Source organism: Talpa europaea, assembly GCF_964194135.1.
Source record: "Talpa europaea genome assembly, chromosome: 15".
Classification (NCBI taxonomy): Eukaryota; Metazoa; Chordata; class Mammalia; order Eulipotyphla; family Talpidae; genus Talpa; species Talpa europaea.
Window position 1 is genome coordinate 16,078,918 of NC_140083.1, and position 72,089 is coordinate 16,151,006.

The following is a 72,089-nucleotide window of genomic DNA, read 5'->3' on the forward strand; positions in this document are numbered from 1 at the left end:
TACCGCCTGTGGCCCATTCTGTAGAAATGGAACTCTGTCACACTCCAAGAGCACATGCACCCATCTGGGACCTCTTTCCTAACTCTCCCACAGGGATGCTACACCTTTTCCTCTCTCCTTTCCAGTTCATACCTACACATACTAGGTTCCTTTGATGTTTCCTTTTCCTTCTCTTCATTAACATTTCTTAAAAATTGGAGTGCAGAACTTCATCTCCAATCTGCACTAACTCTAAAATCCCCAATCCTGCAACCATCAGCAGCAGGACTGGGCTTGTCTCGTCTGCCATTATTATTTCTGACAGCCCCAAAGAAATCACTTAATATTCATTTCGGTCTCATTTTTCAGACAGTCTTAAAAATCAATTTCAAAATTTTTCTTCTTGATCCTGTCATTTAGCACTGAAATGGCCCAAACTGATTACTTGGGAGCATTAGTGTTCTCCAGCTCCTTCCAGAATGTCAGCTTCATTTTGTGAGCCTGTTCTGGTATGATTTAAGTTGGCTTTCATTTCAGGGTTGTTGTTTTTCACTGAGAAACATGATTTTTCTTGAAGCTATATTTGTAGAACAACTTTCAATTATCCTTAAACTAAAAAAAAAAAAATTAAAAAAAAATAAAACAGTCATAAAGAATAGGCAAAACACTTTGGCGAAAAGAAAATCAGATTCAATGGATGAAAAAAGAAAAAGACTTTAAAAATTACTCTTACTCTAAAATCTTCAAGAGCTCCACTTTAAAGTCTCTACTTCACGAAAATTAGCAACATAACATTATTTTATTCATTAATAAGAAGGAGAAGTTGAAATAGCCATTCATGATAAGACCCAGAAAGCTGCAAGGAAGCCAAGAACAAGAAGAAAAAGATCTGAAAGGGAAGAAAAGGTAAAGGCAGCTTTTATAAAGAAGAAAAGAAAGTTCTTTGTCTTTGCTGCTATTCTCTGAGCAGTCTGGAGAATTCAGCTCATTGTTATTGTCCCTGCCCTTCTTCCTTGCAATTGTTTTTGCTTTTTCGGGTTGTCATTAATTTTCCAAGTAACATCATTAGAGAGCTGGAGAGGTCGAAAACCACCAGGAGGACGGGGTGGGGGGAGGTGGATGAGGGGGAACTTAACTAAGTGAAACGTGTCCAGAGCCTGTGTTTTCTCTTCTAGCAAACAGAAGATGATTTTTATAGTAAGGCATGCTACAGAAATTATGTTAAAAAAAAAAAACCTCTGAACCATGCAAAAGAGTCCTCCAGCTTGATAACCGTAACTGATTTTTGCTCTAACCTCTTAAGGCTCACTCTGCTATATTTGTAATTTAACCAGCTTGTTATTTATATTATTACAATATCCTAAAGGACCTCCCCCAACAATCACTCTGGCTTGAAAAAGAAAATATGCACCAAAACGAAAGGGGCAAAAAAGCCAATGGCATGAACTGCAAGATAAAAAACAATTGGATTTTTCTTATAAGATCAAAGAGTCAAAAATCATTCTTTCCGGGACTGTGCAACATCAAACATTGGGACTTAAAAGTGTCACCTCAGGAATTAACAAACACCAGAATGTGTGTCCAGCCCAAACCACTTTCTGAGGCTGAAGATAAATTGTTGGAATCCGTACACATCACAGCAAATGTAATCAAACAGGCTTTGAAAAGGTACAATGTGACTTTCCGGAGATTGTCCCCTGGATCTTTTCTACCTGCCAAACTTGTGACCTCTCTCTGCAGACCAAGTGTCCTTCTAGTGCCACCAGGAGGCCACTTAGATTAAACACCATCCTCCTGACTTTTAGGATCTGATTGCATGAAGTCAGCCTGTGACTAGATTTGGACTAAAACTCACCCAACGTAACCAAGGGAAGGTGATAGTACTATTGTCTGAACATTTATCAAACATCAATATTGCATTACACTCCACCAGCAACACAAAATTAGACACGGCCCCTAACAAGGAATTCACTAATCTATCCAATGTACTGGCAACCAGACTGGGTATCTTGACAAAGAGAAGGAAAAAATAGGAACTATTTAGGTTACAGACCTTTTCTAAATAAATGAATCATCTTTGGAGAATGCAGTGGTAACTGGGAGAGACAAACCTTTAACATAGATTCCAAACTAAATCATACAATTGAGAACAGATGAACGCTGTATTCACATCAAAATTCTCCTACAAGTTCTGCCAGAGTTCGAGCAAAGCTGATAGAACAACATGCAGACATTCAAAACTAGGTTATGATTCACTTTACCAAAGGTCCATTTATTTTACAAAGAGATTTACTTTTAAATTCTTGCAGATAACATGAGCGCAATGAATGCATTTCTAATTGGATTAGAATTCTAAACATTTCAAACTAGACTCAACTGTCAGAAACAGAAAATCTCAACTACCCATGTAATTAACACATATCCCTAGGCCAACAGGCCTAGAAATAGGACCCCGGGTGGGGGAGATTCACCCTTTGTAACGATGCCATGCTTTCAGCTGGTCTTCATCTCACATTTCCTTATGAGGCACAAGCATTTGCAGAACTGTCTCTGATTGTAATAAAATAAGTGTAAATGCCAGCTCAACACAGAATCACATCACATTTTCATTAGCAGGTAACTTAAGAGGTCACCTTATTTAACCTTCCTCCAAGGTTAGAGATCCCTCAGGTACTTTCCTGATACCTCTGCTTAAGCACATCCACTGACAGGAGATGAATATCTTTCAAGGCTCCGATGTGTTCAGGATCTCAGGTGGAACAATTAACATTTACAGATGAATGAGTGAAGTTCTATAACATATGAAGAGGGAGGGGCAGTGCCAGGGCACAGGAGAAAATCCCCCCACTTCATCTGTTCATCGCATGAACATCAGACAGACCACATTCTTCTAAGTCATAAGAAGGGGCATCAGTGATTTCTTCTTCAATTAGGAAATAAAGGACAAAGGACTGAAAGCTGTTCTCAGCCTCCAGGACCTTCACTATTCTTATAATCATCCGCATTCTTTAAAGAATGGCAATAGACTTCCTCCCAAGGTCCAGATGGACCCCTCACCCTTCAGTTCCTTGGACCAAGGTGGCAAGTCTTGGAAGAGGCCTTCCTCTGAATACATTGAGAAAAGCCACTCTCACCCTTCAGGGAGAGTGAGCCCACAGCAGCCAGGGGGAAAGAGTATTTTCCTTTTAACCATCTCCGTCTCCTGACACTTTAATTTTGAATGTTCTACGTAACTTCACCCGCATTTGAATCCCTTTCACTCTATTTTCCTCAGATTTATTATCTCAGTCAGAACAAAGGCAGCATCCAAAAAAAAAAAAAAAATCCAAATCCTTGTGATAAATTTGGATTATAGTAGCATATCCATTCACCTAAGAAATGCTAAGAGTGTCGTGAACCCCATGGAAACACAGTGGAGAAAAGACTTTGGGTTTCATAAATGCTGTGAAATTTCAAGAATCTGGTATTGTCCTACTGGGAGTAGATCTTGGTCAACCACTCCATAGGCTAACAATGAATTTACAACTATTTGCAAAAGGCCTTTTTGCTCTATCCCTAGGCTAGTAACAAGGATGGAACCAAAAATGTAAATATCAGATGGGGTTCTTTGCCATCAAAGGTCTTCCACCAGACCATTGGGGATACAGAACTAATGCATAAGGCCAAGGAATAAATTGTTAAACCAACATTTAGTTTTTTGAATTGAAATAGAAGACGGATAACTCATGGATTTGCTAATTATACTACAGTGCCATACACATTAGCCCTGAATGGCTCATCCTCAGCTTAACCTGACTTTAGGAGTATTTCATCAAGTCCCCTCATGATTCCTAGGCGTGTTTAGCGGACACCCTATCCTAAGACTGGTATCTTACAGAACACACTCTGTTTCAGTGGCTGCTCTAGCTTTTTCCCATTTTATACAAAGCAAATATGAAAGTTAAACACTTCAACACCTACCCTGTATTAGTTTCCAAAATTTCCTATGCCAGCATGGAAATAAGCTTCCAAAACCTAAAAAGCATTTTCATATAAATAGATGTTAAGCAGTTTTAAATACTTACAAACAGTTCTTTTCACACCCTGTTGCCAGTTTCTTTGTGTGTGGGGGGGGGGAAATAACAGGAAAGGAAAAATAGCCCAAAGTGAGCAGCAAGCAAAAGCCTAGAAGAAAACACAGGAAAGAAATAGATGTAAATGGTTTGCATGAATCCCTAGTTCTCCTTGTTCTTAAATTTTAGCTTTACAGGATTCAATTTCACACTAAACATAGCAGGGATAGTTGAGACCAAGGAGGGAGTGAGGGAATCATTTAATGTACATTCTAGAAGAAAATAACCCCAATTCTTTTTTGAGCAAATACATGTCAACATCCCCTCCTCTGCAGATGAATAAAAGTATTTTTAAATAAAAAGTCACCATAATTTTTGATGCTGCAAAAATAAATCCCCCAGATAGTATAGTTTCATGAGTAAGAAGCTCCCAAAGCATTTACTCTGAACATAATAGCAAACTCTACAAAAATATTCTGGGCCTGAAATCCAATATAATATTAGACAGAAGATACAGCATATTTCATACTTTGTTTTTATGAAGGCCATGGATTGGATACTAAGTGCAATCTATTGGGAATACAAAGTTAGGCTATAGTAAATAAACATCCAAGTGTATTTTTTAAAAAATTAAAGGGTGCTGCTTGAATATGTCAGGAGTTATCAAAACTGGGAGAATCAGATGGATTTTTAAGTTGGGACTGTTAACAATAACAAACTATTTAAATCTTGATTTACAAAAATTAAAAAATAAGAAATGTTAAATAATCGCTGAAAATAACAGAGTATCATAACATCTAAAAGAACATAAAAATATATTAGATAAAAATATCTCACATGTGGATACCAGACATCACAATTAAAGATCAAAGCATCTCTTAGCAAAACTGAAGGAACTTCAAAAAAAAAAAATTTTTTTTTGAGACAGCTGTGCCCTCTGGAGGTGCACTTGGGAATTGAATAAATCTTCCCTAAACCAATAACAATGACTTTCCTAAAGAATTGAGCAGGCACTTGGAAATGCAAAGAAGGCTTAGAAGGTTTCATTCATGTTCCTTTCTTTGTGTCAAACCAGTTTTCAATGAATACTAATTTAGAATTTCAATTTAGAAGTGTTCAAATGAGCGCAAAACATTTTGGTCGAAGGGATTAAAAGCTTGTGTTCAATATCTGGAATACAATGATTAGGGACGTGCTGAATATTATGAAAAGAAAGAACGGTAGTACCAAATCAAATATCCTCACTCTCGTTTGGCACCCTGCATGGGAACATGGCCTACCCAATTCAAACCACACTGGCCAGCACTCCTGGAGCCAGCGAAGCCTCTAGACTACTAAGTAAATGCACCTCTCGGACTAATTCACCACCTGTCTCCTTTATTTTTCTTTTGACCTGTCTTTTTACACTTCATTCCTAATAAATGCAGCTAGTTTCCTAATCTAGGGAATATATTCCAGTGGGAGAAGTAAAAGATAAGTACTTCCTATCAGAGCTAGAAAATAATCAAATTGAATTTGTGTGTTTGGAATTTCAATATGCAATATATATATAAATGAAGGCTAGAGTTAAGGGGACGGAAAGGTGGAGGATATCTAAAGCAGAACAGTCCCAGAAGTTCTTGATGTGCAAACCAGAACAAAGCCACCACTTTTAAAAAAGAGCATGAAGACATTTTCTTGACTGTAAATTTGTCTTGGATATGGCTGAAATGTTGTGTCTTTTTGAAAAGTGAGTAAAGACTGAAATAATGAAGCAAGGCTGGTGCATAGGAACAGCGTAATTACTATCCCTCCATCCACGTGTAGAATACACCCCAATATCAGTGGGATGTGCCTTCAGGCAAATTCCCTGCGTGCACTGAGAGCGCAGGCCTGTGTTGCCTATTAGGACTGGAAAAGTAGATTCTAGAATGAGGGCTACTATCGGCCACAGCTGCACCACAGGTTCCGCCCCAAAGTCCAAAAGCAACTTGAGTCCCAACCCCACAAGGGCATCTCCTGAGGTTATAAACCAAGGGGGCAATTAACTCCCCAAGATCGCAGCTTGGCCGTGCCCATTCTTCCCAAAGCGACCTCCGCCCCGACCCCAATTCCTTGGCCTAGAAAGACACTTCTGACACTCACAGGTGATTTCCAGGGGCCACTCAGCACCCCACACGAAGCGAGCTCTTGAGGCCCTGCGCGGAGGTCTCTGGCCAGCAGCTCCCTGGGCGCGCACTCGCTCCCGCTCGCGCGCCTGCCGCGGCCCCGAGCCACCGACAGGGGGCGCCCGGGGCGGGTCTCACGGGCAGAGCTCTCCAAGTCTCCTGTGGCCAGGTGCCTGCAGATTGCCCTCAGCTGGTCAGGTGCCGGGGCCCAGGAGGTCCAGGGAGCCCGCAGTGTGAGCTTATGGGTAAGAGAGTCTGACCACTAGACACAGCGCATGAGTTTCTGAAGCTCTCTGTGCTGTGGGTTCCTCACCTAAGAAAATGGTGATGACACTGATCTATCTAAGCCACAGTAATCGGTAATAATCATTCATTCATTCACACGCTCACTCAGACCAGATGTGCCGTGACCTGTTTCTCCTTCAATCTGGAAGGCATTCGTGTTGAGCTACCAAAGAGAATCACTACCTGGCTTCCATGCTTTGAGAAACAGGTGTGCAGCCTTCTGGCCAAATTTCTGGGAATTTATGTTGATGGAGTTTTCATTGTATCCTGGGGGATGGGGAAGGGATGGGGGAGGGCTGCAGCTTTCTTTAAGTTCTAGGTGACTGAGTCAGGAAAGAAGATGGATGCAGATTTCTACAGAAAGTAAGAGTCCCTGAAATATTTTGAAGATATGAGAAAGGTTGGTATCTTTCAAAGTGCTTAGTTATTTTGTAGTGTAAATAATTTCTTTGGGATGATTTCCATGGATGTTTGTCCCTGACCTGTTTTTCTGAACTATGAAGCATGAATATTTGGGCTAAGGAATACTGTCTTTTGCTAAAGAGTTAACAAATACCGTGGACAGTAAAAAATTTCAAAATTATAACTTCAGGTCCCTGCCATGTACCAAATACTGTAGAGGCACTGGGTGTAGGGTAAGGGAAAATGTCAGGCTTTTCTGCCCTCCCGCCATCAGGATAGATGATGGATCCTTGCAGTCCTGAATGCATGCCTGATGGCGGGCACCTGGAGTAGGGTGTGGGCATAGGTAGATGGGATTCACCTGGGCTGAGACTGGGCTTTTAAGGGTGGCGTCATGGGGACGCCAGTAGAAGCTGAGCACCAGTAGAAGCCGAGCAGAAGCTGAGAGAAGGCCGGAGAGCCCACAGAGTGAAGACCTGCTGGGGGCTGAGAGGCCTGCCAGCCTCCCGGACCCCCAGCACCTCTGCCTGCCATATGCCTGGTGAACCCCAATAAAAGACCTGCAAAACCACTGAGGACTCTGGCTCCTCCTTTACCCGGTCTGCTGGATCAGAAAACCTGCACTGTGTCCGTTCCTGCCTTTACACTGGGGATAACCTGACAATCCAATTGGGCCCAATCTCTGCCTTCCTGGTGTGCATATTTGAATAGGAATGACTTGGGTATGAGCAAGATCATACAAGCAGACCTGTTAGCCCACTCCTGGCAGGCGCCCAGCCTTCAGAAAGTGGTGCTTATTCTCAGGTGCCTCTGTCCACACCAATATCCTCCTCCTGCCAACAGCACAGTGCATTGATGCATTCCTGGACCCCACCCCCCACCCCAGCTCATCCCACTCCCTACACAAAGCATAGTCTTCTTTATATTAATAACTCAGTAGGAATTTGATAAATGATTGAATGAACCGTGTCCTGAATCCCTAGAAGAGGTGCAAGTTCCAGAAGGAAGACAACCCAGCCTCTCCTGATGGAAATGCCTCTGGCGCTGTCATGGAATCTTCAGACTACACTTCTTTCTGAGAAAAATCTTGCGTCTTTGAAGAACTGACCACTTTCCCAAGAGAAAAGTCCACTAAAGAGGGTTGGGAGCAGCTTGGGGATATCCCTCTAGCCCAGATCCTCATTAAAAGCTTCTAATCACACTTTGGGAGTTAACTAGTTTCTATCCATTTTGTGACAATATTTGGGGTTCCCCAAAAAGCTTTTGCCTCACAGTTCCCCCTGGAAGGAACTGATCAATGATGGTAACTTACATCAGTGAAGGACTCTTGGAGGATGTCAACAAAATGTAACCACGGTGGACCCTCCAGTTAGACCTGGGCAATTGGGACTCCTCACTCCCTTCCCTGGGGGCATTTCAATTGCCCTCCCAAACTAGAAGCCCTAGAGATACAACCTTGAGACTGTAATAGTTGTAGAAACCATCTGAATGACGTATAAGAGTGACTAAGCCAGTTAAGGTCTCTAATAAACTGAAGAATCTGGCAGGTGGGTACAGATCTCAAGACAAGCCTCCTAAGTAAGTCCCCACTTGCTGAAACTGCCACCTCTAATCTGGAGTGACTGGCCTCTTTCCTCTGTTCTACCTGCCCTCCATATACAGGGGTCAGTTTGCAAACCAACAGAATAACATCTGTGTAAAAACAAACCTTGGATAAATAGAAATGCTTGTCTCACCTCTTGGGGTTTTTTTAAGTTGTTTTATGATTTTCAACTTTTAAAACAACATCTGAACAAGAGTTGGGTCTGTTTGTTTCCTGCCAAGCTCCACTGAGACTGTTTTTTTTTTTTTCCTTTATATGAATTTCAGGAAGATGTGTTAATCTTCCATTGCTATGGAACAAACTACCACAAACTTAGAGGCTTAAAGCAACATACATTTCTCATCTCACAGTTTCCATGAGTTGGGCATCTGAATGCTTGGTTCTCTTCTCGATGTCACACAGATGAACTAAAGGTGTTGACTGCCTGCATCCTCAACTGGAGGTTCCACCAGGGAAATATCCACTCCCAAGTTCTGACAATAATAACGCCCACATTATTATCAGAAATTCTCTTCCTTGTGGTTATAAGACCGAGGTCTCCAAAGTCTTGCTAGCTATTGGCCAAGGACCCCAGTCAGCTCTGGGTTTTGCCACATGGTTCCCTCCAGAAACCCTCTCATATTGTCAGTCTTTCAAAATCCTTTCAAAATCTGATCAGATTAGACCCACACAGATCATCCCCTTTTTGATTAACTCAAAATCCACTGATAAGAAGCCTAATAATGGGAGTAATATCCTATCATAGTCACGGGAGGGGGTTATGGGTATCTGAGTTTGGACTGCTATAAAAACAAAAATAACAGACTGGATGACGTAAATAAAAACTTGTTTCTCAGAGATCTGGAGGCTGGGTGTGCCAAGTCAAGTACTGGCTGGCTCAGCTCCAGGTAAGAGCCCCTTTCCTGCTTTGTAGACAGCTGCTTCCTGGCTGTAATCTCACAAGGCTGAACGGAATCATCTCTAATCTCTCTATTTACAAAGACACCAACCCCATCACAAGTGGCTCCACCCTCAAGACCTAATAACCCCACCCCCCTACCCCAAAGCCATTCCTCCTAATGCCATTACACTGAGGATTGAGGATCAGGGCTCTGAATATGAATGTGGGGGAAATAAACCTTTGGTCCATTGCAACAGAATATGTGCACCAAGGGGGTGGGAATCTTGGGAGTTATTTGAGAAGTCTGCCTGCCACAAAAGAAAATGAGGAAGACAAACCAAGAAAATATAAAGCTACAGGAATGTGCTAATTTATGGACATCAGAATCCTATCTAAAATATTAATGTGAAAAGGCCAGGAGTACACCTAGCACCCAAGAGACCCCTCCTTCTGCCTGGTCTCAAGTCCTCAGCCCTCTCCAACCTCCTCATGCCCTTCCTCTATCCCTCTGCTTGAGTGGCAGTGAGAACCACACTGAGCTCAGAAGACAAAGGGCTGAGGACTGTAGGAAAGAAAGGCCACTGACATGCACCCCAGGGTGCCTCTGACTAGCTGCAGGGCAGCAATTTAAAGAGAAGGGACAGAGAAGACATGGCCACATTCAGAGCCCAACTCTGCCACTTACTCACCTTGTAGCTCTCTTTCTAGCTGCATCTCTGCTTCTGGATCTATAAAATTAAAATAATATGATTTCCCTCAGGATTGTTATAAGCATTAGATAAAATAACATTATCAAGTGCTTAACAACCTATACATTAAGAGTAAAATAATTGGAGAAAAAGAAAACCTCTCTAAGAAGCAGCTTGGCAAAGGGGTTACTGTTTGTCATAGCATCTACTGGGTACCCAGAATGGTACTGGAAAATGTGGGGTTTTCAGGCACCCCTGAGGCATGATCTGTAACCTTGAGATGAGTGCAACAAGATGAGTCTTGTTGGGAAGACAGGGCAATTTACCGAGCAAACAGTTGCACTTTCCTAGAGAGAGAGATTGTGAGCAGACGACACCTCTTCTCAAGAAAGACTTTTCACCCAGCACTTGCAAAACCTTGGCCTCTCCAGGAGTTCAGGCCAAATCTTCAAGATCTATGTCATCACCTCAACAGCTGATCTTGACCAGGGCTCTCATGGTGCCTGGATCAGTCCCCACGGTGTCACAAAGATGTACCTCACCTCAGTCCCTTAATTAATGACAAAACGCTCAGTTCAGAGTCAGGAGAGAGTAAATAATACATCTGATTGCCTAAAAGGAATTAGTGGGACCAGCGATGGTGGATCATGCTTTGTCACTTCCCTTCAGCTGCTCAAACACATTGCCACAAACTTGGTGGCTTAAAACAACAAACTCTTACTCCTTTACATTTCTGCAGGTCAGAAGTCTGAAATGGTTTTACAGGGCTAAATTGAGGTGCATTCCTTATGCAGCCTCTAGGGAAGAGTCCCTTTCTTTGCCTTTTCCAGCATGTAAAGGCTGACTGCATTGCTGTGGAGATGCATCACCCCACCTCTGCTTCCTCATCACACCTGTTTTTCTGCCTTTAACGTTCCTGCCTCCCCCTTACAAGAATCCTTGAAATTACATTGGGCCCATCTGGATAATTCAGGATACTCTTGGTAGCTCAAGATCCTTAACCACATCTGCAAAGTTCTTTTTGCCATGTAAGGGAACACTGTGGCAGATCTGAGAGATGAGGACATGGAGATTTTAAGGGGCCATTATTTTGCTTAATGTAGGTATCAGACTCATGTGAGTCTATTTCTCCAAAAAAAAAAAAAAGAGAGAGAGAGACTTCCTCTCTAGCATTTACTTGATCTAGCTTACAAACAATTTGGGGGATTTAACGCATTTTCGTAGAAGTATGTTTGTTGAACTTTAGTAAGAAAAAGATGCTGTGTTCTAGACATCACAAGAGAACAGCTGATGAAACCCTGGCTTTAAATGCAATTGGTGGGGTGCCATTTAACAAAATTTGAAAGTAGGACCTACACAGGGCAGTGTTCTGGCATTCTTCACTCCAATGTTTGCCAAACAGTCATCACAGATACCAGGTCCTCTATCCTGTTTCTAACTTTTCTATAAATTGACTTTTGACACTGCATTTTTTTTTTTCGACATTTCAGTGACAGGCACAAATTACTTCACTGTTACTATGGTAATGAAGGGTCCTCAAAACTAAGGGGGAAAGTATGATTAAGGCAAAAGGAGGAGGGGCTAGTCCAAATGGGCTTTACTGAGTCACTGTCCAAGTGTAATGGGCTGCTGACTGGTCAAGCTTGGGGCCTGTTCCGTAAAGACCCTTCCTGACTCCGACAGCGGGGGAATGGCCTCTATGGATGAGAATATCAGTCCCCTGCTGGAAGCAGCAGTTCAAAGTTTATAGACTCTTCACTCTCCCTTACTCAGGCATCTCTTCTATTTGGATCGTCTCCTTTGTTTTTCATCTCCTCCTGCTTTTCCCCTTCTGAACACATTAGTTACTATGGAAACATTGGTGTGAATGTCAGAAGGCTCGGCTCAGAAATGCTTCATAAAGTCAATTTATAGAATGGTCTGACATTTATCTCATGTTTGGGAAATTTAAAGAATTTGTGATATTCATGACCATGGGCAGGGGTGGGTGGTAAACACAGTGCTGTAGATGGGTTTTAAAATTTCTCAGACACTGCCAAGACATCCGTTCTTGTCTTTTAGGGGAAGAATAGCAACACAAACATGAGTCTGGTTTGGGGTTTGAAATTGGATTCATTTTCCATCAGTTCAGGAAAGATTTCCACTTTTTAAGTTTATAATACTAACTGGAATCTCTTGTGTCAAAATAAATGCTTTTTGAAAAAAGGATGGTTTATTTTTTTAAAACTTTAACCTGACAACAAGACAAATGGTATTATCCATAATAATGGACACAGGGCAGAAGCAATACTAGTTAAAGGCACAGAAAATGTTAATGCCCAGGCTGTAAAAATTCTTACTTCACTCTGGGGAATTTCAGTTATTGTTACCCTACAGAATAATAACAATCACAACAACAACAACTAACATTTATAATACACTTACTGTGGATCATGGTAAGCACTTCATATTGACAACTTCATGTGATCCTCAAAACCACCTGGTGAAGTAGGTATTATTGTGACAACCACAAACTGAGGCACAATGAAGTTAAGTAACTTACCTAAGCAAGTGGTAGAAGCAAGAATTCAAACCAAAGTAATTGAGCTCCAGAATTTATATTCTTAACAACTGTGGAAAATTTTCTGTGAAAAGTAAACTAATACGAACACCTTATCCAGACAGAGATCTTTGAGCTATCAGTTCAGGACAAAAAGGACAATCTAAACTATCAACCTTAAGTACTACTTTAGGGTGTCTATCTAGAGAATAGGAAAACACTAATTCAAAAGATACATGCACCCCTAAGTTCATCACAGCATTATTTACAAGAGCCAAGAGTTGGAAACAACCCAAGTGCCCACTGACAGAGAAGTGGATAAAGAAGATGTGGTATAAATGCACAATCGAATACTACTCAGCTACATTTTTAAAAGAGGTTGAAATCCTGCATTTTTAACAATATGGATGGAATTGGAGGGTATTATGTTTAGTGAAATAAGTCAGACATGGAAAGACAAACATATTTCACTCATGTGACGCATAAACAAAACAAGGCACGAACTGAATAAACTAAAAGCACGCTTTTAGACTATAACAACAAATTAGTGGTTACCAGAAAAGGAGGAGGTAAATTGGGTAGGTAAATTGGGTAAAAGGGATCAACCCTATGGTGATGAATGCAAACTAGAATTCTAATGATGAATATAAGATAGTATAGACATACTGATAAAACCCTGTAAAAATTATGTCATTGTGTTCTGTTTAGGCTGTTGTTTTCCTATTACTCTATTTTTCCATAAGTATTATTATTATTCTAGCCCATTTTCATCTTCACCCATTCATTTAAGTTTAATTTATGAAGTACTTACTACGTGCAGGCCCTGTACTGGAGATAAAAGAAGCCCTAGGGATATGGAAAAGAGTCAGCCATGATTCCTGATACAAAGAAAGCAAGGAACCAGGTCTATCAATAAATATCTACAAACCCAGATAAAAGTTGATATGAAAAATATTTTTTAAAATAATCACAGGAATACAGAAAGTAATAGTTCTTCCTTAGAAATCATGTAAGCTCCACTACAAGAATGTGTAATGCAGCTAGGACTTAAAAGAGGAGTTGTAAAGGAAAGGTTTTCAGGGCTAAGCATGGTGAGTGCTTTGTACAATGAGCGAGGGTGACTTATTTGGGAGTGGCAAGTCACCTACTTGTCTGACACAGAGGACCTGGACAGAAAATGAGATTGAAAGGCAAAGGTATCCAAACTAAAAGCCTATGCCGTTATATTTGGGACACAACTGACATCCACAACCTTTGGCAACTGTCCTTTTCCTTCACACTAAAAAAAATATTAACTATTGAATAAAACATTAATATGACAAGCGTGTTATAAAAGTCCCTGGTGGAATGATCCCAGGGCGACCCTAATGAATCTCACTCCATAGTGTCACCCTGAATAACACATTCCCGTTGGGTGTGGGTAGAACCCACAGCTTACTTTGAACCAAAACAATATGATGAAGGTGAAACAATTTTGCCCATGTAATTAAGATCCTAAATTAGATAGCTTTGACAAATTAAAAGAGGAGTGATTTAGTTTGGGGGGAAGAAGCGACTGGCTTATTCAGGTGACATCGCTCAAATGAGACTGCTCTCTGAAGTGAGAAACTCCACTTGTGGGGATGATGAGGTAACCAAGCCACATTGGCAACATCAACAGGAGTGGCAGGCAGCCCGCACAGGACAGCCAGCAGAATGCTGGGACCTCAGTCATGCAGCCACAAGGAAATTAATCTTGCCAACAACCTAAATGACCTTGGGAAGGAAGCCTTCTCCAGATGAGAATGCAGCCTGGTCAATACCCTGTGAGATGTTGAGAAGAGGATCCATTGGTCCCTATCAGACCCCTGACCCAGGCAAACTGTGTGATAATAAATGTGAGTTGTCTGAAGCAGCTCAGTTTGTGGTCATTTGTTATGCAGAAATAGAAAACTTACATAGACTCTACGCAAGTGAAGATTTTGTTGCTGTTGCCGTTATCATGTGTTTTTTGTATTTTTGCCATAATAGTTTAAATGTCCAAAGGGACAACTGAAAAAATACACTGGCTAGAGCAACATTTAAATGCATTTCCAGCCAACTCACCCGAATAGGAAAAGACAATAGAATGTTTCAACTTGACATGCTCCACTGTTCAACAGGATATGTAAATCCCCTCTTTTTTGTTGGTGTGTTTTGTTATTGTTGGTTAGACCGGTTCTTAGCAGGTATTTGACGTTTTTAATGAACCAGTTTCTCTCAGATGACGGGAAAAACAGATGCAGAAACATAGCAACTTTGAGGTTCAAAACACAACAATAAAGGAACAAATGGTAGAGCACATTTTCTACACAACACATAACAGCGCATAAAACAGCTCACCGCCTCTCTCAGTGCAATGCAGTCCTTGTCTCTGCTACTTGAGTCAGTATCTTCCCATATGAATAATTTTATAATAGAGAATTGATGACCCGGTAGCAAATAAGTCATTGCAATGACTGATATGGTCAATTTACATACAATAAAAGCAAAGTAAGTATTCAGAGCTCCTATAATAATTTAAAATGAAAACATTATGCTTTTATAAAAGTTTTTTTTATAAAATAGGCATAAAAACTATTCATCTTGATTATAAAATAAATTCAGAAGTAGCATAGCAAACATATATGGTATAAAATATAACTTTATGCCATCATTATTTATCTAACTAATAATCTAGGCCACAGAAACATATCATTTAATTCAACATAATTTTGTTAAGAAGTTAAAATAGTCCCTGTACAAATGTCACAAAGATAATTAGAAACTACATTGCTTATAACGAAGGGTCTAAAATAGTTGAATTTAAACTCTAAAGTAAAATACAAGAGGAAAGATGCAACAGCAAATGAAAAAAAGTAAACTTCGCTGACCATGTAGAATGGGGTTATAGGTTAGTATTCAAAAATAAATCACAACTCACATCAATAAATAATAAAGGGGAAGATATGATATCAGAAACTATTGTATTTTTTTGGTATCTTTAATGTTTGAAACTTTAAACATTCGAGCTACTGAGATAATTACTAAATACAAATAGAGCCTTCTAGATGCATTTAATAAAATCTACCATCTTTGCTCAAGACCACCTTCCAAATAGTTCAATATTTGATGGCTCAAATCTTCAGTGTCTTTTACATATATGACCGAAGTGCCCCCTAAATGACATCTGTATGGTCAGAATTTTTGTGTTCTCCCCAAATTCATGCACTGAAATTATACCCCTCAATATGATGGAGGTATAATCACTGGAGGTGATTAGCCCTAATGAATGGAATCAGTGTCATTATAAGAGGCCTCAAAGGGGCCCTTGACCCCTTCCACCACATGTGGACAGGGAAAAAACAGTCATCAATAAGGAAGAGGACACGTGGAAGACACCAAATACTCCAGCACCCTGATCTTGGAGTTCCTAGTCTTCAGAATTGTGAAAATACACTTCTGTGGTTTCAAAGTCACAAGTCTTGGTATTTTGTTATAGCAAAATCACTGACAATATCACTGACCAGCTCTAATTCTTTTCAAAACCATTCTCTTTACTGTGGTAATAATCACCATCCTAAATTTGTTCATGCCACATTCCTCATTAGAATTCTTTATCCTTAAAAGAAGACCCTAGTTCCTTCGCATTCACCGAAGGCTTTTGGCAATCTGACCTGATGCATCTCTACAACCCATATCCTGCCCCCAATACCTCGCCCTTGCAATCCTGCACGTGGTGTCTCCAGTCTCCTGACTGGGAGACACTCCTTCTTTCCTCTACACCTGGTATATTTCTACTTATCTTTAATCTTTATTTTAGGCATTTCACCTTGTTTTATTCCTGTGAACTCTAGGAAGCATTCTTTGACACTTCTCTACCTCTTCAGGTTGCAGTGAATGCCCATGTGTTGCCTCCATAATGTCCTGTGTGGATAACTACTCCAACACTTAGCCCATGGTTATTCAGTCCATAGATCTGCCTTTTCCTCTCAACGAGTGTGCTCTCCAATATTCTCCCCCTGGCTTAGCACATAGGAGGTGATTATTATTTGATGAATTGTTGAAAAAAAAAAATGAAGACAAAAGGAGAAAAAGTGAACCCTGTCAGATGGAACATGTCCACTGAAGCACAGGCTGGAATGGAATCTTTAGTAGGAGTTGACCAGACTAGGGGATAATACCTATGAGTACTATATTATCTAATATTCTTCTAAAATCTGGAGAGAAACCCAGGCAAAGTCAACCTTCCAAATCTTGTATATCTTACAGATCTGCCAAGATCACCTCATCTCCCCACTCATAGGATGTGCTGTTCCTCTTTCAAATTTATAAAATCAAATGTATATTACCTACCTAACAGAGATAAAGATGGCCACATTTAAAGGTCTGCATACCTTCTAGTAAGAAGGGTAGGGACAGAGAATCATGTTCCTCATTCTGTAATGCAAATATTCCTCTATTCATTGGATGAAATCTAAACTCAGCTGTGTCTTTGTACCGGCTCCTTCCTATGGCCTATATTCCAGCATTTCCCTCCTATCAAATTTAGACAACTTTGTTCCTTGCCAACGTCAACTGCATTATTTAAAGAGTTCAATAACTATAGCAATATTTAGACATCCAGCTAATCTTCAGTCTCATTTTGGCAGATAAAGATTTAGTGTGTATAATCTTAAAAATGAGAAAATGTTTTCTCATTTCACTAGTCTTCAAATAATAGAGTAGGTGTCTTTTGACATAAGATGTGTTTCAAATAAATTTTGAAAAGTTCAATTTGTCTGAATGCAAAATGAAGCATAATTGATTTTTGACATTTTAATTTTAAGTGAGTTGGTTGTCAGATTTCACTCAAAAAGAACCCACAATATCTACATCAAGGGCATGTCAACTAACTTCACCAATATTGTCAGTTTTCCTGTTCATAAATTTATCCTACAATCATAAATGCTATTATTTGAAATATGTGAAGGAAGAACTATAATCAAATTTCCAGTTTATTGCAAATATCACAAACACTATTTTGGGAATTAATAATTTATAACCATCTCTACATGTATTCCACACGAGAGGTTCAATATTCAGCAACTGGTAAAATTAGCAATGATATTGAACCTCTATAGAGGTCAAAGCATCGTGCTAAACATTGCATCAACAGAATTCACAAGTTGCCTATACCCAGTAGGGAGAGAGGTGGAGACAAATCATCCCAATTCATCAGAGGAAGTATACAGGAGGTAGGAAATTAAATTTTGGAAGCACAGAGGAGAGCATGAATACCTTTAGGACATGGTAAAAATACCACAAAGGAAGTGATATGTGAGAAATGTCCTGGAAGGATCTGTAGGCATTTGCCAGAAAAAAATGAAAGTGATGTCCGAGAGCCATGAAATGACACAATATTCTCAGGTTGACACATCTTATGTCAACCTGAGCTGGCAATTGCAGGTGCAGGCTGTGTAAAGTAATAGGAGACAAATCTTCAAGGACCAGGACGCCACTCCTAAGACCATGGCCTTTCCATGGACAATGAGATTTGCCTTTGGGTCAGGTCAACTGTAGTAGAGGTGTATATAACAGATAAGAAGGGATAGAGGAAAACAGCTTAATAAGGAAGCCCTTCTAAAAATCTGAGTAAGGTATGGTGAAGCTCTAAACCATAGTCATTGGAATATAGGTGAGTTTAAGAGTTTATCAGTAACCCCAGAGGGGGTGCATTTTAATCCCTGAAAAAAAGAAAAAATTAAGTATCATACAATGGAGAGCACTTCTGCTCATTGATCTGAAGTCCAAGGAGCTGCAGTAGGCTGTTTGTTGCCAAAAGTGGGTCTGCTGCCTTCTCCTTTTGAGGAAAAAACATTTTTCACAGGTTACCTGGTAAGGTTCTCAAGTCAGTCTCCTTGAGAATGGGGTTTTAGCAAAATTAAGGGGTTGGGGGAAAAAGGAAGCTTTTTAAAAATGCAAGTTGGTTGAAATTAGATGGGTTGCTTTCTATTAAATCATAGCATAACTTGAACTTGGATCCTGAACTGCAACAGAACTGAGCACCCCTCACTTCTCAATGTTGAGATAAGCATATTTTACTATGTCTTATCTGAAATATTTTTGCCTGTATGTGCTGCATTAGCTGATTCCTACAAATTTCAACATTTGTTTTCAGTTGCATTCAGTTCAACAAATCTGATTTTAGTACTTACATAACCTTCAAAGTGGATTTAGTACACAGTTGGAGAAAAAAATGATCTGACAATCTCTACTTAATGTAATTATTGGTATTTAATCTATCATTTTACAGTTTCTTTTCTATTTGCTTCATCTATTTTTTGTTTGCCTTCTTTTCCTTCCTTATTTTGAACTGGGTATTTTTTATTGCTATATTTTATTATCTTTGTTGGTTTATCAGTTATAACTTTAAACCATTTGGCATTTTGTCAGTGTACTTTTGCATACTCAGAGTTTACTGTATACATTCCTAACTTGCAATAGTCTAGCTTCAGGTAATGAAACTACTTGTTAGCTTTAAGAGCCCTGGAGCAGTATACTTTCATTTCCCTCCTCTTACTCTTTGTATTGCCAGACATTTCACTTTACAAGTTAATTACACAGTATCTTATGTATTTTAAAACATTTATCCTTTAAGGATAAATTTTTTTAAAAAGTCATATATTTGTTCCCATATTTATCATTTTTTAATGCTCATTACCCTGCATAGAAGCAGATTTCTATCTGGTACAGTTTTCCTACCGATGAAACATTCTTTTCACACATTTCCTGAGCAACAAGTGTCCTTGTGATGAATTGCTTCAGCCTTTCTAGGTCTGAAAAACTTTATTTATTTATGCATACAAGAGCTGGGGTACAGGCCAGAGGTATGAGGGGTGAGAGGATTCACCAGAGACAGAGTGGGGAACAGAACAGGCAGACTGAACAAAATGGACGGCTGAGGGGAGCAGCTGGCAAGACAGGAGAGGTCTGCTGTGCATGTGGGCCACCTCCCTGGCAGGCTGGGGATCGAACTTGTGCTGCAGAGGCTGCATATAGCTTCACAGTGCTGTGCTTAACCCCTTGTGCCACCGGGGAGCCCCTTATTTCATTTTTGAAAGATATTTTTGCTGGGTATAGAATTCTAATTTGAGTTTTTCCCATTGCTTTAAAAGATGTTGTTCCATTCTTTCTGACATGATTATCTTTGTTCCTGTGTCTTCTGACTTTAGTTGCTTTAAGTTTTCCTTGTCACTGCCTTAAGGAATTTGACAATAATGTGCCTTGGTATAGTATATCTAATTCCTATTACTCCATCTTGCCCAGCAGTAAAAGTTTAATTTCAGGTTTCGCATTTTTTACCATATTAAAGTTTATTTTTGTGCTTACTTTACTTAAATTCCATGACAAAATGTTTCATCTATACGCATAAAATTACAAAAACTGTTTTATTTATCCCACCTCTTTTAATATACTTTATGTACATTTAGTTTTAAAAAGGCAACAGGAAAATGTTAATGAATTTAAATATAGCATGTAGGCAAAACACACTTGTCTTTTAAACCTGTTTGATAATGATATATAAGGAAACTTGTTACAAGTCATAGTTATGTTTTCATAATCTGTCAGAAAAAAAGTTCACATCAGCACCCCTTTATGCTTCAATAAAAATGTGTTCTCTGAGCCACACTGGAAAATAGTAGTATTTCTGTTTTTATTTCTTAAAGTAATTATTAGTATATTTACACATATTAAATATATCCTTAAAAATTTCCATTGTTTTGGAAAAACCATAATATTAGTAAGCTAGCTAGATTTCTTGTTTTAGTAAATATTTTCATCTCAGAAGTCAAAATTGGACAGGAGTGCTGTATATATAAAGTACACAGTTTATATCTTTGGGACAAGAGACTACAAGTAGGTAAATGGGCCAGTAACCCTCCTAGTCGTACATCACTAAAACACAGTGGGGAGATGTACACATTCACCTACTGCCAAACAGGTATAAATTCTTTTGACATTTAACCTTTCTAAATTTAATGGTAAAGTCAATAATATAAAATTATTATACACAGCGCAGAGAGAATTAGAGAAAATTAATGATACAAAGCACAATACAAAATAATCCATACCTCATTTGCGAGGAAAAAAATGGCAATAATACTGTAATATTTAGTATCGAATTTAAACTTTTCATCAATTATAAGTTGAATCACATTGACTGAAATGTTACAGTATAATTTTACATGTTATTAATTTATGAGATAATCAGCATATATGCAGCTCTGGCTATATGCCAACTAACAGTAGAGATTTGTCAGAAGTATAACATAAATGCAAAGATATAAATGTCATCTGTGCAATTCAAAATTCCAAAATTTGTCTTATCAAATGTACAATAAATAAGTCATACCTGACCTCATCAAGTTAACAAAATAATTACTAACCAACCTGTGTCTTATGAGTACATCGCTTAGAAAAACCAATTGCCATTTAAAAGCTACTTTGTCCATAAAAATAGAAGGTATATCAAACTCTTTAATCCCCAAACATTTAAAAACAATTTGGAAGGCAACTGTTAATCAAAATATATGTTTTAAAGTGATTAAAAAACACATGTAACCTATTTTTTTGCACAATTTTCTTATGAAAAAGGACACTTAGTGTATAGCTAAAGCTTTCAGAAAATAAAGATCCTGTTGACTTTCCCTTGAGGCAGATGACCTTGTATAATTTTTAATATAAAAATATAAATATTTTTGATAGAGATGAAATAGTGGTTGGTGTAAAGCCCCATCACCCTGTTCATGAAAAACAATTTTTCGCTGAGGTCATAAAAACAGTACTGATTCCATGCAGTTCTGTGTTGCGAGAAATGTCCCAAATTACAAAACCTTAAGGTATTCACGGAATCTTTAGAAGTGGGCCCGTAGTCTTTCATTTTCTTCTCGGAGTCTTTCAATTTCAGCCACTAAGCCTTCATTCACTGAGTATCTTTCCAGCAAAGAATGCATTTCATTCTAGAAAAGGGGAAAAATGCTTTTTAAATTATTGTTATTTCACATTTATTTGGCCAGTTTTACCTATCTTCAGCTATCATTTCTCTCATAATCACTGAGTATTTCTTGTAATTAACCACCTTTACTATTTTATTAATATTAATGAAAGAACACAGATGAAGTCTATATATTTGGGAAGTTTATATTTGCACATTACAAACTTCTTTGCTTACTTAGTGGATATAAAAAAGATTGTGAAAGGGGCCTCCCTGGTGACTCATAGGTCGAGTGCTAGGCTGCGAAGCTGCCCGCGACCTCTGCAGCGCAGGTTCAATCCCTGGCCGCAGGCAAGGGTCCCACATGGCACGCAGACCTCGCCTACTGCGCCCGCTGCTCCCCTGAGCAGTGTATTTCATCAGTCCGACTGTTCTGTTCCCTGCTCTGGTGAATTCTCTCACACTCCCGCACTTCTGACTGTACCCAGTGCTTGTATAAATAAATCAATCTTAAAAAAAAAAAAAAAAAAGACTGTGAAAGGTAGATTAACTATTATAGGTTATAAAGAAGGATGACTAACTAAAATCTGTTTTATTTACTAAATTTCCAAAACTACCTATTTGTTTTGTCTTAACAACTAGCTAAGAGTAAGTAAAAACAGGGCCTCCCCGGTGCGCAGCGGTTGAGCGCTGGGTTGCGAAGCTGCCTGCGGCCTCTGCGGCACCGGTTCGATCCCCGGCTGCTCCCCAGCCACCGGAGGAGGGTCCCACATGGCGCGCAGACCTCTCCTGCCGCCCGCTGTTCCCCTCAGCAGTGTACTTCGGTACTTCTGCCTGCTCTGCTCCCCGGTCTGGCTCTGGTGAATTCTCTCACCCTCCCGTGCTTCTGACTGTACCCAGTGCTTGTATAAACAAACAAACAAAAAACAAACAAACAAATAAAAAAAAATGCCTCTTTAAAAAAAAAAAAAAAGAGTAAGTAAAAACATATCACCCTTTATTGGACTTTTTAGATCTACAAATCCATACTCATTTAAAATATAATTTGTCATACATACCAATTGCATATGAAACTGTTTAATCATCTCCACTTGCAAATTCACAATGTCCCTATGGCATGCTTCTCTGGGGAAGAAAATACTTGTCAGAACTATGATAGTTCTTTTTATTATACTCAAATTTACTAACCTAATAATGCCATCAAATTTATCAATCAATTTTTATAGGTAATGTATTCCATTATATTTTCATAATTTCTCTATTCTGAAGTTATAAATCTTTTAACAATGTCCAAAACTTTGCCCTTTACATTTCAACTTTTATTCTATATAGAACTGATACTTTAATAGCATGGACTAGGGATCCATACTCATTTTTATATAAATAATCAAATGTCACAATACTTTTTATTGATCACTTCATATTTCAATATTTTCTTTGTCATAATGATATTTCCATATATGCAAAAGGACAAAATGCCTTAAAGTGGGGAATAATCACAAAATAAGTATTTCCTAACAGAGCACACAGCCAAATCAAGTTAAAAGGAAGGAAACAGGGGGCCTCCCCTGGTTGAGCACTGGGCTGCGAGGCCGCCCGCAGCCTCTGCAGTGCCAGTTTGTTCCCCGGCGAAGGTCCCACACACACACACACACACACACACACACACACAAAAGGAAGGAAACAGGAAGAAATGAACACCAGACACTGACAGGTAGTTTGCTGCCTCCAGCTCTGTTCTTACACTCATTTTTAGTTGCTAATACATGAACCAACAAAATTTCCTCATCATATTGTTATCACTGCCCTATTTGCCAATCACAAATGAATTAATTCACATTAAGGAAACAAACAGAGCAGGATACTTTGTACTTATCCTAATTACATTATCAGGTCTTTGTGAGCAGATCACTCATTTTTATATCCTTAGGATCAACTAATTAGGTCCACTGTAAATGTCAAAATGAAGGCTTTTCTTTAAAATTGGATTTATTAACATTAAAAAATATATTTGCAATATTTTTAACATTAAAAAGCAAGCAGCAGCAAAAACTGTACAACTCCAACATCCTTGCTCATGATAATCCAAATCTGAGCTACAATACTAAGTAACAAAGTTAAACAAGCAAAAAAAAAAAGGCTAATACTTGAAAATAGCTCCCAAATATATTGAGATGATATGTAAGGGTAAGCAGCATTCTTGCACACATTCTTACAATATTCAAAATTCAAAGAATGAGATGAAAAGGATAAATCTGGCCAAGATAACTTTTAATTATTACATTCTGATACATTCTATTTGAAAATATTCAGTTACTTAAAAAAATATCTTTCTTTACTACATTATCCTATGTGGCACACTTAATAGGAAATCTATAAATTCTGTATACAGGGATCCTACTTGAGCTTAGCAGAATCTGTCCACATTTGACAATAAAAAAAAAAAATCTACAATGGCATTCTGCCTGCTAGACTGTCCTGCCAAGTCATCTAATAATTACCGTGGGTAAATATGCCTTTTCCTAGCTGATATTCAAAAGATTCAGTACATCAAAACCAGTAATTCTCATCATGATTTCTATGGCTTTATGGACAAGAACAGCATAGTAGTAACCACCAAGCCTACTTTAAATTCCAGTTTTACATCTAACAAAAAAAGCCAATTTAGGTAGAGAAAGAAAAAGGAATTTCTCAATTACTACCTAAAGTCATCCAATGTTTCCTGTATCATGTTCTGAATAAAACGGATTTGAATAGATGTCAACGGTGCATTTGGTAGATTATTTCCAATGGTATCAGCTATTTTTTCTGATAGTGAACTGGCAACTCCAGCAGTGACAGAGGATGCTATCTTTGGAACTAAAATAAAAAATGGAAAAATATTAATAGTCAACTTGGACAAAGAGACATCAAACCTTTCTAAATAAGATTTGGCATGAGAAAACTTGAAATTCTAGTAAAGAACACGGTTCCTGTGACATTTAGAAAAATTCACTGGATACAAATCTCAGAAACTTTCTATGACATTATTTCTGATATTCATTTATCTGTATGTATAAACTGCCAAATATCTAATGTAATAACATATGACAGAGGGATTAATCTTGAAGAATCTCTGAACCACTGCCTTTTATAAAAGATGAATATGACAAGCTGCACCATAAACTAGATAAACCAAGGCTATTAAAAACAAACAGAAGGCACATAGGAATAAAGCAGTGCTACAGGCAAAGTCCTAGAGTTTAAGCTAACGCAATATATCCACAGCAACTTTCAAGTAAAATATAGATTTCTTTATGAAAGAGTTGTTTCTATACAAAGAGTTGGTTTATATAGATAACTCTTACAGCAAAACCTAATAATCTTTTATATATGATCAAGTTTTTAGGTCTATGGCATGAACCCTGCACAAAAAACGTTAATAAAGGGGAGAAAGACAATTTCAAGTAGTTATGAGTCATTTTCAAAGGGTTAAACATAATTCTATCTGTGCATTATTAGATCTAGAAACTTACATAATAGATTGGAAATGAAACTGACACCAAGAGTCTTAATTCAAATTGGTTGACTTTAACTATTTGCATACATTTAAATGTCTTCCAATAAGAGAGTCACACTAGAGAAATGTCCATAAATTTCAAGCTCCCTGAACCAATTTTTCTAGTATGTAATCGCTCTGTTAATTCTTTTTTTTTGGCTTTTTGTATCTGGTTTATTTTACTAGGTACAGTATCTTTAAGGTTCATCCACATTGCAGCATGTCAGAATAGCCTTCCCTTTTTAAGGCTAAAATTCCATAATGTGTTTATGCCTAATTTTATTTATTCACTCATCTGTTGGTGGGCATTTGGATTCCTTCCACCTTTGCTTATTGTGAATAATGCTACTATAAACATGAATATACAAGTATCTATTTGAGTCTTCTTTTTCAATTCTTTTGCGTACATATGTAGAATAAAATTGCTCATTTGTAAAATGCATCATTTTACATTTCTAGTGGTTTTCAAGTTAACACATGAAGAAATTTTATGTACGTACTTGGAGTTGAGGATCCATTGACTGGGGATTCATATATTACTTGTGTTTCAATTTCTTTCTCTGGTTTTTCAAATTTCTCAGGACTTCTTGTTTGGTTAGATGATGGAGAGGTGTTTAGATTTCCAGTTTCAGCACCGGAGATCAACTTTGAAAACTTCACATTTAAAATAAACAATACATGATCTGGTTTTACTCATCTTATTCATATACTTGTATCTACTTTCTCTTTTTTCTCAATAGACAGGATCAGGGAAAGGAAAATTAGGAAGGGATGGAGAAGGGAAAAACACCTGAACTACTGGCAAAAAAAAAAAAAAAAAATCAGGTTTACTAATCAAAAACAATCTTAATAACATGATTTAGGAAAAGATTATTAAGTATCTGTTGTTGAGTGGCACTTAAAATAGAAATCATGGGCCAAAAAAAAAACAAAAACAAAAACTTTCCCCTCAAATTTCATGTGGTAACTAGTCAGAAATTAAAAAATAAATCAGAAGACATTTTGGTACTTCTTGAACGGTGTCTTTTCAATATCATTCTAAAATACAAATATGAAAATGCAGATACACTGTACAAAAACTAGGCTTTCCTGCTTAACATTTGGTCATTTTAAACCTTTAGCACCATCAATTTCCTCTAGCACCATCAATTTCCTCATGACAGTTGATGCTGTGACCATCAACTGCCACGCTTGCTATTGCAATGGGAATACATATTAAAAGAATTCAGGGGAAAATTAATTTTTTACACACCATTAAATTGAGTACCTTGTCTTAGAAAACAGTATAAGTTCATGTTTGCTGTTTTTCAAAATATCCAAAGATAATAGCAAAAATATTCTCTAGTTTTTAACATGTGACATTAAGACTAAAGAACACTTTTCTACTAGGTAAGTACACAGCTCTGTCAATAATTAAGACACATCCACTGGGAGCTGCCTGCCTTGTAGAGATGAGCTTCATTATGTTTGCTAGTGATAAATACACACAGGCAGTTCAGCTTTGTTTTCAGGCTGATACCTGTTTGAAGGAGTCTTTAGGTTCCTGTTTTCCCAAATACATTTTCTTAGATTCAGCTGTCAGATCATGATTTTCATTTTCTTCTTTCCCTGGAGATCCCATAAAGACATTAAGAGGACTAGAATGCAATACTGAAGTGCTTGAAGCTACTGGATTTTTTCTTGGAGGAAACACTGAGTTCAACTGTGGTAGAAAGTCAAGGGCTGAAAAAGGAGAAAAAAAGCTTCATTTGCTCATGATGTTGCCCAGTCGCGGATATTTAAGGAAAGCACTTAATACAACAGACAGGTTAATATGGTAGAAAGACATGAGATTTGGATTCAGAAGACAGGTTCATTTATCAGCTCTACCCCTTACTTGATATGTATTATTGGAGGAAAAATCACAAGACTCTGGTTCCTGATCTGTAAATGTGAGTGATGATATCCATGTCCCTTAAAGACTTAAAAGAGATTGTGTATAAAAATAGTTTAGAAACTGCAAAACATACTGTTAGTTGGTATTAGTTTTTGTCAACTAAAAATTGCAAATTTGGTACTTAACTATGGGGTTTCTTGGTAGGCAGATTCTCGGAAAGACTCCCAATGATACCTGTGCTCCAGCCTGGATCCAAGCCCTCAGGTAACCACCCTCCCATTGAATGTGGGTTGAACCGAGTAACTTGCTTCTAACAAGGAAAATACAGCAGAAGTAATGGGATGCCACTTCCAAGTATACTATATAAATCACTGTGACTTCCATGAGTTCCTTCTTTCACTCTTTTGTCCACCTGCTCTGAGGAAAGCCAGCAGCCATATTGTCAAGCTGCTCTGTGGAGAGGCCCACATGACAAGGAACATTTATGTTTGGTCAACAGCAACATGAATGACTTGGAAACAGACTCTTTCCCAATCAAGCTGACTGCAGTCCTACTGATGCCTGATTAATAGATCTGAAGCCAAAGGCACCCAGCTAAGCCATGCTCAGATTCTTAGCCCACAGTTTTGAGATAGTAAGTATTTGTTCTTTTAAACTTCAAAATGTTGGGATAATTTGTTACACAGCAAAATATCACACAATATCACTTTAAATTTTCTTAGAAGTAATTCAATAGCTCTTACCATCTCCTTTGCCTACAGACTCATCACCTCCCTTGTTAACTACTGCATCTAGAATAAAATTAGAAAATCAAATTTAAAAAATACGAAAAAGAAGTCATGGCAACTTAGGCTTCCCATTCATTCCCCCAAAATGTTCTGAAACTAAGATTTTAAGAAAGAAAATATTGGGAAGTTAAAGTTAGTACTCATACAAGTTTCCCTTTCCATTCTTACAGTTTCAGGGACAGCAGAAAGTATGAAAAGATAATTCTAGGGTATACAGTCACTTAATGAGGCAAAAAGGTATAGTAGAAAAAGCACTAGGAAAGGCTCCTGAGAGCTATAATCTAGTTTTACCTATATCACTTAATAGCTTTGTGACTTTGGATAAAACTTTACTACAATTATGTTTCAATTTCTATACCTACATAGTGAGGACAAGGTCCTCACCTCCGATTGTTTTGAAGATCATCTGAAATACTGGAAAAATATTTTGCAAGCAATGCAATGTTAGAAATAATATAAGGTCTTCTTAACATGCATTTCAATTTTAGAATAAGTATAAGCATATTAAAACACTGTAATACTCCTTACCATTTAACAGAATAAACTCAGTTTTAACAGATTAATAGAGAAATAGGCAAAGGTCATGAAACAATTCACCAGGACTTCAAATGGATAATATATTATCATACATGACTATCATTTTAGTAGGAATATCATCCATTCACCTATCCATCCATCCATCTCTTGGATGTATATATACCTAGTAACATAACTTAAAAGTTACTAGTATTCTCTTTAAAAAAGCAGAAACTTTCTTTTTTAAAAGATATACTGAGGCATAAGTCTTTTATCTAAATACTTTTATCTTGAGATTAAAACACAAATTGCTTGACAATGAGGACCAGTATTTTTTCTAGTATCCAAGTTTCTTATTAAAAACACTAAACTTTAATAAATGAAGAACATGTGACTCAATTTCTAATCATTTTTTAAAACATCAAAAGTAATTGAAGATGAATTTCTATCCTTTATTCATTTTCTCTTAAAAACCATGAAAGAGGACTACACTTATAACTTCAACACTTCTAAAAGGCTCTTCCTACATTCTACAATTTAAAAGTTATTCCAGGAGTTGTCATAAGCCAAAGCTCCCCACTGGGTACAGTGTTACCTGTATCATTATTGATATATAATGATACATGCTAACTATCATTAGCATAGACTGTAACAGGTGTGTGGTACTTTAATACAGAGTTTAAAAGATGAGGCAATCTATAACCTAGTCATAGTTCTCCATGAAAACATTTAATAAATAATAATTACTTATAATCAAAGAAACTTTTTTTTAAGTGACGAAGATACGTTTTACCAATGAAAATATTCACGATTTTAAGAGTTATGTAGAAAGAAATAGAAGTAAAAGATTGCCTACGGAGGTAAAACTTACTTTAAGAAACTTCTGTGGAAATTAAATGCTAGCTTGAGAGCTGTTTGCTGTTTCCCATGTGAAAATTACCAGAGTATATTTTGGAATAACATTGGAAATATCAGGGCAAAGGAAAAGATACCACTCCAGGGATTGAGAAAATTAGCGAACTGTCAGGAACACCATTAGACTGAAGCTATTACCCACATCTTTTAGCCAGAATAGAAATGTAATGACTAATAGCAAGGGAACATAATCCTCTGATCTGAACAGACTTACCATCTCTGATAGGTGAGAACATGTCACCTAAACTACTTTTTCTAGTATCATCAAAGCTGGAGAAATCCTGATTTTTTCCACTGTCTGTTTCCTTAGATAAAATATCTGTGTTTATATTTCGAGGCAAACCTTAAAACAATTAGATATAAAAATAAGTATTATATCTAAATAAATTTATCATCAGAAGTTAGGTTATAAAAACTAAGGCATTAACACATTGCTGGTAATATAACTGTGAGCATCAAGAAAAGAAAACAGAATGTAACAACAGCTCATTAACCATTATTTTCATGTAATGCAGGATTCTTAAAAAGCAAATAACTTATTCATACACCACCACCTTAATTTAGTGATTTTGATGGAAATTTTCTAAAATTATTTGTTTTAGATACCATGATTTCCTTTCACAGAACACAGTTTAACATTTAGTATTATTTTTATTATATACTATGTAAAAAATATATAACTTATATATATGTAATAAATATATTACATATTATATAAAAGATATATATCACTCTTATCATCATCTACAAATAAAAAAAGAAGTCTGTAAGGTAAATAGCATGATTCAAGTAATGTTATTTTCTTTCCCCAACTTGCAGTGAATGGTTCTCTTTTCCCCATCTCCTGTCTTTACGTTCACTAACTGTGAGGCTTAAAGTATCTCTCAGCCTTATACACCTCAAGGACTTCACTACCCTAACAGTAGTTTACCAAGAGGAAAGACATCAGAATACCAAACTCATAAAAAAATAGTATGGTAGACAACAATAAAGAGGCATGCAGTTCTACATTTGCCGTGTCAGTATATAATGTGTGGCTTTAGGGCAGGAGCTCTGTGACACAAATTGAAGGCTCAGTAGCTTCTTGCTCATTTTAGCGTAAGAATTAGTTCAAGAGATTCAAGAGCTTTAATGAAAGTCTGGCATTTGAATTGGTAGAATATTACTGTATTAAATTTTAAAGTGTTTTATTTGTTATCTTGGTCCCAAATGAAAATTAAAATGCAGGGATAGGAACAAAGAAGAGCTTAAATATCAAAAAAAGTCCAAGTATGGCTAATGAAATAAACTTTGCTAACACCTGATAGAAAGTTATAATATAACCAAACATTTGCACCCCACCATCATATAAGTGACTGCTTACACAAAAAGTTAAACTGTGTTAAGAAGAAATCCCCTCTCCTTTATGGACAAAGGTCCTCAACATTGTGATTACCTAATTCTAGCCTATAGAACTTTAAAAAACAGAAGTTTGATATCATTTGAAAATGGGTATTTCTTACTGAAAATGAACACTAGCAACAAGTCTGTAGAGGTTCTTTTCAATAACTAAATCGGGATGCCTTCAATAGATCCAACATGAACTTTTTTCAAACCTGAGATTTATTTTCCAAGAAGCTTAAAATAACTTTGGTAATAGTAATAACGGTAGTGATGATAAAGGTATTAATAACATCATAATTTACTGAGTGGAACTCAATATTTTTCTTGGATTTATACAATAACCTAAAAAGTTAAATATTACCTTTGGAAAAGGAAAATCTACAAGAGTCAGAGTAGTTAAAAAAACTGTCCAAATCACCCAGGTACCTAGCAGCAAGTGACAAACTTAAGTTTAACATACTTCCAATGTTTCAAAGGAGAAAAAGATGCCTGTGTCTGTATGTGTACTGGAGACAGAGGCAATGATGAAGCAAATGTGGCACAATTTATAAAACAGTGAATCTGCTAAGTGGTATACTAGAGCTCAGGAGTTCTATTATAGAAACTTTATAATCATTTCAAAATTAATAAACAAAAATTTCTAACTCTTTGTTACTAGCAATGGGTGTGTGTATGTGTGTGTGTTTGTTGTGTGTTGAGCAAATATTCATTTTATAAGAAACTTTTCTAATGAGTCAAAAGTTATTAATTGGGACCCTACAGACCCAAGTCTTTCACTTCCTAATTAACGCTGTCATTCTTAAGCATGAGTCACCTTATTAAAAACTATGTAACAATGAGACTTCAGAAAGTTTACAGTAAATGAGAGAATAATTTGAGTATTATGAACAAACTAAATTTTTAAAATAGCAATTTTCATAATATAGTTAATTCAACATCTTAGCAAATATTCAAAAAGAATATTACTATTCAAAAAGCTGTATTTCAAAAAGAATTTCTTCTAAGTAGATCATACTAGTGTTTATTCCAGCACTTCTTAAATAAGGACTAATAATATGGAATGATTTTTATGTAAAGATGATATATAGTCAGAGAAAAATTTTAGTGACTATACTTTTTGAAAAAAAAATCATTCCATACTATCAAGTCCAACAAATTAAAGTTTTGATTCTACTGGAAAGAGTAGATCCATACTGAGAAGGCACCAGCAAATATTTCTGGCAAAGTCAAGAAGTTATCCTGAAAATTAAAAAAGAGAGGGATACATCCATTTCTAATGAGAATATTTTAGAAACATACTGGTATATCACATAAATTGAAAAATATCTGCTGCAAGTTGACAATATAGCATAATTTCTTTAAATAAAAACAAGATTTTTTTGGAATTTATGAAATGTGATCTTTACAAGGGACAAAGGATATCTTCCACAACATGTAAGGATAAGCTCATCGTATTATATCATCATAAAGTCTGAATGAATTCTTCCTCCAGAACCATTGTATCAATATGATTAGCAGTATAAAAGAAAGTATTTGAAAAATGCATACATTTTCACTTATTTTTATCTAACAAACCACCAATATACTGCTTAGTACGTGCCAAGTACTATTCAGTCCCTTAATGTATTCCTTTCAATACCTGACTTACACTCCATTCTGAAATGTGAAACAGAAGGAGCCATTCATTAATAGCTTTTTTTTAACTCAGAGATCAAATCATAATGATAGCATCAAAGTCTCATATTCTCTACTGATTAATCTGAATTAATCTCAATAGTGAGTCATCTATTCTATAGTGGTAGTAAGGATAAATAATTTCTGAGTTGGCATTAATCTCTTTTTAGGATAATATTTCTTATAACAAAAATTTAGCTCAACAGAATAAGTGGTTTTCATTAATTTTTATAAAAATATTTAGCTTTAGTTAAAATTTTTACTTCTTCAATAATATCTGCTAAAAATTTTACCTAAGTATCAGGTGAATTTGATTTCTAGGTTCTTGATAAAGTGCTAATTATATATATTTGGGGGTGGATAAGGAGGGAGATTTCAAATACTATCCATAAGCAACATTTACCTGTTTTGTCTTGAACAGCAGCTGTTCCTTTCCCACCAACTGTTGTCATGGGCTGTGGTAGAACTGTGGCTATGGAAGTGATGGCTGCTTCTCTGACAATTCCAGAATTCTGAACTCCTCCACCAGCAGTGCTCACATTAATGCTTCGTTTGTTCACAGTGGTGGGCTTGTTTGAACAGCCTTTATTTAAACTTGACTGAAATATAATGGAATATTTAAGAGCTCAGGTTTCTAATGTTCCCTATTATATATTAATATTTTATGATTCCCTCTAAGATTAAAAAATACCTATATTTTTCCATGCAATCATAAGTTTGCTGGCATAAATGAATTTCCCTCTGAACAAAAAAAAAAAAACCCTTTTAAGATACTTTTGAAAAGAAACAAGAATTGAAATTGAATAAACAAGTTTTAAAACTAAATATTATGGCTTTGTGCTACAATTATTTATAATTCTTTTATATAAACATGATTATGAAGGAAACAATATGGTGCTTAATGACAACATATAATTTTCACAGAGTTTGATTTATTTAGTAAAATGAAAAATGTTGAAAAGAAAGAAAATATCTTACCTTAGAAAGAGAAGTGGAGCACTGAAATGCTATACATTGCACAGATGTCTTGTGAGCACTGATGGTTTTAACTGGTGATTTCAACATTCTTAAATCATATTGATATATTTTCCCACGGGAAGATCCAATAGCCAAAGTGGCTCCATCAGACATGAAATCAACTGCAGTTAGAGGAGTGTCAGCCACTAAAGTTTTTACTAGTCTTTGGAAAGGAGAATAAAGTATATATAAAAGTGTATGTAAAGGAATAACCTTCTATGACACATAAAATACTATGTCAAAACTAAAGTTACTTGGAATCCAGCAAATATTACATATACATTGTAAATATTTGTTTAAAGCAGAAAAATTAGAATTAGACTTAGAGACATTTCTAACGTAATAGCATTTACAGGAGCTGAATATTCCATCCTAATTTTCTATTTATTTTTAATAGGTACATTCTACATATTCTAGAAGCAGCACCTACTTCTTTTAGTAATTATTACTTTGACAGTAAATGTGACAGAATTCCTGGGTATTACTCCACGAACAAGGGCTGTAGCCTCAGAGTGAAGGAGGCTCTCAGTATGCCCTTTCCATTTATTGACTGCTAAGGCCTCAAGAGGACTATGACCTTTCACAGGGGAGCAGCTGCTACTTTGTTCTTAGTTGTGCATCTCTTGACCAAAGAGCTAACAGAATAAATGTGTCTTGATCCTCAGGAAGCTGGTACAGGAATATGGAAACTGATGTGCTAATGCTGAGTGTTTTGCCCAGTGGCTTGGATAAAAGAGGACAGGTATATTGATTCTTAGGCCTCTCAGTAAATTATTTCCAAAAAGAAAAGAGTTTCAAAAAAAGAATTTAAACAAACAAAAAAAAAGATTCTGAAACAAGTACCAGTAAACTTTTAACAAGACTGATAGTAGGCCCTTCCTTAATAGTAACATAGTAACATTACCATTTCTACCATACATCCTTTAGGTATTAAGTGTATCAAATACACCTGTAACACTCTTGCAGTTTTCTTAAATTTTAGCTTAGCAAGCACATTTAGAACTGTAAGAAGGCACAATTGGACCCTGATACCTCAAAGATTGGTATTTTACCAATTTTACCTTTTACCTCTAGATTAGTGGTTCTCAACTGAGGGCAAATTTTGCCACAATTGAGGGTCGGCAGGGAGATGTGCTACTGGCTTCTAGTGGTTAGAGGCCAGGGATGTTGCTAAATATCCTATAATATCCAGGACAACCCCCCACAACCAAGAATGATTCAGTCCAAAATAAGAAACCCTGCTCTAGATAATGAATTGCTATAAAGCAAATTAATCAGAGTGCTTTAAAAAGACAGGTATTTAGCTGTATTTTGAAAAAAGAATAGTATGTGTTGAGGCAGTGCCTCAACATTCACCGTCTAGAAGCATGCTAAAGAATATATCCAAGCCTCACCATTTTTTTCAGCATGGGAAGGAAAAGAAAATTCTGTCTTACTACAAATAAAGTACACAAACTTGAGATCTCCTAAAGATTAATCACTGGTCTAGAAAAATAAAACAACATGCCTAATAGTAGTTATTTATTACAAAACTAAGAAATGGTCATGTCACACTTACTTCTTGCTTGAAGTGTCATAGAGAATGATTCTTTTGTCCAGGCCTATAGTTATAAACAGTAATTCATTGACAGGAGAAAAACAGATGCCTGAAGCTGGAGCTTTATGTGTACTGTCAAAGTTATGGTATGGACTCTGACTATTCACATCCCAGAGGGTTACTATTCCGTTATCTGTAACACTGCCCAGTAGCGATTTCTTAAACAAGGAGTACTTCAAGTGTCGAACAGACTATAAAAACAAAAGTACATTTTATGTAATTGCAAGCATTTGTAAAAACATTTTCTATAAACTATATAAGTAATAGTTAATCACACTACCACATGACATTTAGAATTTCTCTGGCATATAGATCTATAGGTTTCAATTGTGACAACTGTAAAATCATTTACTGGGCAATAACATGACCCCCAATATTCTAGTAATTGAATATTTGCCATGATTTTATTACCCTGAAGGAGAACTACTTCAATTGCTTCTTTGTCAGAGTAACTACACAATACATTGAGATTATGTTAATATATCAGGATTAGAAAATTCACAATAAATGTGCTAGTCACAGAAAAAAATCACAAAACAAATATAAGGAAATAATATTTCATGATTATTTTGTAAATATAACTAAAATATCTGGTTATATTTGTTTGAACGTGAGTACCTGATGCCTTGGCAATTTAACAATTGCAGCGTAATTGAAATTAAACCAAAGGAGGTTTGGCAACACTCTAGGCTGGGGAGGGATTGCAACCATATTCTTTGAAAAGTATCAGCCTGAGGGCAAAGCTGGCCTTTCTCTAAACACCCTTCCCAGGGGGCTGTGGAGACATTCTCTCTTTCAGGTTTCTGCTGGACCGGAATAAACAAAGATCTAGTTTGAGTAAATAGGTTGTCGTATGTGAAAACTAGCTGAAACTGATCTGCAGGTTTTTTCTTGCAAAGCTGTTTTGACATTATCATTTCATATGATAGGAATTAAATATTTTGTATTTGATCTAATTTTTCTCTGTAAAGGAACAGCATTATAATTATTGAAATTAAGTAGGCGCCACAAGAGTGGGAAACTGAATGTGCCACTCTTTCAAACAGTTAAATTATATTCCTGAATCAAGCAATGAATCCCGCTCTAGTAGCTAGATATCAGCTCTCCATAAATCCCAGATAAAACTGTCATAAGTCAAAGAAGCCAAATCTTAGGAGGGTTTGTTTGTTTTACTTAGTTCTTTCACACTCCAAAAGGATTTGAAACCACTAACTTTTGGATATTAAAATGTTAAACATTAAAAGTTCATTCTACTTTAAAGATATTTTCAAAGTAATATATATTAGCTATTAATAACATAATATTAGTATCTTTGCAGAAGGAAGCAAAGGGAAACAACAAGAAGTCTGAGACAGATCTGAACACAGGAGAAGTGCAAAATAGATAAAAGTTATTTATAGGAAAGCACTGTGGTCATTTTCACACATCAGCTGAAAACAGTAAACTCCCCTGCACTAGTGGAAGAAGTCTACAGAAAAGACTGAAGGGCTAGAGCAGTTTAGCCCCAGTAAACTCTCAAAATGGACCATCCAAAACTCCTCTCAGCAGGTCAGGGACTGACATCTAGGAAACAATGCTAGGAATAGAAACAAAGGTGAACAGGATGAGGCAACAAGGTGAGAAAAGCAAAGGTTCCATGCAAGCAAGGTAATGGAACAAAGCCAGTCCACCTCAGAAAGCAAGTCACCTTTTATTTTTAACTACCTGAAAACAAAAGGGAACTTGGTGACATTAGAAAAGACACTCTGAACAAGGACAGTCTCTTCAACAAATGGTGCTGAGGAAACTGGACAGCAGCATGCAAAAGAATAAAACCAGACAATTATCTCAAGCCATATACAAAAATCAATTCAAAATGGATAAAAGACTTGTAGTTAAGACCTGAAACCATAAAATACATATAAGAAAACATAGGCAAAACACTTCATGACATAAGCTTCAGTGATTTCTTTGCAGATTCGTCTCCAACAGCAAGGAAAACATACACTGAACCATATTAAACTATACAAAAAGCTTCTGCAGTCAAATAAGCCATGACTAAAACAAGACACCCCACTCAATGGGAGAAAACATTTGCATATCATGCATCTGCCAAGGGACTGATACAGAAGATTTACAAAGAACTCATGCAACTCAATTAAAAGAAACCCTCTCCCCCAATAAAAATGGGCAGAAGAGCTAAATAGGCATTTGTCCAAAGAATACATATAGATGGCCAACAGGTAAATGAAAAAAAATATTCATTATTGCTTATTGTCAGGAAAATGCAAGTCAAGACCACATGAGATAACACCTCACACCTGAGCGCAAGGCCCATGTTAAAAAGACCAGAAGCAACAAGCCCTGTGAGGGTGTGTGCTGGTGAGAATGAAGTATGGTCCAGCCCCTAGGGAAAACAGTATTGGGGTTCCTCAAAAGATTAAAAATCGATCTACCATATGAGCCAGTAATTCAACTCCTAAGTACCTACCCAGAGAATCAAAAACATTAATTCAAAAGGAAAGCTGTACTCCTGTGCTTGCTGCAACACTGTTTACATTAGCCAAGCTATAGAAACAACTTAAATGCCCAAAAATAGATGAGTGGATTAAGGAGAAGTAGTATTACTCAACAGTAAAAAGTAAAAAATAATAAATTTACGACATTTGCAGCAACACAGACAAAACTGGAAGGGATTATGTTTAGTGAAATAAGTCAGAAGGCGAAAGATACCTATCACATTGTGCCAGTTATATTCGGAATATCAAGAAATCAAACAAAGGGTCAGTTAAAGAAAAAAACTAACCCTTGAAAACTGACTATAGAGCTGAGGCATACAGTGGGGGAGAAGGGGCAGGAGAGGGAGAGACAAGAACAAAGTGGGGAGGGAGCACAATGGACTATGGTGGTAAACTCTGGGTATCAAGGTGGTGGGAGCATTACAGCAACTACACCTGAAAGGGGGTGGGGCGAGAGAACCCTACACCACCAAAATACCAACAACAATGTAAACCAACATTGCCTCAATTAAAAAAAAAATTAAAAGCAAAAAAAAAAAAAGAAAACCTAAAACCACAAGACACCCTGAATTCCATCTCTATCTAGATGTTATCTCTTCACATATAAATCCCATACAAAGTGATCAGAAGAACTGAGAACAGGGAGAAAGACCTTCTCAACCGATGACCAAAGAAACAAAATGACACAAGACATTTAAAAACAACATAATTCAGAAGTAGAAACTTTGGAAATAAGATGTCAGAATTTGGAAAAGAAAAATTTTAATGTTTCAAAAATGAGTGCTAATTTAGAAGGAATACAAGAATGAATAAACACAACAGATAGTACCTTAAAGATAAGTATAAAGGAAGTAATTTTTTTTTAAGATTTATTTATTTATACAAGCACTGGGTACAGTCAGAAGCGTGGGAGGGTGAAAGAATCTCCAGAGCCAGAGAGGGGAGCAGAACAGGCAGACCGACAAAGTATACTGCTGAGGGGAGCAGCGGGTGCAGCAGGAGAGGTCTGTGCGCCATATGGGACCCTTGCTGGCTGCTGGGGATCGAACTGGTGCTGCAGAGGCTGCGGGCAGCTTCACAGCCCAGCATTCAACCGCTGCGCAACCCGGGAGGCCCAGGAAAGAATTTTTAAAAATCAAAAGCAAGGAAAAAATTTGAAATGATTTCAGAGACAGTAGTAAACCACTGAAGATAAGCAATGATCCAACAAAGGAAAAAATAAACATAGGGAAAAGAACAAGGACTAAAAACTATTATACAAGAAAACTTCCCTGAAAAAAAGAAAAGATGTGAAATGACATTAAATGAGCACACTATCTACCTATGAATAGCAATACAAAATACAATAACATAGTCTAGTAAAATTAATAGACATTAAAGAAGAAAAAAATATTCTTTGGATATCCAGGGAAAATGAACAAGGAAAAAAAATATTTAAATTGTCATCAGGCACTAAGGACAAATATGATAGTCTAACATACTTAAGTGTCCCTAGGAAAGATGCCTGCTTATTTAGTTACATTGAAAGAAAACTTCTAACCTCAAAGAAAAAAAAGTCAAAAGCAGAAAACATATACTTAATGGAAACAATATTAACACATAGTATTTCTTATGATTATACAAGTTTGGAAAATGACTAAAACGATACAGAACTGTTTAGGTAAACTGTGGTATTTGAACAATGAAATATTATGTGGTCATTAAAAATTCTGGTTATAAAGTAGTAATACCTGGGCTAGAACACTAAGGAAAAAAATAGAAAACAGGATTGGACCAACAGAATGAATGAGAACTTCAAGGAAGGAAGACAGAGCTATATACAGAAACAAGGCAAGAAAATATTCTTCAAGCTTCCCATTATAAAAAATTGGAAAAGAAATATAGAAAGAAAAAATTAGCCTTTCAGAAGTAATATATTAAGATATAGATTATGAATTTATATTATAGCAATATGTCAATTATAAAACTGCTCAAGAACATAACATATAGACAAGTATAAACAAATACTAAGGAAACATATCCAGGAGATCCAAGAATAGACTATCATGTAAACATTTTAATATCAATGTACCTATATAATATAAAGGACCCCATTATTCTATACAGAAAGCTTTGTAGTCAGTCAAACTTGAATGCCAAAATTCAGTCAACCAAGTCAACCAGATTAGAATTAAACTCATTTTTGATGAAACTGTTTTTTAAAAATGCATAATTATTTACCAGAACTCTGTACCAAACAGGCTTACAAAATCTATACTTAAAATAACAAAAATTTAAGAAAATGGATTTAACATATATTAAATATATCATACTTAAAAACTCATAGAAAGCCTACTACATTTACAGATCATTTTTAAATCTAAGGAATCAATAAAATAGATCCAGTTGTTAACTGCTTTGAAAATGGCACCCATATGAGAAATGCAGCACAGGTTAACCTATCTGTGAGCCTAAGTCGCTGAACTTGCCAAATAGTGACATGCAATTATAGTCTAAGAAGTCTTGTCAGCCCAGCAGTTCTGCAGAAAGAGGGGGCTCTTTTTCCCCTGCAGAAAGACACTGTGATCCACATAAAACTAATAGCTTCAATTCAGTTCAGACACTTCAAAGTAAGATTCTAAATATATTCAGGCAATCTCATTTCCAATATGAAATTCAGTATAATGCAGATTCAATGAGACTTCATGGTTCTGTCACTTTCACTAAGAAATCAATTTGATAAATTTTAAAGATTTCAAATTCTTGAGTATTAATAGAAATAAAACAGATGATTTCAATTTAATTGTCAGATGCAACCTAGCCACTACTTTTCTCAGTATTCTAGACCTTATCTAAAATAAAACTGATCAACATAGAAATTGGGCTAGTAACAGTTTATATTAATTCAATTAAATCTTATTTAATATATTTGAAATCTTAAATGAATTTTGAGGAATCGCTGTAAAATATTTTAAATGAACGCTTAAATAGCAATTCTATATTTTTGGTAACAATAGAAAAAATAATGAAATCATTTCTAGGACAAACAGATTTAAAAAACAGTCCAAAGATTTCAATTATACCACTAACTTTGAAAGGGAAACAGAATATGTAGAATCATGAAAACTTACTTTCCTAAGAAAACTATGACAACATACTTACATACTCAGATATCAACTGGTATTTCCTAGCCCACACTCTGTTTTAATTGTAGAGAGGAAAATAAAACAGTATTAACAAATATATAGAACCATTTGTTGCACGGAAAAGCAAAGTACACATACCAATTCAATTTCCTCACTTTCTTTAATGCTCTCCTATTCTAAGTGGGTTTAAAGCACAAAATATGAGGTCAAGTTACAACTACCTGGTAAATTAGTGAGGATTTGCAAGGAAAACTCATTTGACCTAACCATGTTGAAACCAGTTTGGGGAAGTAAATCACAAAAAGTTATTTTAATGAATTAATTGATATGATTATCATTAAAAGCTCACATGAAGTTCACTTCTCTCTCACAAACTCTACTGAAAGTAAATTATCACTTACTTGACAAAAGGAAAAGAAGACTCAAGAGTTAAGTAATTGGCCCAGGCTCACACAGCTAGCTCTCCAAATGTGCGACTTGCAAAGCAAAGCTGCACCAAAAGATCCTACAGAGATGTCAACTGCCCTAGCAGGAGGCAGCAGAAACATGAAAATTTCAGATTCTGCTTTATCTGACCTTGCAGAAGAGATAAGTTCTGAGCATTACTATTTTTCTTAACTAGATGATAAATTTAATTCAATTTTGCTATGCAAATGTAATCAATGAAATCCTTTGAAAATTAATAATACAGCAATCTGCCACTTAGAACTTTAAAAGATAATTTTATTTAATGTGAAAAAAAAATGAGTAAATTTTGGACTCTTTCACAAAGTGACAAGAAAATACTACAAAGTTTCCAAAACCTTGGGTTCTCAAATCCTTCCATACCCAACTGTCCCTGAGCTAGAAAGATAATGCTGGTGTAATTACAAACCTCTATGAAAAGCTGAACCCTATCTCAAACCATACACAAACATTAATTTGAATGGGTCGTAATAGGCATAAATAAGAAAGGTAAAACAACAAAGCTTTGTCTATAAAAAAACAGAAAATAGAACACTATCATTAAGAACTTGGGGCAAGCAAGAGTCTTAAGTGGCACCCATAAAAGAATATATTAGACTAGATATCTATGCATTTTAGAACTTTTCACTTTTTAAAATAGGCTAATAAGAAAGTAAAACAGCAAGTTGTAAGCTAAAAGAAGATAGGTAGTCCCTCCCTGGTGGCACAAGGGGGATAAGCACCGCACTATGGAGCAATTCACAGCCTCTGCAGCACAAGTTCCATCCCAGGCTGTCCAGGGAGCAACCCACAGGCGAGGCAGACCTCTCCCGTCTTGCCCACTGCTCCCCTCAGCAGTGTATTTCAGTCAGTCTGCCTGTTCTGTTCCCCGCTCTGTCTCTGGTGGATTTTCTCACCCCCGGCATAGCTGGCCTGTACCCCAGCTCTTGTATGCATAAATAAATCTTACAAAAAATAAAAGACATGTAAACATGCATATACAAGAAATCTAGAATATATAATGGACTATAAATCTATTGGAAAAACATAAATGACCCAGAACAAAAATGAGGAACAGACTTGAACAGTCACTTCACAAAAGAAGGTGTATGAAAAAGTGTTCAACTCAAATAGTGAAATGCAATTTAAATCCAAAATAAGATACCATATAACCATCAAAGTGGCTAAAATAAGACAGACAACACTTGGTACTGGCAAAACTGCAAAGAAACTGAATTGCACATAAACTGTTTGTGAAAGTATAAAAGAGTGTAAGATATTTTAGAAGTTTTGAAAACTCTTTGGCAATTTTTAATAAAATAAAACATTATACCTACCCTAAGACAAAGCAATTTCACTAGAGTATTTGCAAACAGACTTGTATAAGAATATTTATAGTAGTTTTATTGTAATAGCTAAAAACTAGAAATAACTCATGTCCACTAACAACAGAATGGATAAACTGTGGCACATTCATATAATGGGACCCTACACAGTATTACAACAGCAGAAATTATCATTCAATAAAACAAGGTAAACACAGTGAAGACTAAAGAAGTCAGATACACAACTCTTTTAAGAAAAATGAAAGATTAACTAAACATTAAGAGGGTTTCACTGATGTGCCAGGAATGTTCTGTATCTTGATTTTGATAGTAGTTATGCAAGTATATGTATATATACAAATTCACTAAGCTCCTCACTTAAGCTATACACACTTGATTTATGTGATATCTCCATTTTAAAAAATTAAATATTTTAGACATAGTGAGGCCAAGAACATTTCCAGGACTATTCTTTCATATCTGGTATTAATCAGAAAACTTTCCAGTAAGATAAAATAAAAACTAAAATATAATACAGATAACCACATAGCAGTATCTGACCTAATTTTTATGTTACTGTAAAGTCAGTCCAGAATTTATAAATCTAAACTTGTCATGCTTCTGAGTTAAAAAAGAAATTATTTCACTAAAAAGCAAGACATCTGAACATTAGATTTTTCTAATGTTCACAATAGTTCCAGTATCTATGGACTTAGGATTTATGTTTTTGTTATCAAAATATAAATCACCAAAATAACAAAATATAAATTCTGACTTTTAGGACAATATTCTATATTTTCTATGGCAAACCATTTATCCTTAATAAAATGTAGAGAGCAAGATATCCTCCAAAAGACCTTTTTTCAATTCAAGGAAATTATGATTTGGACATTTAACTAATAAAAAACTGATTAGCTCCCTAAATGCCTTCCAAAATAAAAGCTCAATATTTGTGCTGGCATTCACAGTCCCACAAAACTATGCTCATATTTACCTTTCTAATTTTCTCTCACACTGTCCCTATTTTTACTTTGCTTTGTATGACATAAAATATGCCTCTCCCAAAGTTCTATATTAGCCTGTTAGAATTTTTGTAATGGGCAAAGAGACACCCTACTGATTGGGAGAAAATTTTTGCAAACAATACTACTGATAAGGGACTGATAACAAAGATCTACAAAGAGCTGACCTGACTCAACAAAGTAAATAACCCAGTCAAAAAATGGGCAGAAAAGCTAAAAAGACACTTCTTCAAAGAAATTCAAATGGCCAATAGGCATATGAAAAAATGTTCAACATCACTTGTAATCCAAGAAATGCAAATCAAAACAACAATGAGATACCACCTTATACCAGCGAGAATGACTCATACTAAAAAAACAGGAAACAACAAATGTTGGTGAGGATGTGGAGAAAAAGGAAATCTCCTACACTGCTGGTAGGAGTGCAAACTGGTTCAACCACTATGGAAAGCTGTGTGGAGCTTCCTCAAACTACTAAAAATGGAGCTTCCATATAACCCAGCAATTCCACACCTAGGAATCTACCCAAAGGAAAAACAGTAATTCAAAAGGATACCTGCATCCCTATGCTTACTGCAGCACTATTTACAACAGGCAAGCTATGGAAACAATCCAAATGCCCAAAAATAGGTGACTGGAACAAGATGTGGAATATATACACAATGGAATATTACTCAGCAATCAAAAAAGATAAACTCATGCCATTTTCAGCAACATGGCTGGAGCTGTAAGAGATTATGCTCAGTGACATAAGCTAGAAAGAAAAAGAAAATATCGGATAGTTTCACCTACAGGAGGAATGCAAGGAAACAAAATAAGGGATAAGGAAAAAAATTATAATAAATTAAAAAACAAAATTTAATAGGCAACTACAAATCAGAGACACTGCAGGGGAGGAGGAGGGACCAAAACAGGGGAGGGAAGAGCACAAGGGACTATGATGATGGTACACAGGTGCATTGGTGATGGGAATTATACAGGGACTACACTTGAGAGGAGAAAGCATACATCACACAAAAATAAAAGAATGATGTAAAATATAATTAAAATAAAAAATTTTGTTATGGGGCCTCCCTGGTGGCCTAGTGGTTAAGTCTCAGCACTATCATCACTATGGCCCGGGTTCGATCCCCCACCAGGAAGCTAACCCATATATGGCCCAGCAGAACTCTCCTGACTCACTGGCTGCTCCCCTAGCAGTATTTCAGTAAATCTGCCTATTCTATTCCCCACTCTGTCCCTGTTGAATCCTCTCATCCCCTGAACGTCTGGCCTACACCCCAGTTCTTCTATGCAAAAATTAAAAAAAAAATGTTTAAAAATTTTATCACTACATATATTCATCCATTCCCAGATTTATTGAGCATCTTTTCCATGTAACGCACAAAGCTGGATAATGATTGAGGACAAAGTAATAAAAGACAGTTCCAACTACAGCCATAGATATGTGAAGAGTCCCCTGACACAAGTTAGAATCAAATAACTGACACAGAGAACAGTTTATATTACTGTAGTAAAAACAAATCAAAAAAATCTATTAAAAATCTATTTAATTCCCCCTCCTTCAATTTTCCTATTTTATTCCCAATTAGTGTTTTCTTTCACTGTTCTGAATCACAATAAAATTGCTTTAAATCCATCACCTATATCATTTATATGTATATCAAATTTCCCCAATACTTGGGAAATTTGAGAAAAGACTTCTTTTCATATATTTCTAATAGCTATTAAATTAAAAAAGTGTTTCCTTAAACACTAAGTATATACTATTCAAATAGTAATTTAAAAAACTGCTTCTCAAAAGTAAAGAGCTCCCGTATTTTATATGTTAACAGCTATGGTCAAAGAAAGTTATTACAACAAAAAGGATTTAAAAAGTTGCACCTCATTAGATATTTCAATGGACAATTTTATGAAAAGTTAGCCAAGTATTAGTTTTGTTTAAGAAACTAATTCTTTCCATAACTTTTAATAAACTACTTATTTATAAAGAAAAATATATAATTGACTAACTTTCCTTCATGAAAAGTTTCCCTAAATACTCCTGGAATTAACCTGAAATACATGATACTTTATCATATACGTAAACAAAACTCAATTTACCCTGTGCCTACCCACACCCAACAATGCCATTGCCAGCAGCGTTATTTATGAACGTAAATTTCTGTCTTATAAGTGACAGTTTGAACTATGCAACACTTCTGTTACTATATCATAGAAAGATTAATATTCATGTCTCAAGTTCAACTTACCAACTATTTATATTTTGTTATAAATAGCTATGTTAGGAACATGTGACTCTTCAATGGGATAAATGCCACAGTCTAGTACAAACTGGCTTTTCATTTGAACACTTTTAAACACTGTCATAGAAAAAACAACTAGAAATTATGCTTTTCAAGCAAAGTAATGTAAACTTAAAATATTTAATTTTAAGACTTATTCATTGTTTCATGTAAGAATATTCAAAATTTAGTCAACTTTATTTTCAATAAACCCATACTTTACCTGGTTACTACCATGGCCAAAAGGTGTACTAGATAAATTAGTGGTTACACTGTGCAAAATAATTTCACCACTGAGAGATCCAGAAGCAATGTAGCAATCATTCCAATTATATGTGACACATGTTACTTCATCTTTATGATCCTGAAAGAAATAAAGTAAGTACAGGGCAACATAAGCTGCAAACAGTACATTTCATGTGTTTGTAAACTTCATGCTTTGTAAATAATCCACAATTGTCAACCCAATATTTGCATTAACGTATTTTTCAAATTACCTAAAAAAATTGTTCAAGAGAGTAAGAACTATCTGATCAACACCAACTCTTCTCAGGGAACAGGGATTTTTTTTTCATAACCATAGTAATGATTAGGTGCTCTGAAACAAGAGACAGAAAGGAAAGGTAATTTTCTAAATGGCATTATGTCTACCTTAAAAAATTCACTTCCACTGACAAGTAACATTTAGGGCAAGTTGACTGTATTAGGAGCATCCCTGTCCTGGAGAGTATTACTGTTCAATTGAGAAGACAGGACACTTAAATTAACATGAAAATGGCAGAACGAATGCTAAATAAGTGGTGGAGGCAAAGTGTCAGGGCAAAGAGAAAGAGGCAGCACTGTGAACTCAGTTGATAGAGGAAGCTTTATGGAATTAATAGAGCTTGAGTTCAACCTTAAAGAAAGGATAAGAAATAAATTAGGGTAAGGGGAAAGAAACCCAACTATTGCAAAATGGAAGAGGGCAGAAAACAAAAGCCAGAATGAACAAGCATGTTTGAGAGATGATAAGCGAAGTTTCTATTTGCTGAATATCTGTTAAAGATGGTACTTTATATGTTATCTTGAGAGGCAAAGTCATTTTTCCCACTTTATACGCAAGTTAACTAGAAAGGCCAAGATATATTAAGAAACCTGTGCAAGCTCACATAACTCCTAGAAATTAGGGCCAGGATTCAATTCCAAGTCAAGTTCCAAAGCCTTACTTTTCTCAAGCTGTACTAGGTTGTTTCCCAAATCCAATGGAGAATCTATTTTTTGGAAAAGAAACTGTTTGGTTTTAAACAACTGAGTTCACAGGGCCTGTTTTATAATATCAAATTAGAGGTATCTAGCAGAACACAAAATGTGATTAGAGGTAGGAGAATAGTTTTTGACAATTTGATGTCATAATAATATAACTGGACTAACCTTTTTATCTAATAGATAAGTAGAACTGTAATATTCCATTGTAACTTTCAAATGGTCCCTCAAGCACTTTTAGAGGTTTCCTTACAATTTATTCCTTTTCTAAATCAAAGAAACAATTATTATCCTCAGGAGCAAATGGCTGAGAAGACGTAAAAAGAAAACAGTGGCCATTTAATGCATCCATCCCATTTGCGAAATTAAGACAAGTGGAGTCCAATACAACTTCAATGACTTTGTTAAGAGGCAGGTACCTTCCTTATTTCAACTGTGGAAAATAAATCATCCAGTAAGCATGTACTAAATATCTACCACGTGCCAGAAATTATGTTGTTACTAGGAAGACAACTGCAGAGAAGGGAACAAGAGCAAAGATTAGATTTCCCCCTACCACAATTCGTCAAATACTTATTAAGTGAATGAGTGCAAAAATGAAGCATTCTCAGAGTTTCAAACTGTGAAGAAAAAAAAAACTATTTGGAATAAGTGGGAAAGTTGAAGAATAACTGAATATTTCAATCTGTATGTAAGAATAATACTACCTGCTCTGCACAGTTACTGAGATAAACAGAAAAAGCATGTTAAGTACAGTTGCTAGCACAGAACTGAATGAAAGCTAACAACTTTCATTAACTATTCTCACTGGACTCCAATGTCTTAATTTCCCAAATGGGATTGATGCCCTGAATGACAACTCTTCATGCTTCTCCTCAGCCACTTTCAATTTTCCTCAAGACTTGTAAGTTTAGTTAATATCTAAAATAGTGAACTTTTAAGTTAATATATTTTTTTAGATTTATTTATTTTTATTTATACAAGAACTGGGGTACAGGCCAGATGTGCAGGAGGGTGAGAGGCTTCACCAGAGACAGAGTGGGGAACAGAACAGGCAGACTGACGAAATACGCTGCTGAGGGGAGCAGCGGGCGCAACAGGAGAGGTCTGCTGCACCATGTGGGATCCTCACCGGCAGGCAGGGATTGAAACCATGCTGAAGAGGCTGCAGACAGCTTCACAGCACTGCACTCAACTGCCTGCATCACCAGGGAAAGCTCTCAAGTTAATATTTTAAACAGCAATTATAAGTTTATATTTTAACCTAGCTAAAAGAAAAGATTCTCTTCTATATGCCATTTCTCTTGTAAGAATTAACTCAGTGATATTAAGATATAAAATAAAATGATAATGATGTCTGTACTCGTTTCAAACATAGTGTGGGGTAAGGGCTAAAGAATAGATGAAAACAAAGACAAAATATCAGCCATGAGTTGATGGCTGTTAAAAGTGAGATAATGAATATATGGGTTCTGGGTTAAAGGAAGGTCTTTGTGTGTGTATAAATGTTTTAAAGTTTTCATATTAAAACATTTTAAAAAGACATAGCAACTGAAAGCAACATTAAAGGTGAACTTCCAAATACTAGGAGACAACAGTGAAAAGCAGAATTCCAAAAACTCATCATAATCTGGGGCTTTTATGGGAAGGGTTATTTTTATTTTTTAAAAATTGCAAAAAACTATTTAAAAATAAGAAAACACTAATTCTATTGTGTATATGAACTACATCTTCTTTATCCATTCATCTGTTTTTGGGCATTTAGGTTGTTTCTATATCTTGGTCATTGGAAATAGTGCTGCAATGAACATAGGGGTACAGGTTTCTTCAAACTAGTGCTTTTGTGTTCTTATTACTCAGTAATCAAAAAAGACAAACTCATGCCATTTTTCAGCAACATGGATGGAGCTGGAAGAAATAACGCTACATGAAATAAGAAAGAAGGAGAAAGATAAATGCTGGGTGGTGCCACTAATATATGGAATATAGAGAAACTAAACTAAAAAACAGAGAAAGAAAACCTTAAAAGCAAACCTTGAAAATTGAATATAGAACTGAAGCACCCAAAAAGAAGGTTGTGGGGGTTGCAGGGAGGAGTAGGAAAAAAAAAAAGAAGGAAGGAAGCACAAAGGATTACAGTGTGGATTATGGGTGATTTGGTGGGTACCTGACGATGGTGACACCTGATGGGAAGAATTCTAACGTTATCACAATTAAAATGATAAATTAAAATTATGAAAAAATTTTAAAAACCACTAATCATAAACAGTAAATTATTTTAAAAACTACTCCATTACCAAGATGAAAACATACACACAAAAGTAACACAAACAGCTGCAGCCAAACATACTAAAGAACTAAATCCCCAAGTCTAACTACTAAAATGAATACTGTCAAAGCAAAACCACTCACTTTTTGAAAGTGTTTAAAAAATATTCTCTGTAAACAGAAAACCACACTTAAAAAAAATGAAGTGGTTCACTTAAACAAGAGTACAAGTGAAAAGATAAAGAAAAATGTCATTAATACACATTAATGACAGACATGAAAGAAAAAAATAAAATATTTTAAGTTTTTGGCTAAACAGCATCTTTATTTTCTGCAATAAATCTCACTTTAATTCTAAAGCATCTTATTTTATCATAAAAACTCAAAATTCAGAAGAAAAATTTGGTAACTATCTTAAAGAAATTGTGACATACCTATTTCTGTGAAGCTTTTCTTTTAAAGTTGCTTACCTTCAGAGATCGGTGAACTCTTTTTGCCTTTAAATCCCAAATATTAACAGTGTTATTTAGGCCTCCGCTTACCAAATACATAGACGTGGAATTTAAACTAACACATGTCTGCTTTTGCTATTAAAGAAAAAAAAAAAAAAGTTACTTTATTATTACCCATAGCAGACTTTCGAGTTCCAACACTGAGTAAGCATTTGATAAATACTTGCTCAATTAAATGCTATACACATGCTAATACTTATACTAAAGATTCACCTGTCATAATCTTCCACATGAATCCAATAGCTTGTAAAGGGGTCAACAAGGCTTCAAGGAAATCTGCGTTCTCTTGCAAAGAATGGATGTGACACAAGATTAGGGAACACCAGCAGTCTTGGCCTCCCATCAGGGTTTACTTGTTCTTACTATCTCCCTTTAGTAAAACCTGTTCTTGTACTTCTACAGAGTATCTTAAGTTAAAATCAATTCACATCTGAAAAACACTACACTTTAAAGAAATCTAGCTTAACCCCTACATGGAGGAAGTTTGGGTACTGCCAAATTTAGAACTCATTACAGAGGGTGAAAGTTCCGTGGAAAGGAAAAGATACTTCCCTACAGCCTTCCAGAAAACCTCCTCTTATGGAGCCCACACTCATACATGAAATTATCAAAATCTCACTTACACTCGTTCCCATGTCTGTAAAAATACTATCCATTTTCTCAAGACAAAAATCTGGAAATATCCTGAGTCCTATCTCCCTTCCTCCTTCCTGTATATTAGTAAGTTTTCCAAACTCCAACCCTAAATTAAACCCCATGTGCCTCCCCCAACCCCACCTTTACCTATCAACATACCTAACAATCTAATGTAAACCCTGAGCCACACCAGCAGCCTCCTAACTGGTTGTCTTGTTTCTACTCCAGAACATTCCAGGTTCCAGAAGCAGGGGGACTTTAAAAAAAGGAAAGTAGACAATGTTTCTCCCATTTAAAAGTCATCAGTGGCTTTCAACCACACATAGAATAAATTTCAAGCTAATTAACTTGGGAGTCAAAGTTCTTTTTGCCTGGTCCCTATGTCACTTCTCACCATTTTCTTCACTCATTAATTCTCCACCCACAATGACCTTCTTCCTTCCGATCGCACATAACACCCCTGTTTGCCTCAAAGCTTGTACATAGCTATTCTCCTTTGCCTGAAAAGTTAAGTTCCCTGAACTTGGGCTGAATGGCTTCTCTTGGCCAATAGTACCAACTTAAATGTTGCCTCTTAGAGACCTCCCTTGACCACTTAATGTAACTTGCTATCTCCATGTATTGTTTTAGGTTTCTGCACAACAATTTAGCACTATTTGTGTATTCTGTTTACTAATTTATGTGACCCCCACTAGCACATCAGTTTCATTAAAGCAAAGACCACATCTATACTCAAATATTTATAGGATAAATGAGTAAAAATAAAGAGGTTATCAAGTTTTTCTTATGAGTATTGTGAGTATCCTCTACTAGGTGGCACCATCAGTAACTATACTACACAGAACACAATGGTACATATTTTTCCCTATTTAATTTATAGGTACACCATATAGCTATATGGGGGTGGGACAGAGAAATGAATTCCAAAGGGGACAGTTTTGTGACTTGGCCAAAGGTAGGGCTAGGCAGGTTTAGACATATCAATTCACCTTTCTAAGCCTGTTTCCTCACTCAAGAAGTGAGAGGTGAGAAGTAGGTCTACTATTCTTACTTTGAGAGTAAATGCATCTGCATCTCAAAAACATTCTCTGCTCAATAGCAGCAGAGTCTGAAAAAGAGGAAGAAAGCCCCCTCCCTTTCCCTCTAGATTCAATCCAGCCCTGAAATTCTGACAAAATTACTAACAAACATAAAAACAGCAGGAGCACACTGCATCAAAGTTGCAGTGACGCTGCTGTAACTCTCTTAGAGACACCATTCCAGGAGGTGACTTCAGTCTAAACAGTCTAGTAAGATTTAGAATTTAATTATCACTACAAATCAGGAGCGTTTGCTACTAACTATTAAAATAATCTTTAAAAGACTAAAATGGCATCCATCAAAGTTTGATATACTAGGATTTTAACTGTCAAAACCAAATTATTCCTAAGGACTCGAACAAAACCTACCTTTATTAATGGCTTACCATGATGATAGATCTTTTTTATGTTAATGTATTATTAATACAGTTAGTGAACTTAAATAATTAATGAAAATTGTGTGGTTTTTATAAGAATCCTGTGCTCCACAACACAAGCAAAAGGTGCAATTTTTAAAATCAGAAAATAAGATCTGCTCAATTTCTAGATTATTTAAGTCTACCCTACCCATTATAATCCTATGAATACCAATCTGTTAACTGTAAAGTGGTCAAATATAAAATCAAAAAAAATACGAATTTAATTTCCTCTTTTAAAATGTTAACATAAGTAGGACACAAATTGATTTTGCTAAATAGGAAATGTCTAGTATCTCAAAGGGCACATGAGTAATAGGACTTGGAGCCTATGAAGCAAATATTATCAACACACTAATGTTACAAGAAATTACTAATAAAGGCTATAGTATCAAAATTCACAGAATACTTTCATAAGCAAATAAAAATAATTGAAAGTGGATTCAAATTGTAACTAAATGACCTCACCTCCATCCACTTGCATTCTGATGTGAATTCTTAAATGTAGGAAAGAGAACTATAGCAACTAAATGTGAGATATTCACAAAATCCTTAGAATTGTGTCATACTTGTAAATACCATCTGCTATTTTTATACTTTAACAACAAAAAAGGTCCCAAACTGACTGGTACTAAGGCATAACGTAAAAAAAAAATAGTACCAATATAAATATACACACATACATACATATATATCTATATCTATATATATATATATATATAAAAACACATGTATGGTAAAAGTAGAAATAAAATTGCTCTGTTGTTGATTTTTAATTCAGGAAATGTTTATTGATCACCTTTGACAAGCTCTGAAAACCCAAAGATGGCTAAGATGTTTTCCCTGCTCTTTTTTTTTTTAAGATTTATTTATGCATACAAGAACTGGGGTACAGGCTACAGGTATGGGGGGGTGGGAGGCTCTACCAGAGCCAGAGTGGGGAACAGAACAAGCAGATTGACTGAAATACACTGCTGAGGGGAGCAGCAGGAGAGTCAGGAGAGGTCTGCTGTGCTATGTGGGTAGCTACCTGGCCGGGGATCAAACTCGTGCTGCAGTGACTGTGGATTGCTCATAAGTTGTGTCTTAACCCCTTGCACCACCAGGGAGGCCCTTTCCTTGCTCTTAATAGTTTATCGTTTATCAACCAGGGATGCTCTCTGCCTCAATTTTACTTATCTGAATTTGAAAGGCAGACATTTCTACCCTAAATGGAGAATCTCTCTGACCCTGTCTCCATCTGTGAGTGGGAACTGATGTTCAGATCAATCCCATGACATACCTTTAGGAAAGAAATGATAAAAATCCTAATTCCTTGGGCCTCCCCGGTGGCGCAGAGGTTGAGCTCTGGGTTGCGAAGCTGCCCGCAGCCTCTGCGGCGCCAGTTCCATCCCCGGCTACTCCCCGGCCACCCGAGGAGGGTCCCACATGGCGCGCAGACCTCTCCTGCTGTCCACTGCTCCCCTCAGCAGTGTACTTCGGTCCTTCTGCCTGCCCTGCTCCCCGCTCTGGCTCTGGTGAATTCTCTCACCCTCCCGCGCTTCTGACTGTACCCAGTGCTTGTATAAATAAATAAATATTCAAAAAAAAAAATCCTAACTCCTTTTAAAATTAGATGTGCTTCTAGTCCACTGCCCTGCTGTTTTCTTTCTAATTGGGCTACATTACCTATTCCAGTGTGTAAAACTATGACAATTCATAATGATTTAGGGTCGTCTATGAAAACTACTACCAGTTGTACTTTTTTATTTAGACCTTATTTTAAAAAGAAATAGCTTTCAAGGAGGATGCCAGCACTATCTTGAATCAGAAGGATTAACTTATAAAACAAAAAGATAATGAAGCAATCAACAGTGAGAGCTGTATTAAAATGATCTGAGCCCAAGTTTCATTTTGACAAAAGTATCCCATCCCAAAGAGTTTGGGGAGGCTCAGGCAGACCCCTCAGTATAGGGTAGATAGAAACTAAAGCAGATGGTTACCATTAGGTAGGGGTCTGAAGCTTAGTCCTGAGTCCAAGGTCAGTGAAGATCACTGGGGCTACATCATTAGGGTTCTTAAGGTCAAGACAATCTAGAGACTTAGAGAGTTCTTAAAAAAAAAAAGGGGGTGGGGGATCAGCAATATTAAGGCTGGCGAAACAGAGAAAGCAAGTTTCTAGTTGACAAAATCTAAGTTCCAATTGTTCCCCTTGGACCCAGTATTATCTCATCTAAAGATGTTTCAGTGCCTATCTCAACTTTCGGTGTCACTGCATTAGTCTGACTTTAGGTTAGAAATAATGCTTTTAAACACCTTTATATTTAGTTGTGAGCCCCACAGGAGATAAGCAATTACCACCCAAAGATTTTTAAAGTTTTATTAAGAAGTCACTTACCCCTTCACCGAGTTCTAAAAGTGGAACAGGTTTACATTTGCAACTTGAAACAACAATTTTGTCACCACTGGAAGATGCTGTCACTAGAAAGTTATCTAGATGAAGAGTTAGGGAGCATCAAATAATCCACGAGTATCTCTAGTACTAGATTATCATTATAAGAATTGTGATAATAAAAGTACACTAAACTAAGAAAACAAGCAAATGAGTATAGCTTACACATTAGCTTTCAAAAATAGCTCAGGTTACTAATTACTGAGCCTAATTCTCCCTTCTGCTGTCACAGGGAAAGACTGTCCTGTTTGCTACCACTTGAAAGCTATTTAACCCATGTGAAATACTACTCCATTTTCAAAGAGTAAGCCAGAAGGTCTAATTTTATCCTTCAAGAATGAGAGCATGATAAAAGCAACATCAGCAAATATTAATCAGCCTTTTTCATCTACAAAAACTCTCCAAGATAGTTAATAGAATGCTTGGCACCAATATAAGCTAGGAAGCAAATATCAACATTTGTCTCCTATTTTTCTACTAAAAATATAAAACCTGTTATTTTTCATAACTGGAATTTTTGTGAAAGAATGTTTTAATCCTCAATGTATTAAGATTGAATAGTACAGCAAAATGAGCAAATACAAATAGTAAATGTGGTCAAATAGCAACTATTTGTACTATGAAAGAGCTTTAACTTTATTTCAATTAAATTTAAAATTTAGTTTTAAATTACTAAATTTAATTACTTTAAAAATTAAATATACCTTATTTATGTAAATTATTAGTGGAAAATGAAAACAAAACAATGTTTTTTTTAAAAATAAGCACAGTAACCACAAACAAGAGCTTGATTTTGAGTAATAACAAATTAAAATATCAGTTTAAATCTATGCTTATCAGCACTCTATTCTAACCAAGATAACTAACCAATCACTTTCACAAAGTGCTAAATGGATTACTTTTGTATGGTTCGAATAACATTTGGTTATTTTGTAAATAGAGCATGGATTTTAAATTTACTACTGCATATGACTCAAACAAAATCATTCCCATCTAGATATTACAGCACTGAGAAATCATTTCCCTTTCTCTGATTCCTCCCTCCATTTATCACTACTCTTCTCAGAATATAAAAAATGAAAGAATATAAAACAAGAGTGAACCTATTTATCCCTTTATCTTGTAGTTTTAGAAGTCATGAGAAAGTTAAGAACACTACGAAAAGGACCCCAAAAAACAGAAAACCAACTGCTTTGACAAGAACCGTGGTCTTGAAATCCATGCTAAGTGAATTTACCTCTTCATCATTCTTTGATTACAAAATAAATGATGAAGAAATTTAATTCAATAAAATTTATTTTTGTTATATACTTGCAAAATTAGGTTGGCATGAAAAGTTATAATTATTTTTATTCATGAATCAGTCATATTAAGAATATTAATAATTTGGTATTGATAGGATCAGACACATTTGTTAAAACTTAATTTATTAAGAAATACTGTAGAGTTCCATAAAAGAATAATTTCTAGTATACAAATTATATAGAACATTTTCACACAAAAGGTGTACCGAGTACTTTATTTACACAGTGGTTCTCAAGTGGTGCTGATTCTGTACCCCAGGTGACATTTAGAAATTCTGGGAACATTTTTCGCTGTCAGAACTGGAAGCTCCTGACGTCCGGTAAGCAGAGGTCAGAAAGGCTTTGAAATACCCTACAACTCACAGGTCAGCTCCCATAACAAAGTATAATCTGGCCTACACTGTCACTAGTTTAAAGTTGAGAAGCTGATTTTCTGGTTTCACCCTCTCATTTATTTTATCCATGCTTACAAACTTACTAAGAAAGGGAGGGTATGAATCAGAAACGTAAAAAGCTTAGGAAAATACAATCTAGACCATTTGTTCAGGAAATGAGGCTATTTCCATCACAGAAAGGAAGAAAAATACAGGGAGTACATCAATAAAGTGGGAATGTTGGATAATTTTTATCTCCTCCCCAACTCTTTGCTTCTGTTTCTGAGCTCTATCTCTAATTTGCAGACTTGCTCCACAAATATCCAAATGTAAATGCAAAAACTCACTCCAAAACCTTTCAAAAATTAAATATACTACATTATATAGAAGAGCAGTCTTTTCCATTGTAATGGGATGCAACTGAAATTTTTCTAATGAAATCAACAGAGGATATCAGTGTACACTGCCATCACTGTATATTAAACTGTTTCACATTATCTTACAGAACTATATAAAATATATTTCTCATTATGGTTCACATACAAAACTTTCATGGATACTTTCATGGATACCAGCCATTTAAACTAAGTTGATTGACATTAAAAAAAAAAAAAAGAAGGATACTATTGCTGCTCCAACACATTGAGCTGATTCCATGAGGTGATGTGTGTGGGTTGAATTTATCCACCAGTGTCATAGATGAAGCATCCCATATTTTAATATCATCTCCTGATGAGGCAAATCTGAGGTTTTCCTGCATGACTGCGCCTACAAATAGTTTAAGACAGTATATTTTTAAAACATTGAAGGACTGGCAAAAACAAAAAAAAAAAACAGTGAAGCGGATCACATTTAAAACAAGCAGCTCTACTTTGCACTTGTGTCCCAGCATTCTCACCACAAAACAACTGAAGGGATCTTTCTAAAACATAAACCAGATTTAATCTTTTTGTTGACCCTTGCAATGGCTCTCCACAGCAATTATAATGAAATCCAAGTTCATTAGCATGCTTCATATGACCTGGCCAAGTTTTTCCAAATAACTCCAAAATTAACAAATATAACCAAAGGAGATGTCACTAGTCCCTAAACCAACACTTGGCCTACATTATGCCCTTGTTTGTTTTATTCATTCACAGTATATATTTCAAAAATAAAATTCTAATAAAGTGATTTCACAAACCAAGGCGACCTAAGAAAACACTAGGTACTTTAAAAAGACGCTAGTAATGCATAATGGGTCAGAAAAAAAATGTTCAAAATACATGGCAGAAAGGAAAAAGGAAAGGGCCTAGAAATACCCTTTCCATACCCTCCTGGTGGGCACAGAGGAGTGTACCAAGACATTAGTGATGTCACAGACTGGTTCCCAAGTCATCAACAAGACATCACATTTATGTCCAGTGTACCCTATTTCAGAGGGCAAGTTAAAGGTATAATAAATTACAGGGCTCTTTGATTCTCAAGAGACCAAAACACTTTTCATGTGTTGATTTTAAAAAGCTAAAACTTTTTTAATTTATTTGCTCCTTTATGCTTCATTCATCACATAAACACAATGTTACCAAATGCCCTTACAGCCCACCTGTTGAAAACGTAGACAGTGTTTGGATGTGGTGTCTTAAACATGTACCCTCTCGTTCACCTGCTCAAACAACGAAGCGCTGCAAAAGCGATCTCTGCACCCAGTACACACAACCAAAAGGTGTCTTTAGGTACTCTTCCACCATCACTCTTGAGCGGTGTGGTACAGTCTGAACCTGACTTAAGCCAGGTTCTGAAAAAGCAGGTTCAAACGATCTGCCCCAGAGTTTAGCTACACTGACTTTGGCCAATCCATTGTCTTCTTTCTCTGCAAGTGAAGGGGGCAGGGGACCACCTACCTGTCTTCAGAGAACTGCGCACCTGTAAGTCACACCATCACCCTGGCAGCGAGAGGGCCCCATAGACAGTGAGCTGTCAGGACGCCCAAGATCAGGGCTAGCGGGCTCCATACAACAGTTACCCTACAACACTCAGAGTAAACAAATACAAGTTCTCCAGCTTTCATGGACCAAAAATGCATTTTACTTGCAGGATGACTACCTGACACACTGCATGTGAGGGCCTGCCTCGCGAGTTGTTTGGAAGGTTTCCCCACACGGTGACGGGCTTCTGGAGAAACTTTCCAGAACACCCCGCCCCCACCGCCCCCCAAAAGCTGCCACTAACCTACCCGGCCGACCCCGGGGTCACCTCTCCGGCCGGGTCCGAGGCGTCGCAGGCCCAGGTGCGCGACCCCGGCCCGCGGCCCCCGGGCTCTTCCGCGCCCAACGCGCCGCCGCGCCCCTGCCCGGCAACCGCCTCGAGCGCCAGGCGGGGCGCGCGGAGCCCAGGGGCCCCCGGGCCGCCCGCAGAGGCGGCGGGAGGGCGGGCGGAGGTGGGAACGTGCCGGAACGCCGCGGGCGGCGGGCCGCTGACCCCGGGCCCCCCCCTCCGGAACCTCACCTCCGAGCCGCGGGACGCCGGGGGCCACGGCGCAGCGCTACTCCTGCGCGGGCTTCCGGCTCCCGCCTGCACTGTTAAACTTCGGCGGCCGGAAGTCCCGCCTTCCCATGGCGTCACCAGGGGAGGCGCTGCCGGATGCGGCCGCGTGGGTCACCCCAGGAGGGGCAGGACCTGGCTAGTTGCTGGGTGTCCACCCAAGTCTTGTCTCAGCGTCAGGGCGAGAATTCCATGCTGGGATGACTCCATCCCGGCGAGGGCTCTGGGCACTGGTTTTTGGGTTTTTTTCCCATTCGTTTGTGTCTTGTTTTTGTTTATGAGAATTTAGTTTTCACTACTTTTTTCCTTCTTACTACCATTGTTAATTTGGGGGTTGTATTTGACGTCTCCCCTCAGGGGTAGTCCCGGTAGTTTTCCCACGACCATAGCACCCATGATCCATCACCAAAGTCCCTTGTGCGCTTCCCTGCCCTGTTTTGATCCCTCTCCCAAGGCTGGCGTGTGCCTCACATCTATGGTCAGCTTGCAAGTTTTGTGTTTCTCTTAACCCTTTGGTTTCTCTGTATTCTGCATGTAAGCGACAGTATAGGGTATTTATCTTTCTCCTTCTGAATTATTTCAGGAAGCATAAGTCCTTCCAGCTCCATCCACGGTTTCACAAATGGCAGTTTATTATTTTTGACTGTTGAGTAATGTTCCATTGAGTGTATGTATGTATGTATGTGTGTGTGTGTATATATATATATATATACACATACATATATATAATTTATTTGTCTTCAAAACACATGCATATTCATCAGGGAACTCTTCTGTAATTTTCTTTGTGTGTGTGTGATGTCTTTGGCCTAAACTCATTTATCAAGAACAATATTATTATGTCACTAAAACAGGTAAAGCTATTGGAAACAAACTATATATAACATATATGTGCAAATTATATGTGTAAATTATATATCACATCTTAATCCACGCATCTGTTTGGGAGCACTTAGGTTGTTTCCATCACTTGGCTATTGTAAATAGTGTTGTAGTGAACATGGGAATGCAGGTTTCCTCTTTGAATTAGTGTTTTTGTATTCTTTGGATAGAGACCTAAGAGTGAAATTACTGACTTATATGATAGATCAATTTTTAGTCTTTTGAGGAACCTTCACACAGCTTCCATAGTGGCTGGAAGAGTTTGCATTCCACATGAATTTCAGCAATGTTTACTCTAATTTCTTGATGAATGCCACTGTAGTGTTGATAGGGATTGTGTTGACTCTGTATATTGCTTTGGGTAAGATGGCTATTTTAATAATGCTAATTCTATGAACAGGGAATATCTTTCATTTTTGTCTGTGTCTTCTATTTCTTTTAACAATGCCTTAGGTTTTCATTGTATAGGTCCTTTACTACCTTTTTAAAGTTTACTTCTAGGTATTTAATTCTTTTTTTTTTTTTTTTTTTTTTTTTTTTCTATTTTTTTTTTTTTTTATTTTTATTTTTTTATTTTATTTTTTTTTTTTATAAATTTTATTGTTATATTCCCCATACAATTGCAGCCCCCCATTCTGACCCCAATCCTTCCCCTCCCGCCCCCGCCCCCCTAAAAGTGTCTCTGGTTCATAGTTTTTTGTTGATTTTGATTTTCACTTTCTTATAGTTATTCATTTTCCTGGTCCCTTATTTAAGTTTTCTAGATTCCTGCTATGAGTGAGACCATCCGGTATTTTTCTTTTTCTTTTTGGCTTATTTCGCTGAGCATGATCCCTTCCAGCGCCATCCATGTTGCAGCAAATTGCATGTGTTTATCTTTTTTGAATGCTGAGTAATATTCCATGGTATATATGTACCACATCTTCTTGATCCAGTCATCTATTTTTGGGCATTTGGGTTGTTTCCAAAGCTTAGCTATTGTAAACAGTGCTGCTATAAACATAGGGGTGCAGGTGCTCTTTGGAGTTGATGTTTCTGTGTCCTTTGGATAAATACCTAGGAGTGGAATTGCTGGGTCATATGGAAGCTCTATGTTTAGTAGGTCCAGAAATCTCCACACAGCTTTCCACAGTGGTTGGACCAGTTTGCACTCCCACCAACAGTGCAGAAGAGTTCCTTTTTCTCCACACCCTCGCCAACATTTGTTGTTGCTAGTTTTTTTAATATGTGCCATTCTCACTGGTGTAAGATGGTATCTCATGGTAGTTTTGATTTGCATTTCCCTGATGACAAGTGATGTTGAACATTTTTTCATATGCCTGTTGGCCATTTGCATTTCCTCTTCAGAGAAGTTTCTTTTAAGCTCTTCTGCCCATTTTTTGACTGGATTATTTTCTTTGTTGTTGTTGAGACTCATCAGCTCTTTGCAGATTTTTGTGATCAGTCCTTTATCATTAGTGTTGGGTGCAAAAATGTTCTCCCAGTTGGTGGGGTTTCTCTTTGTTTTTGTTATTGTCTCTTTTGCTGTGCAAAAGCTCTTTAATTTGATATAGTCCCAGCTGTTTATCTTTGCCTTCACTATCACTGCTTTGGGTGATGTGTCTGTAAAGATGTCTTTGATGTGCAAATCACGTAGTGTTTCGCCTATATTTCCTTCTATATATTTTATGGTTTCAGGTCTTATGTCTAGTTCTTTAATCCATTTTGAGTTGATTTTTGTGTATGGTGTGAGGTGGTGGTCAAGCTTCATTCTTTTGCATGTAGCGACCCAGTTTTCCCAGCACCATTTATTGAACAAACTTTCTTTGCTCCAATGCATAGTCTTTGCTCCTTTGTCAAAGATTAGTTGACCATAAACCTGTGGGTTTATTTCTGGATTTTCTATTCGATTCCATTGGTCTGTATGTCTATTCTTGTTCCAATACCATGCGGTTTTGATGATTATGGCTTTGTAGTATAGTTTGAAGTCTGGGAGTCTGATGCCTCCATTCCCTTCTTTTTTTTTCAGGAGAGCTTTGGCTATTCGGGGTTTTTTGTGATTCCATATGAATTTCATCAATAATTGTTCTATTTCTTTGAAGAATGACATTGAAATTTTGATTGGAATAGCATTGAATCTGTATATTGCTTTTGGAAGGATGGCCATTTTAATAATGTTTATTCTTCCAATCCATGAGCAGGGGATGTCTCTCCATTTCTTTGTGTCTTCTTCTATTTCTTTTAACAGTGTTTTATAGTTTTCTTTGTATAGGTCCTTTACCTCTTTTGTTAGATTTATTCCCAAATATTTGATTTTTTTTGTTTCAATAACAAAAGGGATGGTCTTTTTGATTTCTTCTTCTTCAGATTTATTGTTTGTGTATAGGAAGGCTACTGACTTTTGCGTGTTGATTTTGTATCCTGCCACTTTACTGAACTGATTGATGAGTTGAATTAGCTTTTCTGTGGAGTTTTTGGGGTTCTCTATGTATAATATCATATCGTCTGCAAATAGTGATAGTTTGACTTCTTCTTTTCCTATTTGGATTCCTTGGATGTCTTTCTCTTGTCTTATTGCCCTGGCTAGGACTTCCAGTATTATATTGAAAAGCAATGGTGAGAGTGGACATCCTTGTCTTGTTCCAGATCTTAATGGAATTGCTTTCAGCTTTTCACCATTGAGAATGATACTGGCTGTTGGCTTGTCATAGATGGCCTTTATGATGTTGAGGTATGTTCCTTGTATCCCAAGAATTTCAAGGGCTTTTATCATGAATGGGTGTTGCACTTTGTCAAAAGCTTTCTCAGCGTCTATTGATATTATCATATGGTTTTTATATTTCTTTTTGTTGATGTGTTGGATAACGTTGATTGATTTTCGGATGTTAAACCATCCTTGTGCCCCTGGAATGAATCCAACTTGGTCGTGGTGAATTATCTTATGGATACATTGTTGGATTCTGATAGCTAAAATTTTATTGAGGATTTTTGCATCAGTGTTCATTAGGGAGATTGGCCTGTAGTTTTCCTTTTTTGTGTTGTCCTTGTTCGGTTTTGGTATTAGTGTAATGTTGGCTTCATAGAACGTGTTTGGTATTGTCCCTTCCTTCTCAATTTTTTGGAAGAGTTTGTGAAGGATAGGCACTAATTCGTCTCTGAATGTTTGGTAGAATTCATTTGTAAATCCATCAGGTCCTGGGCTTTTGTTTTTGGGGAGGTTTTTGATTACCATTTCAATTTCGCTAATTGTAATTGGTCTGTTTAGGTGTTCTATTTCTTCTTTATCTAGCTTTGGGTGATTGTAGAGTTGTAGGAATTTGTCTATCTCCTCTAGATTGTTAAACTTGTTTCCATATAACTGTTCGTAGTAGTTACTGATTATTCTTTTGATTTCTGCTGTGTCCGTTGTGATTTCTCCTCTTTCATTGATGATCCTGTTTATTTGTGCTTTCTCCCTTTTTTTCTTTGTGAGCCTGGCTAGGGGTTTGTCTATTTTATTGATTTTTTCAAAGAACCAGCTCTTGGTTTCATTGATCTTTTGGATTGTTTTTTTAGTTTCAATTTCATTTATTTCTGCTTTGGTTTTTATTATTTCTTTTCTTCTACTGGTTTTGGGGTTTTTTTGTTGTTCTTTTTCTAGATCTTTGAGCTTCGAGATTAGGTTGTTTCTTTGCGTTCTTTCTTGTTTCTTGATGTGAGCTTCTATTGCTATATATTTTCCTCTTATTACTGCTTTTGCTGCATCCCATACATTTAGGATATTGGTGTCCTCCTTGTCGTTCAATTCAAAAAATTTTTTAATTTCTTCTTTGATCTCCTCATTAGTCCAATGGTCTTCCAGTAGTGTGGTTTTTAATCTCCATGAGGTAGGAAAGTTCCTTGCCTTCTTTTTATGGTTTATTTCTAGTTTGATGCCTTCATGGTCAGAAAAGATGGTTGATATGATTTCAATCTTGGTGTATCTGTTGATGTTTGTCTTGTGCCCCAGTATGTGATCGATCCTGGAGAATGATCCGTGTGCGCTTGAGAAAAATGTGTACTCCGTTTTTTTGGGGTTTAGTGTTCTATAGATGTCTGTTAAGCCCAATTGCTCTAGGTCCTTATTTAGAGCTTTGGTTTCTTTATTTATTTTTTGTCTTGTTGATCTATCCATTGTTGATAGTGGTGTGTTGAAGTCTCCCACTACGTATGTGTTTTCTCTGATGTCTGTTTTCAGAGAGGACAACAGTTGTCTGATATATTTTGGTGCTCCTTCGTTTGGTGAGTATATGTTAATGAGTGTTATTTCTTCTTGAAGTATTGTCCCCTTGATCATAATGTAGTGACCATTGGGGTCTCTTTTTATCTTTTTGAGTTTGAAATCTGTTTTATCTGATATAAGTATAGCTGTTCCTGCTTTCTTTTTTGGTCCATTTGCTTGTAGGATTGTTTTCCATCCTTTAACTTTGAGCCTATTTTTATCTTTTGTAGCTAAATGTGTTTCCTGGAGACAGCAAAAGGTTGGGTTTTGTTTCTTAATCCAGGCTGCAACTCTGTGTCTTTTTATTGAAGAGTTTAGTCCATTTACATTTAGAGTTAATATTGATATGTTAGCATCTGTATTTGCCATTGTGTTTGTCTTTCCTTTGATTTTATTTATTTATTCTTTTAATAACTTTTTTTTTTTTTTGGCCTTCTTTCATTGTTATTCGTCGCTCTGAGGTTCTGGCTTTAGGACTCCTTGTAGTATTTTTTGGAGTGGGGGTTTAGTTGCAATGAAATTCCGGAGTTTCTGTTTGTCTGGGAAGGTCCATATTCTTTCTTCAAAGAGGAAGGAGAGCTTTGCGGGATAGAGTATTCTTGGTTGGCATCTGTTTTCTTGGAGTCTGTTGACGATGTCCCTCCACTCTCTCCTTGCCCGTAGTGTTTCTTCGGAGAAGTCTGATGTCAGCCTGATTGGTTTTCCTTTGAATGTTATCTGTTTCTTCCCTCTTGCCAGCTTCATTATTTTTTCCTTGTCCTGGATTCTTGGGAGCTTTACTATTATGTGTCTTGCTGTATTTTTCCTTTCGTCGTGGAAGTTTGGTGTTCTTCTTGCTTCTTGTATATCAATTTTCAGCTCCTTCTTCACATTTGGGAAGTTCTCTTCAATTATCTCTTTGAATATTTTCTCTGTTCCTACATCTCTCTCCTCTCCTTCTGGTATTCCTATAACTCTTATATTTCCTTTCCTCATGGAGTCAGATAGTTCCCGAAGTCTTTCTTCGTTCTTTTTCCTTCGTACTTCTCTTTCCTTTTCTGTTTTGGTTCTTTTTATTTCTGTGTCTTCAAGATTACTTATTCGTTCTTCCATTTCATCTATTCTGCTTTCATTGCTTTTCCCAGAATTCTTTAGTTCTTCCATTAATTCTTTGATCTCCTGCATTTCTTTTACTTCCCTCTTTAGGGACTCAATTTCTTTCTTCTGACCATTGTTTTCCCTCTCTAGGGACTCAATTGCATTCTTCTGATCGTTGATTATTTTTCCCTTATCATTGTTTTCCTTTATGACTTCTGTCAGTTTTTTAATCACGGCAATTTTAAATTCTCTTTCTGGAAGGCTCAGAAATTCTTCCAAGTTATTGTCGTTGCAATCTGGGGGCTGGCTTTCTTTTTGTGGTGTGCTTTTTCTCTGGAGAGTTGCTAGGTTGCGTGTGGTTCTTCTCCTCCCTACTGTCTGTTTTCTAATTTGCCGTATGCGTTGGGACACTGTGTTGTTGGGACTTGCCGGCATCTTGGGTGGGCTTCTCTGTTCCCCTCTGGTTCTTCCAGGAGTCATCTGTCAGTTTCAAGCAGCCTTTACTGGAGAAAGGTCCCTGTTCTATAATGCCGATGTGGGGACACACTCCCCTGTGCGCCTGGTCTGCCCCGGCGGTGGGTTCCTGCTCCCCTCTGGGCTTGGACTGCAGGCCAGAGGGGGTCTGGCGTGGGCGTACTTCCCCCGCTCACCTCTGGCTCCTGAGGAAGCCTTCTGCAGGTAGTCTTTACTGAAGAAATGTCCCTGTTCTAAAATGGTGATGTGGGACACACTCCCTGCGCTTCTGGTCTCAGGCACACTCTTCTGCGCGCCTGGTCTGCCCCGGCTGTGGGTGCTCGCTCTCCCTGTGGGCTCAGACTACTTGTTCAGAAGGGGCCCGGTGTGGGCTAACTCCCCAGCTGGCCAGTAGCTCCTTCAGTAGCCTGTGCTGGGGTCAAGTCGCTAGGTGGCGCCAGAGATCTCTCCTAGAGCCCTTGGGGAGCTGATTTTCCACCCCGTGGGACAGGGAGCAGAGCGGGGATGGTAGGGTACACCTCAACGGCTTTGGGGTGCTGTGTCTGCCTTGTGCCCCACCGTCGTGGGGAACCCACGCCCCTAATTTCGTGCCCCGGGTCTCAGTTCCAAAGCCCTCAGTTCCAGGACGCGGGCTGTAGCCCAGATCAGTGGCGCGGGAATGGCGCCTTTTGAATCCCGCTCCCCTGCCTGGGCGCCTTGTTCCTGCTCACTCAGGGAGGGCCTCCGCCCGGGTCTCAGTTCCAAAGCCCTCAGTTCCAGGACGCGGGCTGTAGCCCAGATCAGTGGCGCGGGAATGGCGCCTTTTGAATCCCGCTCCCCTGCCTGGGCGCCTTGTTCCTGCTCACTCAGGGAGGGCCTCCGCCGTCTCCCCGCAAGCCTAGGTCGCAGGCACAGGGGACCTGGGCAGCTGCAATCCGAGCGCCGCTTTCGCGCAAGCTTACCGGGCGGCCGGGGCTGTGTGCTGGTGCTGGTCTCCTCCTGGGGGGCGGGGCTCTCTTTAATGGCGTGTGGAGCTCACCTCCGCGGCGGATCCTGCAGGGTTCGCCTCAGCTCCCGTTCACGGGGTGTGGTGGCAGAAATAGTTCCTTTCCACTCACAGTCCCGCTTGCTGCATCCGTTTTTCTTGTTGGGCGTTTTGGTTTGTTGTTTCCCTGGTCTCTGCCGGTCGGAGAGTGCCGCCTCTGTGGGCGGGGGAGGGGAGCAGGGTTCTGCGCTTCCCTCCCTTCTCGTCCTCTTTTATGGCAACTTTCTTCTTCGGGCAGTTTGCTGGAGTCGTCCGTTTATCTTCCGTGTCCCAGTTCTCACTGGGACCTGCCGCTTTTCCTCCCTATTAACTTTTTTTAATGGGAGATCTTACTCGCAGCGTCTCCTCGCCGCCATGTTGCTCCGCCCCCCCTCCACATTGTCCGGTATTTAATTCTTTTTGATGCCATTGTAAATAGGATCGTTTTCTTGATGTCTTTCTCTTCTCACTTGTTATTTGCATATAGAAATGCAACTAATTTTTTAATTGGTTTTGTAACCTACCTCTTTACTGTATTTTATCAATTACTTTTTAGTGGTCTTTAGTGTTCCTATGTACATTATGTCATCTACAAATAGTGATCATTTTGCTTCATCTTTCCCAATTTGGATTCCTTTTATATCTTTCCCTTGCCTAATTGCTCTAGGTAGGACTTCTAACTTTGTTTTGAATAGTAGTGATGAAAGTGGACATCCTTATACCTTAGAGGAAAAACTTTCAGTCATTCATCTTGAAGTATGATGTTAATTATGGGTTTGTAGTAATAGCCTTTATTATATTGAGGTATGTTCCATCTATCCTCAGTTTTTTGGGTTTCTTTCATAAATGGAAGTTGAATCTTATCAGATGCCTTCTCTGCATCTATTGATATGAATGTATGATTTTTATCTTTTCCTTTTTTGATGTGGTGTATTACAGTGAATGATTTTTCAGCTATTGCACTATTCTTGTGGCCCTGGAATAAATCCCACTTGTTCATGATGTTTTACTGAATTCAGTTTGCTAAGATTTTGCTGAGGATTTTTGCTTGCATATTCATCAGGGATCTCTTCTGTAATTTTCTTTTTTTGTGTATGATGTCTTTGTCTGGCCTAAACTCATTTATCAAAAACATTATTTTTATGTCACTAAAACAGGCAAAGATATCGCAAACAAGCAAACTATAGATAACATATATGTGCAAATTATATATGTAAGTTAATCCAGTAACAAAAAACTATAGAACATGACCAAATGGGGTTTATTCCAGAAATGCAAAAATCAATTAATGTAATTTACCATGTTTACAAAATAAAGAATACCTGTATAAATATGTCAAGCAAAAGATGAAGTAAAAGCATTTAGAAAAAAATCAATATTCATTCATGATTAATGACTCTCAGTAAAGTAGGCAAAAGGAGAAGAAACATCTTCAAATACATCTCTGAAAGACGCATAGGTAGCACCATACTTAATAGAGAAAGGCTGAATTCTTTCCTCCTACCAGTTAAGAACAATACAAAAATGTCCAGTTTCATTACTTTTGTTTTGGAGGTCCTAGCTAGAGGAATAAGACTAAAAAAGAAAAAAAAGCATATAAAATTTAATTTGTATACAATATGATTATATACTAAAAAAAATCATAAGGAATACAGGAAAAAGCACCTAGAACCAATAAGTGAATTTAGCAAGGCTATTATGCAAAGATAATATACAAAAGCTGAGTCGCACTTCTATGTACAAGCAATAAACAAAAGAAAAATAAAATAAAAATTACAATTCCATTTCCATTGTCATTCAAAACCATGAAATATTTAGTTAATTTAATAAAATATGTACAACAATTCATTTAAAACTATGAAACAGAGAATTAAAGATATAAATAATTATGTCACATTACATCAATGAGATAGAAAACAATATCATTAGAATGTCTTTTTTTTTTTTCAGATTAATGTCTACATTCATCTTAATCTTCACAAAATTCCAGCAGATTTATTTTGTGTTTGTGCAAATTGACAGGCTAATTCAGCCATTTATACTGAAATGCAAATGCCTAGTCAAAAAAAATTTTTAAAGAAAGTCAGACTACCTATACCTGATGTCAATATAGATTTACTGCAGATTAACCCACAGTGACAGAAAGCAATGTAGCACTTTCCTGGGTAGGAGAAGAGTGGGTAGATGATAGAGTAGTCAAGGCACAGTTTGTGGTCACGGAAAATTTCCTTCTCTTAAGATTATCAGGTACCAGCAGGCGTCTTCTTAGGTCAGCCTTGATATCCCTTCTGCTCTTCCAGTCTTTCCCCACAGCTGCCACCACCCCCATACAAACCCACTGTCCCTTATGGTTCTTCCTTGCATTCTCTTCCCTTTAACTCTTCCGTGACTCCCGGCACTTCCACCAAGTGCGTGCTCCAATGTCACCTCTTTCCAATGTGCTGTTCTCTGGACTACCTTGTCGAAACTCTTCCCCCAACTCTCACTGTGCTCTGCCTTCTTACACGAATTTATTTGTCTTCAAAACACATCCCTAGCTGACATTTTACGGTGTTATACACTTATTTAATTACTTGTTTGATTTATTTAGTCTTTTTACTGGAATGAAATATGCCATAAGCATAGGACCTTCGTTCTGTTTCTTTGCCACTCTACTCCTGGTGCTTAGTAGACAGTATCTGGCACACAGTGGGGACTCCAGGCTTATTTGTTGAATGAGTAAATAGATGAAGAATGAATGTCTGCAGGCTAAATCTCTCACCTCAGTGCAGACCAATATACTCAACTGCTACCATCTTTATCAAATCACACAACTGCTTCTATGACAAATCATTCCCTCTCCCTCTTCCTCCTCATGGCACCCAAGTGCATGAACCAGACATTGCAGGTCAATTCTGATTTCCCTGTTCCTTCCCTCCTTCCCACAAACATTCAAATAGGTAATCACTAATCCAGTCTGCTTTACTAATGAATACTTCTCAAATCTGTCTAGTTCCCATCCCTACTTCTATTATTTCAATTTGGATCATCCTTGACTCTTACTAGATTATTGAAACAATCTCCTAATTTGATTTCCTGAGTCCAGTCTATTATCACTCCACTACCCTTCAGACTTCTCATAAAATGTTCTTCATAAAATGTAAATCACTGTTTACATTTGACTGCTCTGCTTAAAACCTAGGCACTTAGAATAAAGTCCAGACTTTTAAAGAGCCCCCTAGGCTCTTCCCCCTGCCTCATACTGATGTCCCCAGCTCTTCTCTGACCATCTGTCAGGCCTTACTGATCTGATATGCCAGACACCACTGTAGCCTGTAACCCTGCTCCTGCCTCTGCATAAAGCGTGGCCCTAGGTCTCTCTCCAATTTAATCAGGTGGTAGGGCTGGAGAAACTGCCCCTCCTTGCTGATTGCTGCCACAGCATCCTGTGCCCACTCCCCATGGACTGTAAATCATGTGTGTACTCATTGGCCCCTGCCCTAGACTTGAAGCTCAAAAGCACAGTGCCAACTTATGAAAAGTATGCCTTTGTGATCCCTGTTCCTAGCATGGTGCCTGACACAAAGAGGATATTGAGTATTTGATGAATTAATGAATGAATGAGTGAATGAATGAATCTGATTTTCAGAATTTGATTTTAGAATTTAGCAGTGAAGTGGAAAATGGATTGCTGGAGTGGAGTCTGAAAGCATGCCTAAGGGTTAAGAACTAATTAACATATTCCAGGCAAGATAAAGAGGCTCTGGATTTATGCAAAGTCAATAGGAATGGAAATAAGGAGTCTGAGTCTAGACATTTGTTCAAAAAGAAAAAAAAAGATATTTTATGAACAAATGCAATTGATTGAGCACTGCATATTTTCTGAAATACAGTGCTAGTGTTTTAAATTTAGACAAAGGGCTGGAAAGTCAGATGTACCCCATGAGAAGCAATCAATCAACAAACTTCATGAAAGTGAGAAGAGGTGATTGAAGTAGACAAAGAGGTTAGCAAAGCACAGAGAGTTTCTGATACAGAAATAAAGGAGAATGTTTTAACTGACGAAGAATCAAGAAACTGACAAAGAAAGTGAGATTTTAGTACAGAGGATAAAATAGCTAGAAAAGTTCACTTCAACCCTAAATATAGTAATAAAATGTGCAGACAGCTTATAATACTCTACTGACTGCAAAGTTATTCACTACAGAAGCTGAATATCATCTATTTTGGTGAGAGGGGTATAAAAGTAAGCAAGCAAGGTTCTGGGATTTATTGTAGGGAAATTAATTTCTAGGTATGTCATAGATCAGTGTGACCTCATCTCATCTACACTTGACATCCCAAGAGCCATATTTTGAAGGTAACATTGACGGTATTCCTGAAACAGGGAAAGGTTCTGTCATGTCATCTGTGCTATTAGCCAAAGTGTGGGGAATGAAAAGGAATAGATAAATCATAGGCGTGTACTATGTACAAGGCATGGTGGTTTATGTATATCTGTCTCCCACCCTCACTTTTAAAAAATGTACATAAATTGCTATGTTATCACCAACTGACTTCAGGAAATTCTTTGCAGCGCTTGGTTACTTCAAAGGCAATGAAAAACTATAAATACATTTTTTCTGAATAAGTAATGAATATACATTGTCAACCATTTAATCTGTATAAATAGGTTTAGTTAAAAAATCTTCTATCTCTGATACTGAACCATAATTTCTTCTTTCTAGGACAATTAAAAGGAATTTCTTGTGTACCTTCCAAAAATAGTTTATGTATATGTACAATTGATATAATTCCTTCAACATTGATTTAATATTCACCAAACACAAGCAATCTGTTCCATACTTCATTTATTTTTTGCTTAACAATACATACTGGGAAGTACCCAGTCTTGCTACGCAAAGATCTTATTCCTTTTTCTTATCACATAATATTCCACTGTATGGGTATGTCATCTTTTATTTAGAGATGCCTCTGTCAGTGACAATTATGAATGCTCCCAGATATTCTTTAAACATACATAATTTATTTTACATGCAAGTGGAATGTATGTACTAGCACTGTTGAATAGTAATATATTATGTATATGGCAATTTCAAATGTTCTAGCATTCACATTAAGAAAAATCAAAGGAAATGAGTGAATTAATATAAAAAAATGTTTAACCCACTATGTCCCAATACTACCATTTCAACGTGTAAATCAGTGTAAAATTTTGCAGTATGATACTTTACTTTTTTCCTTGTACAGGGTCTTTGAAACCCAATGTATATTTTATACTTAATATATATCTCAATTCAGATAAGGCACATTTCAAGTGCTCAATAACCGGATGGAGACAGAGCCACTGAATTGGACAACACAGGTATACACATTCCTAGAAGAGGCATTACTCAGAAAATTATGTTCTTTGATTTTCATGACCAAAGAAGTACCTGTTTATATTCCCCTCAGCTAGGCAAGAAGTAGTATGTCACTGAGTTTTAATTGGCACTTACAAGTGAGGCTGAACATCATTTTATGTGCTTAAAACTATTTCTATTTCCTTTTCCGTGGCTATTTCTATATCCTTTCTTCAAACTTTTTTAACTAGAAAAAGACCAATTATTTTCATCATTGACATGTAAGAAAATAAAAATAATCCCTTTATCTGTCATAAATGTTGCAAATATTTTTCCAGTTTACCTTTCTTTGGCCTTGGTAATAATATTACTTTGCCATGTAAAAATGTTTACATTTTCTGTAGTCAAAATATAAAACTTAGACTTTCCTGGCAGGGGAAATACCATAATTATAAAGGTTTTCCCTTCATGAGACTTATCTATTGCACTCTGTCTATGCAGACCCCAGTGATTTTATCAATCATTAGAACATACATATTTAACTTTCCCAGTATCCTTCAAATCTATCCCTACTTTAACATAACCTACCTTAGTTCAAACCATCTAGTATGGGATATTATTGTTCCCTTCCAGTGAGTCATCTTGGTTCCAGGTCTGTTCCTTTGTAATATGTTATCCACACTATTGCAAGAAGGATCTTCCTGTAAAGCAAGTAAAATAATCTCACTCCTCTCCTGAACATGCTTCAGGATATGGATAAAGTTATAACTCCTTA

General features: G+C 36.9%; 1 protein-coding gene across 1 annotated transcript; it reads right to left on the bottom strand.

Moving 5' to 3' along the window:
- Nucleotides 1–21,470: 21,470 nt before the first annotated feature.
- Nucleotides 21,471–56,879, bottom strand: NEDD1 (NEDD1 gamma-tubulin ring complex targeting factor; the record flags this gene model as incomplete). Its single annotated transcript, XM_084255187.1, has 14 exons — nt 56,440–56,879; nt 54,084–54,178; nt 49,534–49,650; nt 45,777–45,917; nt 34,816–35,045; nt 33,219–33,420; nt 32,644–32,839; nt 29,398–29,526; nt 27,708–27,755; nt 26,608–26,810; nt 25,589–25,742; nt 24,253–24,409; nt 22,609–22,675; nt 21,471–21,575 (listed from the first exon to the last, which is right to left on the bottom strand). Exons 1-14 carry the CDS (start codon nt 56,705–56,707, stop codon nt 21,471–21,473), a joined length of 2,112 nt encoding a protein of 703 aa, XP_084111313.1. The 5' UTR covers nt 56,708–56,879.
- Nucleotides 56,880–72,089: the final 15,210 nt, after the last annotated feature.